The sequence below is a fragment of the Pituophis catenifer genome, unplaced genomic scaffold (assembly GCF_029215685.1).
Source record: "Pituophis catenifer annectens isolate HBS135680 unplaced genomic scaffold, rPitCat1.0.hap2 SCAF_1, whole genome shotgun sequence".
In the NCBI taxonomy this organism is placed as follows: domain Eukaryota; kingdom Metazoa; phylum Chordata; class Lepidosauria; order Squamata; family Colubridae; genus Pituophis; species Pituophis catenifer.
The window spans coordinates 112,907,191-112,979,279 of record NW_027256881.1 but is presented as its reverse complement, the minus strand read 5'-3'; the positions used below and the strand labels follow the sequence as shown (position 1 = coordinate 112,979,279).

At 37.7% G+C, this 72,089-nt stretch overlaps 1 protein-coding gene across 1 annotated transcript; it reads right to left on the bottom strand.

Annotated features, from left to right (window-relative positions):
- Positions 1–18,525: 18,525 nt before the first annotated feature.
- TBX18 (T-box transcription factor 18) lies at positions 18,526–48,179 on the bottom strand. Its single transcript, XM_070954209.1, has 8 exons — positions 47,543–48,179; positions 44,610–44,787; positions 41,925–42,026; positions 36,307–36,478; positions 27,491–27,658; positions 26,256–26,320; positions 23,120–23,214; positions 18,526–20,492 (listed from the first exon to the last, which is right to left on the bottom strand). The coding sequence occupies exons 1-8, from the start codon at positions 47,844–47,846 to the stop codon at positions 19,768–19,770; spliced, it is 1,809 nt and encodes a 602-aa protein (XP_070810310.1). The 5' UTR covers positions 47,847–48,179; the 3' UTR covers positions 18,526–19,767.
- Between the last annotated feature and the right edge of the window lie 23,910 nt (positions 48,180–72,089).

The window sequence follows — 72,089 nt, the reverse complement described above, 5'->3', positions numbered from 1 at the left end:
GGGAGCCAATGCAGCTCCCAAAATAATGATATTACATGGCCAAGCCTCATTGTACTCATAACTATAAGCAAAACAATATCTTTTCCCTCCCATCCCATGGATAAAAGCCAGCTGAACTGTTTGTCAAATCTTTCTCCAACACGGAGAGTACAGTACTGTAATATTTCCATCATCCTTGAAGGCAGCCGGCCTTCTTGGGTATAACCATTCTTTTGGTTTGGTTCTGCAACCCAACAACACAGACGCAGACTTCAGAGGATAATTAGAACTGCAGAAAAAACAATTACTACCAACCTTCCTTCCATTGAGGACCTATATACTGCATGAGTCAAAAAGAGGGCTGTGAAAATATTTACAGACTCCTCACATCCTGGACATAAACTGTTTCAACTCCTACCCTCAAAACGATGCTATAGAGCACTGCACACCAGAACAATTAGACACAAGAACAATTTTTTCCTGAACACCATCACTCTGCTAAACAAATAATTCCCTCAACACTGTCAAACTAGTTACTACATCTGCATTACTATTAATCTTCTCATCGTTCCTATTACACATCTCCTCCCACTTATGAGTGTATGACTGTAACCTTGTTGCTGGTATCCTTAAGAATTATATTGACTGTTTCCCTATGACTATTATTAAGTGTTGTACCTTATGATTCTTGATGAACATATCTTTTCTTTTATGTACTCCGAGAGCCTATGCACCAAGACAAATTCCTTGTGTGTCCAATCACATTTGGCCAATAAAGAATTCTATTCTATTCTATTCTATTCTATTCTATTCTATTCTATTCTATTCTATTCTATTCTATTCTATTCTATTCTATTCTATTCTATTCTATTCCATTCCATTCCATTCTCTGCTAGAACCTTGATAATCCTTCCTTTCAGTATTTGCTGTCTGAGGTAACTGCCTCATTTTGCCTAATGGTGCAATCATCTTTGACTTTGACAGTGGATTGGGCAGCATAAGGATACTCAATTAACAGACTATTATGGATCCAGATGTTTCCGGCTCAAAACTTTAGCTGGTGGCCTGGGACTAACCACTTTATCTAAATTTCTGCATTTCAAGGAATACCAGTGCCATCTAATATTTAGGTCATTTGAAAGATGCAACTGGTTACTTCATGCAAAGCCCTTGAAACACTTGAAAATGCTCCAAAGTATCTGATATTATTACTGGTAGTTGACCAATATTGCTACTGGAGATGATTTTCAAAAGTCTTTCAGTTATAAAATGCTACCATCAAAATGGATTTAGAGGAAATGAACAGGCTGAGCCTGAGTGAAGGGTCAAACACGTCATAAGTCATGAGACCCTACTTTCCTGCAAGAGATTTAAGTCCAGCCCACCTTAAATGCCTCTCTTATGTCCCGCACATTTCCCTTTGTGGTTAGTTGGCCAGATTCTTGTCGAGAGCTTAAACTTGCAATAAATCTTTATACTCATTTGAACTTCCTGAATTTCCCAGGGGCATGACAGGATTAAAATTAACCATTGTTTGGTGGTTAAGAGTTGACAATGATTTGATGGCACATAACATAATCAACTGGAAAATTAGGTCTGTTTAAGAACAAATGAGGAGAAGAAGGTGGTTTTACAAAAGCATAGAATCCCTGAAACAACGAAAGGCAAATATTGCTTTTCAGCACAGCTAGTTCTCCGAGCTGGAATGATAATGAAAACAGTGGATGGAGTAGCCTCTCACGTCAAATAATCTGTGACAACTTTTATTACAAACTTGGCCTGTTCTGTATTTATGCAGTTGTCACCCATAAGATTGCTTCAAATCTGACTGTGCTTTGGATCAATGCCTGACAATAATTCTTCACAGCATCCCAAGTTTAAAATTAGTTTTCTCTATATGAGTGTCTAAACTGTAGAGGATTTCTGCCCTTTTCAAGTTCACATTTTATGTTCTTGATTGGCAGACAAACATAACAGCTGCCTATGTTGATGGCAAAGAATTATTGTGACTTTGGATATATAAAAAGGATATTCTGCAGAGGGAGGAGAGAAAGGTGCATTTAATAAACTTTTCTATCTGCATGAAGATCATGCAGTTTTGATAATGGAAGCATAAAATCTACTCTGGAATAACTTCTGAAAAATTTGGTATCCAGTTCATAACAGTAGACTCAATAGAGTAGGGGTACCCAACCCCCGGTCCATGGACTGGTACCAGGCTGCAGCATGCCAGAAACCAGGCCGCAGAAACAAGTGAAGCCCTATCTGCGGGATGCAGGCAGCACATGAAACCATGCCTCCTCCAGTCCCAGAAAAACTTCTCTCTATGGAACCGGTCCCTGGTATCCCAAAGGTTGGAGGCCACTGCAATAGAGTAACCTAGAGATCTGGCTCTCCTCAAATAGGGCTACAAAATCTGAACTACAAGTAGTTGCATGGCCACTAGATGGCAGCAGAGAGGAATAGAAAACTCTTCTTTGCTGCCATCTAGTTGCAGCCCAGATAATACATTTGTAGGATCATGCTACTTTCACCATTCTGATAAAAGCTTTGCCATGAAACTGTGCTACAAAATTTTGGGTGTACCTGCAACCTCCAGACACATGGAGCAAAGGGACAGGACTTGGGCTGCAATGCCATAATGGTGCCTTCACCAGTCTGAGTCCTTTGCTAATATCTACCCATGGATAGTGGTTGTTCAATTGCTTCTGACTCCTTGTAACCTGATATTGCACCAAGAAGTATGTTGTTATAAATTGAATTGGTAGAATAAGAATCCAATAAATAGTCATTAAATACTTATTTGAGTTCTTGTAAGTTCATGCTAATTATCAATGATAGTATCACATCACCTGATCTTTTGTTGATTTACGTTTCTATTATTTTGATTTTTCCAAGCATCTGTGATGCCTTCACATTACACATCTAAAATAGCTAAGCTTTGGCTTCATGATTAGCATAATCTATGCATTGAATTATTTGTTCTTTAGCCTAGCTAAGAAGAAATCTTGATAATCTCCATTTCTTAATATTCCTCATTTCCAGGAAAGTACTCTAACTGATGTTTTCCCAATATTTTTTGAGCTAATAAATTTTGTCGTAACTTACACAAACATATAACATATATAAGCTATTTCCCTTATGTCCACAAGGTACAAAACTATTAATGCAAGAATATCTAACTATTATTTGATGCTTTTTTCTCAACATATACATTTCCCTGATGGTGATTCTTCAAATCTACATGCCTTGATATAAGATCTCTTTTTTTAAAAATAGTTAGAAATCTTTAACAAGAAAAAAAAATTGCATTGTTTGGTTGGTTTGCAGATTTATATTGGAGAAAGACAAATCATAGTAGTCAATAGTCCATCCATTGAAATGTTTTGTGAAAGCAGAACAATTAAATTTGTTTGAAGTGGAAATAAGTATTAAGATGTCTTTTGACAAAACTTTGGCTTCAATTTGGAAATTGAGTGTGTGGAGGGGAGAAGGGAGGGAGGGAGGAAGGAAGGAAGGAAAGAAGGAGGGAGGGAAGGAAGGAAGGAAGGAAGGAAGGAAGGAAGAAAGGAAGGAAGGAAGGAAGGAAGGAGAAAAAGAAAATTGACACAAAAGTTATCTTCTTGAAAATATACACAGATAATAATCACAACTACTGTTTCACTTGGAAACAAACTGCTAAAACCAAATATTAAAATGATATTATTCAGCCAGGAATTCCTTGGCATATCTACCTTCTCCATTGTCTCCCTGTGATTCACACTAAAAAAAAAAAAAGTGATGGCAGAAGAAGGGAAGAAGAGGGCTGCTTTCTTAAGTTTCTAATTCTAGTCACGAGGTTCTCCAGCTCAGTGAACTGTCTTGCTCAGCTGGCTAAAAAGCCCATCACAAATCAGACCAGCTATTTATTTTTATTTATTTATCAAATTTATATGACTGCCCACCATCTCACTAAGAAGTGACTCCGGGCAGTGTACAGCAAAAAAAAAAAAAAAAAAAAGTGCCAACAAAAGCAATAAATACGTCAAACACATTCATATTACAAAAAAGAAAAAGAAAAAAGAAAAGAAAAGCAGACGCAGGAAATTCGATCAGCAACGGAGCCGCCTCAAGCTATGCCTGGAGTTTTCAGCAAATGTCAACGTGCTTGAAGGATGACAGGGAGCAACATTACCAGGACCTCTCTGCAGGCAGGCACAGGGCATTCTCATCAGGAACACGAACCTGATCCCATCCCTAAGTTTGATGTGTTATTGGCAAATACAAACATTAGCTGAGGAGAGAGAGAGAGAGAGGGAGGGAGGGGGGGAGGGTACGTTCCAAAAGAGATGTCAAAATAACATCTGAGTTTTAAAAGGTCCAAAGGATGCCTTTGCATTTCAATTGTATCTATAAACCGGAGCTTTCTGGCTTGCACACATAATTTGGTTTTAAGTTCACTGCTTTAGATTATAAGAAAGTGTGTGCCTCTAATTATCTCGTGCAAATTATCCTGGAAGTTAAAAAGTCTGACCAGTATCTTTTTAAATGGACGGCTTAAGAAATTGTAGCTTGACCCCCAAGTGGGTCAGGAAACAAGCCCTGCTTCCAGATGGGGAGACTACTTAAGCAGTGGAGTGGTGACAATTATTATATATTATAAAAACACAGTATATAATCTTTTGAAAGCCTAGAGCATTCAGGAATACCGGTAGTCCTCAATGTACACCCATTCATTTAGTGATTTTTCGAAGTTACGGTGGCATTGAAAAATGTGATTTATGACTGTTTTTCACACATATGAAACCGTGGCAGCATCTCCACGGCCACGTGATAAAAATTCAGCCGTTTGGCAACTGACTCATATTTATGATGGGTCCCAGGACCTTCTGACAAGCAAAGTCAATGGGGAAGCCAGATTCCCTCAACAACTGTGTTACTACTAACTTAACAAGTGCGGTGATTCACTTAACAGTGGTGACAAGCAAGGTTGTAAAATGGGGCAAAACTCACTTTAACAACGGTCTCTGCTTAGTAGCAGAAAGTTTGGGTTCAGCTGTGGTCCCAAGTCAAGGACTACTTGTGATATATTAGCAGTGCGTATCGCTGATTTTGGCATAGCTGACTTGCTTCATTAGAAGATGCCAGGAGAGAGCTCATGCTTCAAACTGAAGGTAACACAAGGAGGACAATAAAATACCTCATAGCCCCAGAGAAGCCTTCCCTAAATTTAATTCCCGGACATCCAATGGTGCAGTGCCTGGATTCTGTCTAATTATCTGCCTGCTGAGAAATCCTTTATTGCTGCCAAACAGCCCTTTGTGGCTAACAGCTGTTCAGCTTTTTCCTTCTCCCCTGTTTCCCCCCCCCACTCCATCCTTCTCCTCCTCATGTGGAAGTGTTGTTATCTCTTTAGCAGACTTTAGTGATCCTGTCTGTCATTTCAACAACTCTGCTTTCTTGTGCTTGTCAGACGGGAAATGGGGTTTTCCTTTTGTTGAAAACTCTGGAACAAGGCCAATCTATTTCTTATTTAAGTCTCACCACCACCACCATTACCCCAAAAAAAGCCCAGGCCTAAAAAGTCCTAGACTAGGACAGCAGCTCATGGGAGAAATCAAGATTTCCCCAGTTCCAAAAGCCTAAATGATCTGATTTGTGCAAAAAAAAAAGGAAGACAATTTTGTCCAGCAGTAGAAGATACAAAGGGATGGGATTTACCACTCTCTAAGTTTTTGCTTCTATGACAATAGCAGTTAAGACCAGTGGTGGGATTCAGCCAGTTTGCACCACTTCGGGAGAACCGGTTGTTAACTTTCTGAACAGTTTGGCAAACTGGTTGTTGGAAGAAATCATTAGGGCAGAGAACTGGTTGAACTGGTTGAATCCCACCACTGGTTAAGACCCATGATGGTCATTGCACTAGGAAGGCCGAAGATTTTCTCAGTCTTGCATTGTCAAACATCTACAGCTCATTAGCTTTCAAAAGTCAATGTTCTCTTTCTATAATCATGAGAAGTAGAGGTGTCTGAGATGTTTGCTCATGCTTTCTACATGCCTTGGATTTAATCTATGTTTTTCTTCTTGGCTCTGTGGTAACAATTTCTCTTTCTTCCTCAAGGCCATCATCTTCTTTAATCTCCACAGCAGTGGTGAAATCCAATTTTTTTTACTACTGGTTCTGTGGCGTGGTGTTGCTTGGTGGGCGTGTCTTGGTGGGCGTGGCAGGGGAAGGATAGTGCAAAATCTCCATTCCCACCCCACTCCAGGGGAAGGATACTGCAAAATCCCCATTCCCTTCCCACTCTTGGGGGAAGGATATTGCAAAATCTCCATTCTCACCCCACTATGGGGCCAGCCAGAGGTGGTATTTGCCGGTTCTCCAAACTGCTCAAAATTTCTGCTACCGGTTCTCCAGAACCTGTCAGAACCTGCTGGATTTCACTTCTGCTCCACAGACATGATAGATTGCAAATATAGTTTAAGCATGTTTACTGCAACCGATGAGGAACATGGCTGACTTCAGTAGGAATGGAATGAGACTAGTTTGCTTGAATGTAAAATCTGCTACATATAATCTTTTCATGGTACACTGGACTATGGAATTCATTGTTGAATAAACTGCATCTGGTCAGATCCATGTCCTAATTCAGTGAACCAGGAAAGGATTTACCAGAATTTTGATTCAGATATTTCTGTTTCCTTGGACTGTAACATAATCAAGCAAAGATGTTACAAATGTCTTCTCAGGAAAATATTCAAGAACTATTCTGGATATAATTTTGTATGCATCTACACAAATTTTCAGGTTTTACTTTTTGGCATTTTAACTTGAGGTTCAGCTTCACTTTCAATTTCATTCTTTTCCTACTGCATTCATTCTGAATACCAAAATACCTTGACTGTTTTTTTTTAAATCAATGTGGCCTTGGGAAACCATGAAGTGCAATATTTGTGTTGTTATTGATTGTTATTGAACAAGATAGGTTTCAGTGGAAAATGAAAGCATAGCAGCAGTGGAAGCTAGGACATATGTTATGAAATTTCTATTTATTCAAAACAGAGTCGGGGCACATCTTTAAAAGCCTCCCACCACCAACAATACACAAAACTTCAAAGAAATGAATTCTGGCATGACTAGCAAAGAATGTCAGCAAAGCCAATAGGGAACAGACTACAGGGACAGTGTAAGTCATTCAAGTACAAGAGTTTCAATTGGACTCCATTGGTGGAGCAACATATGGCTGACAGCATACTCTGGAAAAGCTCCAGAGGAGTTTCAGATTTCAGTTGTCATTTTGATTGAAGAAGCACCCATGCAACATGCCATTTGCATATGCAAAACAGCTCATTTAATTGAACTTTCACTATTCACTAGAGAAAAATCCACTGATTGGGTTGCTTCTGCATCTGCTAAGTAGAATATTAGGCACTGATTGGCCCACGATTAAGTAAGAGAAAATCTCTTTTGCTGGATTTCCCAAATGAGATCCATTACATTATAAATGCAATAACTTATTTGTGGCTAAAAGAACGTAATGTTTATCTATATTTACCTTCCTTCCAAATTAAACACATCCAGGAAAGAATTTACATTGTATATTGTGATATACAATATCTTTTTCTTCTCTGTGGAAGAAAAAAAAAACATTATTTCAGTATTGAGAATGAACTGAAAACTTATTATGAATTGTATACACACATCTATAATTCATCTTGATATTATCTTCACAAAGCAGGTGGCCAGTTAAGAACAGTTTATTAAACAATTGAATGTTCAAGATAACAGCTTATAATATTTATTTATTTGATTTATATCACTACCTGTTTCAAATGCATGACTCTGGGTAGTTTACAACAAATAAAATCTGCAAACAGATGAAAGTACAGTTTTGAAAGATATAAATAGCACAAATATAAATTAAATAACAGAATCCACTGCTGGTCTGAAAAACTATTTACCATTAACAGAACCATTGTATAGTAGAATATAGGAGTTGCTCGGATACCAAACAAGAAGAATATTATATAGCAAAGAAGACAGAAAGGAGAGGAGAGTAGAGGGTAGGAAGAGGAGAGGGAGTGAGAGGAAGGAAGAAAGGGAAAAGGAGAGTAAGGAAGGGCAGGGGACAGGAGTAGGAGAGAAGGGGAGAAGGGGGAAAGAAGGGGAAGTAGGATAAGGTAGGAGAGGAGGAAGGAGAAAGTAGGAGAGGAGAGGAGGCTGGGAAGGGGAAGAAAGGAAGAGAAGAAGAAGGTTTGTTGCGAAAAGAGGGAAGAAAGGGTAGAAGAGCAACTCTGAATGTAATTATTTGAATGCTTTCTTTAAGGAAAATATATATATGGATGATTAACTATTATAAGAAAATGTACATTTTATATTATGTGTAGAAAAAATAAAACTGAAAAAACTTTTTTTAAAAAAAGAACCATTGTATGGGTAGTTTTTCACCAGAGGCATTGTGCTGTGTTCCAATGTTGCAATTGTATGAATAAATGCTATGTGTGCGTTTGTTTTAGTGGGGAACGGATGTGCCACACACAGCTATGCAGCCTGCTTCTCTGCTATTCAGCTCTATAAACAGCTTTGGGCATGCTTAAATGAGCAGTTGTGCACAGCTGTGCTGGCAGCCATTGTACACATCTGTATCCTACCTTGTGGGCATATCTACGTATATTTGTACACCTTTAAGTAGTTAAAATTGCACATGGGCCAGAACATTTATATGAGCTGCTGTCCATTGCTGTATAAACAGCTGTGAGCAGTCATTGCAAATTAACACTTTATAAGTGGATGTTTGTTGCCTGTTTTTGTATAATCTGTTACAAATGCTTGTTAAGGCAGACATTGTGCTTTGTGGACAGTTGTAGATATTTGTGTACCTTTTTATGCATTGTTGTGTGTGTTTTTGCAAGCTGCTCTGAAGGGCATGGCTACCAAAACAACAGTAGTTTTGAATTTTCTGTTATTAGGTGAGGTTTGTATATTTATATTGTCAGCTACAGTACATAGCGGTGCTTTCTATAGACAATTGTGAATTTGAATTTGTGAATTTGAAAAAAAAATCCACTGTGTAGTGGAAAGCTATTCCCTAGGCCAGTGGCCAGGATCATTAAACAATTTTAACTTGGGCTAAATGGTATGAGCCCTTAACTGAAATAAAGATGCAATATAAATCAATGAACCAAATTACTAGCCAATTCTGTCCTTGTTAAATTATTAGTCCTGCTGCTCATTATTATTTTTCTTAAAATGTTGTTTGTTATCTTGCTGGATATGATTATTTATTTTAATAAAGTGCCTGAAATATTGTAATAAACAAAAAACTTATAAAAATGCATAACAAGTACTTAAAATAGGTGAACAAGATATAACATAAAAAAATAAAAAGTTTGTGTCATTAAACACAATTCTATATATTCTAATGCAAACATGCAAATGTGTGTTTATATACACGTATGTATGTATGTATGGGTATAAGTCCTCAGTCTATTGAGTCTATGCTGCCATACACGTATCTTTTCAATGCTGCAATATTACTCTTTTATTTATTGTAAGGACATGGAGAATTCATTTATGTTGTCCAATTGTTAAATTCCATGTACTAGGTATATTGTTCAAGAGAATATAATCTTCAGAAAATTATTTTTTCCAGGACATATATACAGTAAATGGCATCAGGTTTCTCTGCATTGTGTTTATGTATGATTTAATTAAATGACAGGATAGGAGAAGACTTTTATGTTATAATGATCCTTTAGGATGAATCCACAGTTCAAACTATAAAAATGCCAAATAACAACTTTCAAAATAAGGCTCAAGTGTAGCTATTAAGCAGAGCTATAAGATTAGATTGCTGTAAAAGATCTAGTTGTTCAACATTTACTGTGCTGCATCCTCCATTTTCTGCACAACTTTTAGAGATTTTTTTTTTTTAGTTCAGAGAGGGGGAAAGCTGCAGAAAGATTTTCTCCCCTTGCTTGCTTGGTTCCTGTTTTCCTCAGCCTGGAGTCAAGCTAAGGTTTTTCAAAATGAATAGAGATTGACGAGCAGAAAGAGAGATTAGTTTTAGCACCTAATTGGAGCAGGGGGAGGAAAGATCAACAAGCCTGTCCCTCCCAGCTTTTTTTTTAAAAAATTGAAGAAATGTGGCTGGGGGAGGGGGAGAGAGGGAAGGTGTTTTAAGCAAGAGAAAGGTTTTGGAAAACGCATCCCTGAAACTGCCTTTTATTCAAGGACTGGTTTTCTAAAGCCTTGAGAAGCAGGAGAGCTTTGCAGCAACCTGCTTGCCAGCTGATCGGGGTACAGAAAGCAGAGAAAGCAGCCGCCATTTTAAGGGTGCTGAAAATGGCGGCTGCTTCCAGAAGGCACGGGGACCAGGCCTAAGCGCTGCAGAGGTCCCATCTGAGTGGGATGGGGGAAAATAGGAGGGGCATTGCAGCATCCCCATGGTCTGTCATAAGAGTAAATGACCGGAGGGGTACTATGTCTGTCACAGCTTTGAAACAGATTCATAAATAGTTTTGTGGTGCTGGTCATTAAGAGGCTAGTGGTTTCTCAAGGACTACCTGTGCTGATACCTTTAGTCTGGTTCCTCTTGGAAGGATAAAGAACTCTTTTTTCTCTCACCTTGAGGAGACAAAATTTCAAAACCTAGATTTTCCTTCTGAAGTATATTTATTTATTAAATTTATTTGCCACCCATTTGGCTATGCAGCGTTTTGGAGTGGGTGGGAAAGACCTTACTCATTTCTCTCTAAACTGGAACATTTCAAGCAGGGTCATCACTGGTAATCCCGCTAAAGGAGTTGCAATGTATATTTTCAGATTAAGGTTAAACTAGTTGCCGTGCTAGACAAACAGGAAAACAATGTCAGGTATGGTTGAACATACAAAATTGTAAATTTAGCTTCTTGAAAGCAATGGAAGAGCAGACACTGCAGCCTCCTTTCCCCAGAATAAGCGTGTATCTAAAGTAACCAACTGTTTTGCTTGAGTAAATATCAACATAAACAGGATGAGTTATGTGAGAGAAGCTCACACAGTTAAAAAAAAAAAAAAAGTCCAAATATTGATTTGTGCTTCATTTGACTGCTCCACATAAACCATTCATCAAACACATAGACAGACAATTCTTTATCAGGAAATTAGGCCTAAATATAGGGAAACTAGACATTATTTTTAAGCAATTTATTTTAAATAATTTTTGTATCTCAGTTCAATTGTGTCCAATTCTTGGAGACTGCCTGGACAAGTCCATGCAGTTTTCTTGAGAAAATTTTTTTGAAGTGGTCTGCCATTGTCTCCTCCCTAGGGTTGAGAGAGAGTGACTGGCCCAAGGTCACCCAGTTGCTTTGTTTCCAAAGCAGACTAGAACTTAACAATCCACTGTTTTCTAGCTTGATACCTTAACCACTACACCAAACTGGCACTCTTTATCAATACAATTTAAATAATAAGAGTTTGGGCTGATCTGCATGACCAGCTTGTCTCAGCACCACTACAGGCTACTGATAATTTCTTGAGGGCAGGATTGTCTTTACCAGCCCACCATGCATTTCGTTGCCATGTATTTATTGGCATTTCCACGACATCCACCCAACAACTTTAACATTGGCTTCCAATGGAAAGTCAAATATGTCATTGAATGCCCAGACATAGGAAACTTCCATGCCAGCTTTAGGCAATCCTGAATAGGATTCACACCTCATATGGAGTCTGTTGGGACTCACTGTATAAATTTGGCATAGTATCCTCTCCTCAGTGTGACTGCAGGGTCCCATGTCAAACTGTAGATCACATTTTGACCAGCTGTAAGCTGAGGGCACATATCAGTTCAGTATCTGATTTTCCCCCCCCATGTAAACGATGCTGCGCTTCAATGGGTAGGTGGTCTAGACATTGGTATTTGAACATAGATCTTAACATTGATATTTTATTGTGTTTTACCAATCTAGGTGAAATATTAATGTCGGAAGCTTCACAATTAATATATATTGCTAATCCATGTGTGGTATGCCATATGCTAAATAAATAAAAAAAATAGGCCATCAGGAAGGGAACCCTTTTTCTCCTATGTTATAATATAGTGTTTCCCTTTATTCATATTTACTATATTCCCTATATTCATATTTTTCAATACTGATGTTTTCCTTTGAAGATTTGGGGGGGTTAATAATTTTTAAAAAATTAATATACTTAAACTATTTCTCTGATTCAGTTTCTCTAGATTTATTAAATAAATCCATAGTATCTGGTTGCAAGAATTTTCCCCAAGCAGAGGAGGATTATAAAGAAGAATAATGTTAGGCAAGAAAATTGGAAACACTTAATAGAAAGAATCCTATTTCAAGTGAGTTTGAACTGGGAAGAAATCTATGGGAAAAGAGAAAAAAAATAAACTGAATAAAGTACATATTAGAAACATGAAGTTATACCTGATGATTAACCACATAAAAGCATATAATAGAAGAGGAAAGATAAAAAGTATTTTTTATAAAAGAATCCCACAGGATTCCATGAAACTGTCCGAGATAAAGGAAAAATTAGACTAAGATATACTTAAAATACATTCTAAGAGATATGTTAATAATGACATAATTGAAAACATGAAAGTAGAATAGGATCAATGTGTTTGTTTATAGTGGTGGAGACAAAGAAGGAAAATGACTGCAACAATCATTTACTGCAAAATCCAAACAGGATGAAATACAGGATGAATAATTGGAGAGACTTTCTCCCATTTGCTGAAGGCCTAATCTTTGAAGAAAGAACATTTGGAACAGGGAAATAGGGGTACACTAGATGTAAGAGGTCAAGATAAGTAATAATCTTTGAATGAAAAAGAACAAAAGAAAATAGAGGAGATATATATCAGAGATAAGAGGAATGAACCAAACCAAAAAGATGGGATTAAAGAAAAGAGATTGTGAGGGAGACAAAACAAAGTTAAAGCGTAGAAGTATGGAATAGGAAAGATTAATGGATTTTAGTAATATTATGAAAGAATTGTGCAACCATCTAAGAAGACACATAAAAAAGGCCACGATAATTAACTGAACATGCATCTTGCAAATAAATACTAGAAACAAAAAGATAAAATTAGAGATAAAGTTTTTAAAAAACCAGCATTCAGGTATGCAGATGTACTTCTACTACATGGATATCTTATTTGATTTTGCCTGATGTTTTGGGATTACTGATGCTTTTCGTCACAGAATTTAAAATGTTTAGAAACAGCCTGGTAAAATGGAGATTCTTGGTTGTTCACACAGAAATTGCCAGCTTTAATGTTCCTACATCATTTTTTAAAGCCAGTTCTGTTCCAAACTGTGGTAGGACCTCTTTTTAAATCTATTTATCTTGTAACACTTGCATTGTGGTTGTAGTATTGCGGTTGTAGTATGGTAGTAACTACACACACTAGAGGGGAAAGACTCATGCCCAAGTGAAACAAGCATGTATAAGCGTTAATTTTCTAGTTTGGACTGATAGACAGATTTCATCCTATCATCACATCTTTTGGAATGAGTTCAGACATGTGGCAAATAGCAGGGATCTGTCAGGAGCTAGTGCAGCCCTGCAAGCCATTCATTCCTGTGCTCCAAATAAAAACCTTGCTGATTGGCTATCAACATTTGGCTCTTCATATGCCCAACATTCATCATAGACTTCACCTTCAAATGACAACAGGGGAGAGATAGCAACAGGTTTAAACATATTAAGAAAACCACTTATTTCTCATTTATGTCTGATACTCTTCCAAACTGAAATGTCTCCAAGTATTATTCAAGTCAGGTGCTATTTTGTTATTTCAGCATCTTTTATTCCTAAAAAACCAGAAAAGGGCTGGGATGGACATTCAAACAAACAAACAAAAAATAGATACCAGTAACCTCAGCCTGAAAGGTTCTTTTCTGATGCTAGATTGCCTTGCCTCTTTGAAACTATCCCCTGATCCTATCTCCAATCCCTGTAATTTACAGCTGGCTGCATTTATATCCTAAAATAGCAGCATATTGACATCAAATAAGTCTTTACTTTCCCTCCATAGCATATTAATGGATTCTATGAAAATAATTCAAAGAGTTTTATTCCCAGCTGGGCTTTTATCTTTTAGTACTTGTAAATTCCTTCAAAGAGAGTTTTATTGATGTTAATATTAAATACATATAAATAATTTACATTCTAATATATAATATAAACTTCTCTAAGAAAAGGTGGCATACAGATATTGAGTGAATAATTTGTCTAATTGTCCATGTGTTTTCTCTGTTCCTCTTGAAATACACACTACTAGAAACCTGGCTGCAGGCTGTTGAAAATCAAATTACTTAGTACTGTAGAATCTCACAGGTCAGAAATGTGCATGAAGACACTGCACATTTGATGCCAAATATATTTCTAAATGAGACTTCTATTTCAAACGTTGCCAGATATATTGGAGAAGTTATGCTGGTATACAGTAAATGCAACAATAAACTTAAATGATATTTTTGATGACATTACCATGAATGTGTTTTTCTAAAAGTATTTTATTTTAAAAATTTAATAAAAAGTGTTTTAGATATATGCTTTAATATCCATTCTGTAGCTTTAAAAAAAGAAAAAAAATACAGCAATATGTAATTATAGATATGCTGCTTATTTGACATTGCATTCCATAAAATTGGATTTTATAATCATGTAATATTTTAAATACAACAGAAATTGCATTTTAAGAAAAAGCTGTTTTAATACAATACAAACTTGTCTATATTTGAAAAAATACTGCTAGGTAGGATAATGAAAATCCAAGAGTTACTGTTATCACCAATGCATAGAACCTCAGCAAGTTCAGTCGTATCACATTTTGTACTACTGGGCAGTTTGACTGCAAGACCTCATTTGCTGAAATAGTGGCTTTTCACCTGAAATGTCTCTTAATATGGGAACATAAAACCTGACTTTATTTTAATTGTATTAATTCAAAGCTTTTCCAAATTGATTCAATTTTTCACTTCATTAAGCTTTTTTTACAAATTATTCATCAATATCTCTTAAGGACAGTTGTTGAAAACTTTTTAACTTCCAAATCAGTTAAAAGGATGAGAAAACACAGCAACGTTTTCAGGGTTAGATCCAGAAGCCCCAAATCTTTACTGAAAGAAAAAAATATGTTTGACAATATTAGGTTTGCTATGTTGTGTTTATGATTCTAAGTACTGGCATTAACATTTGTGTTATAGCAGCATATTATAGTCCTGAAGCTTCAGAGGAATCCCACTGAAATAAAACCAGTACAGAAAGGGAACAAGCCAAATTGTTCATTTCATTGTTTTAGTGTTGCACTCTTTGATAATTCCTAGATTTACAATCAAGCGGGAAATAGAATAGACTTTCCAACATAAGAAGCAAACTTTTTCAAACAATTATTTATTTATTTATTTATTTAATTTGTATACCGCCCTTCTCCCAGAAGGGACTCAGGGCGGTGAACAGCCAAAATTATGTAATATTTGGGTCAAGAGTGTGCACAATACCGGCCAATAGCCATAGCAATTTTTTAAAGTATGTAAGTACCTTAAATTTTCAATATTTCAGCATAAAATATGACATAAAACATGATCTGTTCTCTGAACCAGTCCTACAGCTATGTAAAGGGAACATAATTAAACAAATGTGTCAAAAACATTATCCTTGTTCATTTGAGGAAAATGATCCCTAACTACGTATTTATGTGTGGTATTTATGTGCGGTAAAAATATGTGAACCTTTGCTTTCAGTAACTGGTGTATCACCATCCCACTCCCCCTTTGAGGCAGCAACAAAACATTTCCAGTAACTGTAAGTCCTGCACTTCAACTTAGAAGAATTTTAGCCATTCCTCCTTATAGAATAGCGTCAATTCAGGGACACTGGTGAACTTCCTTATGAAAGCTATCCATTTCATTGTCCTACATTTCTGTTGGCTTATGGTCAGGACTTTGGTTTAGCCATTCCAAAACATTAACTTTCTTCTGCTTTAAGCATTCTGTCATACAATTGCATATTTTGGGTTGTTGTATTCCTGCATGACTCACTTTCTCTTCAGCTTTAGTTCACGGATGGATATAATCATTTTCCTGTATAATTGCTGGTACAATTTTAATTCAGTCAATGGCAAAGCATCCTAGTCCAGAGACAGCAAAGCAGGCCCATGATATGCTGGAATTCCATCATACTTTTCATTCAAGGCATAAAGTTCTTATTCAATTTCATCTATCCACAGAACATTCTTCTAATAATCTTCTGGCTCATCCACATAGCCTTTTGCAAATTGTAGACAGGTAACAATGCTCTTTTGGAGAGCAGTGATTTCTCCTAGCGACCATGCCACGGACACCATTATTCAGTATTCTCTTGGTGCTGGTCTCATAAACATTGACATTTATCTATAAAAGAGGCCTTTAGTCCCTTGAATATTACTCTGAATTTCTGAGACCACCAAGAATATTGCAAGCCCTGCTCTTACTGTGATTCTGTTTGGTTGATCATTTCTGGAAACGGTAAAAATGGTGTTGAATTGCTTCCATTTGTACACAATCTGCCCAACATTGGACTTGTGAAATCCAAACACTCTAGAGATAAGTAACACTTTCCAGCCTAGTGAGCAACATTTTGTTTTTCAAAAGTCCACAGAACCTTTGAACCTTTCAAGCCATAATAGTTCCACAGAGCTGTGTTGAAAAAAATCAGATTTTAACAGTGAATACCCAGATTTCTGTTCTTTAAATAAGGCGCAACCTCCCACTCTCATACCTGTAACACCCCATTGATTGAAACACCTGACTGTAATTCTCTCATCAAATATACTGAGAATTCTAGAAGTCCACATACTTCTGGTACCCAATAATATGTAGCTTGGGATCATGTTTTTGACTCGTTTGAGGTTTTCTTTGGATTTGTGTGAAGATGTTGTGGCCCGCCAGCGGCCTGTGTGGATTGTGGCTGATCCCGACGAGGAGGCTGGTGTGGTGTTGCGCCAGCAGCCTGCGCTCGTGTCGGACAGCGAGGAGGCCGAAGAGGATGTGATGCCAGAGGCAGAGACTCAGCCAGGGCCTTCAGAACCTCCAGAGGTTCCTTCAGGTGGAGAGAGCGAAGTGGAGGAGCCTCTCCTCAATGCTCGAGCACGCAGGGCTGCCAAAAGGCAGGAGTGGCTACTCAGGAGGAGGAGGAGGTCTACTCGAGAGTAGGGCTTGAGGATAATTGGCCACTCCCTTAGCCTATTTAAGTCGCATGCAGCTAGTGCTTTCTTACTAGAAACAATGTCTCATTACTACAGAGCATCTTGGAGAGCAAGTGACTTCTCTGGTTTTCTGGGCTGGTTGCCAACCTTTGTCGGACTTTGTTCTTAATAACTTTGATAAGGACCCTTTGCACAGGAAGCCTGCATTCTTGAAAGGGGTTTGGAACTAAACAGTGTTTGCGAAGCTTGGTGTGTGTCATATTCTCTGGGAATCCGAAGCTGGGGCAGAACAGAAGAACAGATCGCATTTAGGTCACATTTTTGCAGAAATATTGGAAATTCAAGACTATTTACAAACTTTGAAGCATCACTGTGTATAGGACTTCATATAAGTTCCACCACAAACTCCATTGTAGTTTGTTTATATTTTATATTTCTAAATAGCCCATCTCCCTCAAAGAGGGGCTCTTGATGCCTCCCATTCATCAAAAAGCCATTCTTAAACACCAATATATAGTCCAAAGTGAGACAGAAGTATGTAAAGAAACATTGAAAAACAAAACTTTTGACAAACCTATGTTCATATAGAAATCAAGAATATGTTGGACCTGAACCTCAGGACTGTATCATGAGAATTCAAATTACTTTAGTCCGAGTTTGGAATTTAGATTCAAAGTAAAGAAGCAAAACCAGAATAACAGCTGCAGAAAGGACTTAGCAAGATTGATAACTAAGACAAAGAGCCTTTATTTTGCTTATAAATACAATCTGAAATATTGGAGAGCTGATACAAATGGCCAGTCATTGTACCTATTGGCCCAGATCAGGTCTCCTTGATCCGTGTATAGTATACTGGTAAACAAATAGCATAATACTTTTGAATTTTCCCTTGATTTTCTCCAAAATTGTAAGGATTGCTTTTTGGAATATCTGTACTCTGGTCTTTTATTTTATTAACAATTATAATCATTCAAATAAATATTTCAGAAAAAAATAAAACAAAGTGTGTTTATACAATGCAATCTAATTTAATCCAACAAATTTATATTTTGGGATAAAAGTCTTAAGAATTTGCACACTGAAGAAGAAAGATTAGTGCTGGGCAAAATTTTAAATTTAATTTCAAAAAGTGCTTCCGAACACATAGGGGCACGAACTAAGCCTGTCTGCAACAATTTAAAGGAACTACATCTCTTCCTGGGATCAGATAGCAACTGTATGGTCTTAGAAAAAGATACAGATACTTTAAATAGCTGCTGAAATATACATTTACTACATGCCACTTACACTTTCTGAAGAATGTTTTTGGAATTAAATCTCTAGGACATGCTCTTAATATAAAAATGTTGACAGATTGGTGAATGGAAGAACTGTTAGCCATAACAATGGTGAAAAAATGGACATATTGCAGTTACTTTGCTTCACAATATTGTAATTTCAAAGGTCATGTACATAATTTTTAGGAACTACCAAATCTACTGAGGTGTGCAGCTTTTTGTATTATAGTTGATTTTAATATCCCAGTCAAAATTTGGAAACAGCTTATTAAATCAGCGCAAGATGTTGTAACTGGAATAAAGTTCAGATGGTCAACAATTACTAAACACCATGTTTTGGTTTTGGTAAATTCAAAAGAAGTTAGCATTCAAGTCTAATCACTTATACTGGGAGAAAAGTATGTGAGCAATTTTTTTTGCAAAATATATCCACTGCTTTATCATCTTGAAACATTATCCTCAACAAGAGATAGAAAAGTTTAGAAGTCTTGCCTTGCTGTGTTTGTAGTACTGGGTTCAATAATTAACAAATAGAAAATCTATATAGAAAATCTTTATACTCTGTTCACATGGAATAAGTCTCCTTTAAATTTATTTTGTACAAAACATTACATATTGCCCTTTTCACTCTATAATTTATCTTGTCACCACTACATCTGCAATTTGATGCAAAGCCAGCAAATAGTCCTATGTTAGCAATGCATCATAAGGACAAGAGCACAGCACAGAATCAACTGGTACATCATAAAAGCTGAGAAAGAAAATGATCCTGTCTCTTTGTTTGAAAGCATGATGCAGCTAGATGTCTACATTAAGTCTAATGAAGGCACACATGTTGGTTATCTCTCTTACAACAGAGAAGTAATGTACACATTATGGCACTGGCTCACTGTATTCAGAATAGTTTGTACACAAACATATAATACACAAGTACAACATATACATGGTGAAGTTTTTTTTGTTTCATCTACATCAGAGTTGAGTGTTGTTTTGTTCCTTAAAGAAGGAAAAACGTGGGAAAGAGTGTTGGAGGAAGTCCTGCTTAATTTGTTGCATATGGCCAAACGTGTTATAAAATGAAGTGCATGCTACTCAGAAACTAAATGCACTATTCTGATAACTAAATCAGATTAACTCAGATGCCAGAATCTGTCCAAATGTTTGCCCACAAGCAAATAAAAAGATTCAATCTAATTTCCTTTGTTGTTATTCATACAATTACCTTACAAGTCATATTAATCACCTTATTCCATTGTCATTATTCCAAAAAAAGGGGGGAGGGTACATTGTAAAAAGAAATGCACTGTACTTTTATTTAGAAGTATTTATCAAACCATATGTGCAGATACTTGAGATGATGACAGTGTTAAGCTTCCTAGGGTCCTAGAGTCAAAGAAATTTTGCTGCCCCCCACTGCTAAGTAAGTGCACTCCTTCTACAGGGGGCAACATCTGTCGATCAGTCATGGTTCCACTTGGTGATGACCCCAAGAAAGTTCCTTGGGAAGAAACAATTTTCTCAGGACTTGCAGCCAGTTTGGGGGAGGTGGAGAAGTTGTATCCATACAGAGCACAAGGACTATGCAGCCTGAAAGTGTTGTAAGAGTTCGGATGGGTCTGATTTGCTGGAAAGGCATTGCCAGATGGAGGAGGTATAATGTACTGGAGTTGTGGCGACATCCCTGAAATTTGCATTGATAATCCTGCCTGCGGACAACTGAATGCATCACCGTCACTACCTGCCACAGGCATATTCACTGCTGAGCCATTTGATACGCCAACATAAGAGGGAGTTGCTGGGGTTGCAAAGGTCTCGCTGGTTTGATTTGCAAGCCTGTTGTAGGTTTCAGTCAAGGAAGTACTGTACCTGTTAAGGGTTAGACCTGAGCGAGCACAGGCTGTATAGTCAGCTGAAGCAAGGCTGCAGAACTGGCTAGTATTGGGAGTGAGGTGAAAAGCAGGAGAAGAACAAGGTGACCCAGGAAGGAGATGTGGATGAGTAGATGGTACCCCATTGGCAGATCCCTGGAGCAAACTGGAAGAACCAGTGTTTCCTGAAAGGAAATGTCGGAATATTACAGAAAGGCATTTAACTATTACTGTTGCATTTTGCCCTAAAGTGGCCAAACTAAGATTATACCAGGTTAGCACAAAAATGGCTTTTTTTGTTGCTATTGTGATAAAAAATGAACAGACTAGTGGTTCAATGACTTCAAGAGTGCAAGATAGCATCTACTGCCATATCTGAGGACAGCAAGCCAACATTAAATGCAAGAATGTAACTCTTCCTTCAACAGGAAGTAATGACAGGGCAGAACGGAGAGGGAAGACTTCTGCTGCCCCTTTTATACTCCTCAGCTTTTGCCATTTTACATCAGGTTATAGGTTATATTAAAAAGTAAATAATTGTTTGAGATTCTTAGTTAAAGACTGTTCTAAATAAAGAATTTTATTTATGTTATATATTACAGCTCAAAATTTTATTTATCATGGGTATTAATTTCCTGTTGTACCACTCCATGTATTTTACAGAATAATCTTTGAAAGGCATTATAAGCAGAAAGGAGAAGAAGTAATTTAATTTAATTTAATTTAATTTCCAATTTATATACCGCCCTTCTCCCTGAGGACTCAGGGCGGTGTACAGCCAAGATAAAAAACATAGAATACAAATATTAAAACATTTAAAAATATATATAAATTTTGGCCCGAAAGTTAAGAATCACAAACTAATTAAAAGAATTTAAAAATTTCTTCTAAGCCAACCCGGCTTGCTGAAAAAGATAGGTTTTCAGGGAACGACGGAAGGCATTGAGGTCATGGATTCTTCTTATCTCCGGGGGCAACTGATTCCAGAGGGTGGGAGCCCCCACAGAGAAGGCCCTCCCCCTGGGGGCCACCAGCCTACATTGTTTGGCTGATGGCACCTGAGGAGGCCCTCTCTGTGGGAGCGCACGGGTCGATGGGAGGTCATCGGTAGCAGCAGGCGGTCTCGGAGATAGCTAGGCCCTATGCCATGGAGCGCTTTAAAGGTGATAACCAACACCTTGAAGCGCACCCGGAAGACCACCGGGAGCCAGTGCAGCTCGCGCAGGAGCAGTGTTACATGGGAGCGCCATGTTGCTCCCATCACTACCCGCGCTGCGGGTAAACATGCATTGCAATGCGGGTAAACATGCATTGCAATGCCATGACCTGAACTCTATAAACAATATGGGCGGTGTAGAAATTTAAGAAATAAATAAAACAAAAATCTAGAAGATGAGAGTTGGGAATTAAATAAATACAACATTCATATTGGATCATTTAATTAGAAGGAAGGTTGAGCTGCCTACCTCGTGCTAAATACAGCGAGCAGTTGGACTTGTGTTTATATTAGCTGAAGTCTTCACACTACTATAATTACTATGTATTTATAGAACACCTATTATTTATCTTTAGTGGATCAAACATTTGCCTCCTGTGGAAAGGCATGCACTACTGTAGTTGAACAGCTAGGTGTGTAGCTTGCACAAAAAAATCTTCCTCAATCTTAGGTCAAAGATTGAGAGAACCCAGGTTAGAATCTGTTACTATACAATCACTGTGGGTGATTTATAATATGCATGGTATAGTTTGTAGTGATATGTTGAAGAGCATACTGTAAGGAGAAGGGACAGAAAAAAGAAGTAGAGAAGTCCTGGGCAAAAGCTAGAATGCAGTTGGTAATGTCAGAAAATGTATTCCTTTTTTTAATGTAGCAAATGTGGATGGGAGGGAAGGAATTTTAATGATTTAATGGTAATTGATGTGGCAACTGTTATTATTATTGTAATTATAAGTTGTTATAATTACAAGCAAGATCTGCCCACATCTACTTCTGGCTAGCTGTTATATATTAACTATACAAATCACATAAAACATTTAAAACCAATTATGCAGAACATGTTTTTCTTGTTAATTCTGAATCTGGACTGGTGACCTATGCCATAATATGATACCAAAAGTTTTTCTCTTTTCCTATGGAATCAGTACAGGACTTCATCAACTTTAAAATTGGGTTTTAGCTTCAGAACTGCTTCACAAATATTTCCTACACACAACAGTTTCATGTTATTCTGCATAAACTGAATCAACTCTTAAGTTTTATTGCTCGTACTCTTAATTTCAGGAACTTCTGGAAGAAATGAATCTAAATATTTGTAAGAAATTGTGTTAGAAGAAAAAAGTTACTGCTTTTCTAACCAGTAAATGTATCGGGATATTCAATCTGGTGGATGACAGTTAAGTACTTTTTTTTTTTTTGGCTAGAGAATCTTCAGGAGGTCTGATAGCAAGGAAAAGTCTGATTCTTAAATAATTGCAATGAAGGAAACTTCTGATTGCTCTCAGATCACTTTTGTATGTGGTATGGGCTGTATTTTTTCATCTTTTTCAGTATCTGACAAAATGGGGTACTATATATTTAATAATAATTATTTGTTCCTTAGTAGCCCTTGCTGAAATTCTCTAATATATTTTTATTAGATTTGTCTGATTTTCAGTTATTAATAGAAAAATGGGTTGAGTTTATCAGTCTAACTTTTAAAACAAACACAAGATTTTATAGCCAAATATTTAAATAGACAAAATTTATTACCTAAATGAAGAAAACAACACACATATTATATTTAGCATAATTCAATCCATAAACAATAGTTACCTTGTTTTGCAATCCCAGGTATATCTTCAAATGTAAGTGTTCTCAGTGAAGGTCTCCAGAATGCATAAGATTCTACTAAAGCTTCCAGTCCCATCCTAGACAACACAACAAGAATATTTTGTGAGTTGAATTACCTAAAAGCTGTTCATATTTTCAGCATGGTATAATTTCACTAAGCATGATTCACAGATAAAGCTGAAGTGCACTGCAGCTAATACGGAATAAAAGCGGGTTACAAATGTTGTTGGAGATGCAACTCAGGATATGGAATGTAACTCATGGTTACATTTTATTCTTTTACTGTTGCATATTGCACTATTATCTGTAGATTTATGAACATGATCCTGGACTGACTGCTGCATGTGATGATGCATTCTTCTTCTCTCCAAAATGCCCAAATTGTAGATTTTAGAGCTTGAGTATAGCTAAAAGTATTATTATATGACTCCCGGGGAGAAATGTATATGCTATTAGACAGCAAAGGATTGTATATTTTTGTAAACATCCGAATTAGGATTTCCCAGAATGTCCTATCTCATCCTGAAAAATGGGGACTAAGGCTTTCAAGCAATATTAGATTTTTTTTAAAGTTTTGTTTATAACTTTCCAGGGATTTAATATTTTTCCTTTCTTTTTATTGTCTTCATAATTAATTTTGCAGTTACACGATTTTGTTAATGATATATGTATCATTACACTTCTGTCAACCTTTTAAGCATATTTTTTTAAAAAAATGTTAAAATGTGTGAGCTTCTGCAAGCTCAAGCAAAGGTTTGAACTTTGAACTCGAGCAATTCTTTTGTACGGTAGGAAGAAACCATGAGCCAATTTTATTTTTTTAAATTCATGATTTGTCGTTCTGTACCAATGCTTTAAATCAATTGTTTTAGTTTGTTTGTTTTAAAAGTTAAAGCTTATATTAAAACAGGGATGTACAAATCACACCTTCCAAATGTTGTGGAACTATACTGTAATGCCAATTATTTGTCACCAGTGGCCATGTTGCGAGTTTGCTGGGAGACCATGTGTTGTATATCTCTATTTTAAACCATGATGATTTGGCAGAACATCTTACCCAGCAAGGACTTGGAGAAAGCTGTGTCATCTACTAAACAAATAACATTATCAACTTTGAAGTCTTATTCAGGCTTGAAGAATTTCATACACAGTCTAATGTTATATGAGAACTTATTTTCTTGATTATTCATATATTTGTAGTATAATGTTCCTATTATAATAATCATATCCACCAGAATATTAATACCAAGATAGCAACCAAGTTTTGGTTCTTTGGACCTCAAAGTCATTTCCGGTAATCTTGCTTGTGACCCATAAAGAATTCTAAAGATAAAGGATGTTGGTTTTTCTCTATGTGGCTGCTACTAAAGAAAACATTTTAAAAACTAAAAATACATTAAATGCCTCCCAACTATTGATTTTCAGTATGAACTGTTTCTGCAATTGTTGAAATATTAATTTGCTTTAAAAATTTACTGCTTAAATGTATGCAACTCAATAGAATAACACAGTCATACAAGTAAGTGAGGCAGGGATTCTATTTTGCGATGGACTTGCATGATAACAATTACGAGCATATTCCTGAGATACAGATATATTTTCTCTTAAACTATATATTCCTACCAAAGACATAACACTTAAGCCTACATATAATTATGATTTCATTACTCTGTTCATCTCATAGAACAAAAAAAAAAAAATCACATATTGGAAAGGTATAGAAAATTGCAATCAAAATTATCTCTGAGAAAATACTAAAATAGCTAGGTCCTTTTAAGTTATAAAAAATATGGGGTAGCAGTTTACAAAATGATAAGTGATATGCAGAAAAATACATTTTTTAGTTTGTTTCATACCACTAGAACTTGAAGCCAACCAATTAAATTGATTGGCAATAGAGTCTGGAGAGAAAAGAAAAGTACTTCTTTTGTAGAATACATAATTAACTTATGGAATTCGCTTTCTTTGGAGACACAAACCAGAATTGCAATTTAGCTTAGCAATTTGAAACAACCAGTATTCTCTCACGACATTGCTTCTCTAAGATAGTGGTGCCAGACTGATCCCCAAAACACTGTAGGAAAGAATTATGAAACAGTATGATATGTGAATTTTAAAAATAGCCTTAATTTTTTATACTTTCGGTAATAGGTTTTTCATTTTTCGCTAAAGTACAGATAAAAGCCCATCTCCTGAAGAAGTGAAGCCAACATGATAATTTACATAATTGTATACAAGATGCTTTTGAAGATTACTATGATTGTTATCACCATCATAATTTATATGTCCAAATGGCCAATTTTATTAACTAAAACCTATCATATTTTTTCTAAGTAAGGGAGAAAATATGTTTTACCTCCTGGGGTAAAGATTTTTGTAACATTCTTTTCCAAAGTCTGTCCCAAAAATTGTATTTTTAATAAAGCCTATTTTACTTCATAAGATTGTCTGTCATACACAGTATACTTCCCAGATACAAATCTCCTGATTTTTACATGTCTGTAAATAATATGAGTAAAGAAAAAGGGATTTTTTTTCACTAAATGGATTTTGCTAAGCATCCCAAAAGAAGAATTATAGGAGTTTCAAAGAAAGCAAAATATATTCAGAAAGGGGCAATAAATCTGACCTAGAAAGTAGAAATTTAAGCTCTATAGCTGAAGATTTACATATTAAATATTAAACAAATTGAGTGGGGATATAAGACTACTCTCCAAATATCTAAAAGACTATCATATAGGAGACAATAAAGGATTGTTTTGTATTGTTTCAGAATACAGGACAAAAGGGACACAACTGACAGAAAGGCAGATTCCAATGGAATATTGGAAAAAAAAACTTCTCAACAAGACAATTCCAAAATGAGACAACAAATGAAACAACTAGTGAAATAGACAGGCTTCATTTCATTGCATAGTTTCAAGCACATACGAAATGCTTTAAACTGATTTATAAACCAAGCAAGGAGTTGGCCTTAATGGCTTCTTCCAACTTTATCAATCTATACCAAATTTCAATTCCCAAATGACACACAACTTAGATATGTTACTTTTGCTCCAAATACTTATGCATTTTCATAAATAAGTTATAGTTTTACAATAAATGTCAAAACATTTACCTGTTGCGCCCTGAATCTCTAAATCCTTTTGCAAAAGGATTTCTATCAATCTTGAGTCTGGTGATCTGTAAAGATAATATGTAGAAAATGTACAGACATATAAAATGTAGGACTTTAAAACCAATAATCTTAATATTGATGAATTTTTAAAATCACACACTGAAAGTCTACATAAAAATTGAATTACTACCATGAAATAACAATACAAGCATATTTGGGAAACACACGCCAAAAAACCACTGTATATTAAATATATCAAGTTATTATTTGTTCGATGAAACTAATTGTACAGTCAGATGGAAATTTAATTCCTGTAAAAAATCATGGAAAAAAAAATCTAAACACCAGAAGCAAATCTCATTTGGATTGAATTGATTTTTCTACCCAATAGCTTTCCTTCCATTCTGCTTCTTTGGACTCTACAGAGATGCATTGGTAGGTAGATAATGCCCTTGGCATCTACTTTTGTCAACAAAGAGAATTAACTGCAGCCTTCTGACATTTCAGCCAGTTATTTTAAATAATTAACATCTAATATTATGTTGAAAAGCACATTGTTCTATTGTGTAAATCAAACCTAGCCATGTCCAGGTTAAAAGGGTTGTGCAAAGGACAACAAAGCATTTGCATCTCCCTAATTCTTATAGTACCTGCAGATATTATCCAACAGTTCTGTGCATGATGGCTCACACCTGGCTGTGAAAGAATGTACAAGATGATAAGAACTTCTGTGGCATAATTTCTATTACTAGCAGGTTGGATATGTTTCCCATCTACCTCCTTCAGGTAGTCAGGAGAGGGGTAAAGAATTGATTCAAGAAGTGATTAATGCTTTTTTTGGGAAATGGACAGGTGCCAGCAGCCTTTAAGGAGGCAGTATTATGTTTATTCTGTATAGTTTTCAATCTTCTCTTTTTATCAGCCCTTCAAAATAGATCAGAATATGAATTCATTATTATGTACCGTTTCCCCCAAAATAAGACATCCCCTGATAATAAGCCCAATCGGGCTTTTAAGCGCATGGCAGTAAGGCCAAGCATTTATTTCAGGTTTCAAAAAAATATAAGACAGGGTCTTATTTTCAGGGAAACACGGTAGGTCAGCACTGGTTTTATTGTAAACCTATAATATAGTTTTTTGCTGCTTGCCAGTATTTCTTTTGTTTGACTTTTGATAGACTTTAATGTCCATCCTAGTAAGCCATCAGCATTAAAACAAAATAAAACAAAAGTTACCTGTTGGTTCTGGTATGCTGTGACAGTAGTGAAAACAGTTTCGGGAAAAGTGAATGCCTTCACTCCATCACCAGAAGGAATGGGTTTGACTGGGGAGAGATCATCTCCACAGTCTTTTCGAATGACATGGACACGTGGCTGGTATTTGTGCATAGAATGAAGAATTATCTATATTGAAAAAGAGAAAGAAAAGCGTTCTAATTTTCTTCCTGTATCTTCTACATAAATATTTTAAATATAATAATATGAATTGCTTGTCTTGCTTTATTCTGACTAAAGCAAATATACACCGCTGAATCTCAAAACTACCCAGCTTTAGTTCAATAGAATGACTTTGGAAGATACTTTTTAAGATATCAGAAGCAATTATCAAAGATTTTAAAAATGAGTTGTTGGACTGAAGCTGATTCTGTTCAGGTTAGACTAAAGATTTCAGAAATACACTTGAATTTTCTGTTCGCTGAATCATGAAGAAATTATGTATTCATCAGCTACCGAATATACCCAGTTTGCAATTTAATCTTTTATTTAATATACAGTATAAACATAATATTTTTTTAAAAAAAATCTTATTACTTTATAAGGATATGATAGTAAACTTTGTCATTCTAAAACTCTTTGCATTAGGATAGCATAACTTACACCACAGCAAAGGAAATCTTAGACTTTAATCAGAATCAAAGATATGTCACTGCTATGCTATACACTACAGTCATCAGTCCAAAAATAGTACAAATGATGTTCACAAAACTCCAAAAGATAGAGTATTTACCTACACAAACCAAAATAGAAGGATGCCTACAGGCAATTCTGCAAAGAAAATCCTAATTTCAAATAATAATTCTGCATACAAATACTCCTGACTAATGTTTCAAACAATCTAGTCATGACTGGTCATGAAACTAATTCCTACCGACCCTTCAATTGTATTGAATCCAGTCTTCCTTGCCAGTATTCAAAGAGTATGTGCCGATTGTTCTTCTATTCCTACTTGTTCATTCTGTTTCCTAGGTCATTCATAGAATCTCAATGTATTCATCCAGGTAGCAAGTTTTTTAAACAAATACTAAAGCCCTGAGCTGGCCTTTCTATATTATGTTTCCTTCACAATGCAGCAATTTCTCCATCTAATGTTACAGAAGTGTTCAATCTCAGCATTCATAATTCCCAGTCCATGTTTAAGAATTATTGGAGTTCAGGTACAAAATACTATAGACTATTGAGTTGGGAAAAACTGTTGTAAAAAATTATAATAGCCACTATTCATATAACTACATATGTAGATTCATCATTAACACACTAGTTAACAATGTTTGTTTGTTTGTCTGTGTGTGTTTTTAACGACCCATCTCCCTCAGAAGAAAAATATCTCTGAAAAGGAGTTGTAAAACACACTGTCCATCAGACTGTGCAAAGTGTATTACATCTTTGAAATGTCATTTCTTTTTATGGCTTCCCAAATTCAAAATTGTTCATGTGAAACCTCTAGAATGAACATGGGAATGTTTTCATAATATAAACCATAATTTTGAAAGATTTCTGGAGAAAATATTACGTGAGTTTTAGGATGGATCTGAATTTGTTTCAAATCACAAATGTATTACTTTTGGAAGTTGTTTTGTTTTGAAGTTTCATGGCTATCAGCCAACAGTCTATCGATTTAAAATGAATACAATTTTTAATTTCGTGTTTCATTATTAGCCACAAAATATTAAATTCAGCACTGTATGTCATCATTCCTTGGTTCCCATTTTATGATACACTATTGAACGCCAAATTTCATAAAAACTTACTGTGCCCAAAAATGGAAGGATTTTATGTTTGAAAAAAATAAAAGTCTTGGCTATCATTAGGACACTTTTAAGTGAAATCATTCCACACTTGGGAAAGTGACAGTCTTTTGGATAAGCAAAATTCCACATACGTAAACTTCCATTACACTGAACTCTGATTTTTGACAGTTTTATCAGATGCACACCAAATATGCTTAGATAAGTTTCCACCAAGTACTTTCCCCAACATCTGCATTTTTATCAGAACAAGATATCAACAATCATTCTGCTGAAGCAAACATTTCAAAAGTATTCTAGATATTTTGAATACTTTGTACTGCTTTGGTAAAATCACACTGAAGAAGAAATCACTCCATAAGTCTGAAAATGTTAATACACTTCTTTGTGTGTGAGAGAGTAGAGTGAATGAGTGAGTGTGAATGCTTTTGGCACTATCCATATGGAAAATTATTTATTTATTTTTCCATCTAGAGACTCTTTCGCACAATAAGGAATTATTTTTTGTTACTCATTTGCCAATGGAATTCTGCAAAAAATATCACCACTAGTTGTCTTACAGAAATAACTGGCCAAAGATTTTGACTTGACAAAATGTCTTCAGATAATGCAACCTTGATGAATGATTTCTTCTCAGTACAAGAGAATTCTGGGACTGGTTGGAGAAATTAGAAGTAAAGATATAATCTTCCCTTTAAGAACGAGAGGCCAATGTATAGTGGACTATTATTTCCAAGGAAAAAAAACTAAAAAGTAAAAATTGCTGTAGAAATTCTCCCTTCATTTTCATGAAGGCAATTCCTTGGATACAAGCTTCAACAAAACTAATAGGGCTTAGACTTTGAATTTACTTTCATGTCAAAGCCTTCTGGATGAAATTAATAAACTGAGTTATTATGTTTCTTTCTTTTGCTAAAAAATACTGGGCATGCCAGTAAATGGTCTGTTACAATTACAGAAAGTCACTCAGGATTAGAATAATATTTAAGATTAGAAATAAGTATCTCTCATTTCAATTCAATATATTTTCCTGGATGCGTATATTCCTGAATGTGACTGAGATAAAAAAAATTGTGACTGTGAAATAATTTTTCTTAAAGTTCACCATGAAAAGCCTAAGAGTATTTTTTTTTATTTTTAATACTATACTCTAGCTTGAATACTAATTATATTTCAAACTTACTGCTTTCCCTTTCCCCTGTTTGTAGATTCTTGAAACTCTTTTATTGTTTGATCATGCTTAGAAGTGCTGCAGATGAAACACAAATGTATACAGATAGAGGAAGAAATTGGTATAAATAGGCATTATGATTTTGTTGTATCTTCAAAAGATAACACAAAGATTAAAAAGTCCAACTAAAGTGCAATTTTTAGTGATCTAAATACTGTAAAGCAAGATAAGAAAATAGACTGATAAAAGATCCCAAAGGACACTAAATTTTTTTTAAAGCAAGCAGTCCTTAAGTATCGGTATTTGTAAAACACCCAACATAACCAGAAACCAGATTTAATCAACATATCCATGACAACGAAAGCCATATCATTGTGCTATATCTGTCCTCCTCCACAGGTTTAGAATTTCAGGACAGTGGGTCTGTACAGATAATAATAAATGAATTGCTGGAATTACTAGCCTTTCTGCAAAAATAAAATAATCAATATGTTGGTATTTTTGGAGCAAAATTTTATAGCTTTCAAGAGATTTTTGAAAACTATACTTGCAATCTGTATTTGTATCCCTGCTTCTAATTTTTATTGTCATAATTTTTGTTTGTTAGCAGGCATTACCTTCATTGTAAAAAAAAAGCGTTTATTCAAAAAGTATTATTCAGCACTATGCAATACGAAGTTCAATTAGATTTACTCCAAGGAATTAAATCAGGATTACAGCTAAGTCTGGATCATAAATATTACTTATTAGGTTTCTATAAAACGTATTCAGTTATAAACGATTAACTACAGAACACTCATCTATCATCTCTACTGTAGCCGAAACAGTGTAGAGGTAAACATCTCAACTGGGGATTATGGGGAATAGAATATTACATTAGAGGACTTTTTGGTTTTGTCTAATAGCATTCTATTTTAATCTTTTTATCCTAGACATAATTTTACCCTTGCTCTGCAATTTCTAAATATGCAAATCTGCAAGATCAATACTAGTAATTATTTCATATTTAGATCCATTGAAACAGTACATGTATACAAACATTTTAAGACAATTCATGCCATTGAAAATTAATATTTGTTTTCAAATGTTTTCAACTGGAGGCCATCAAGTTGCCTAATTATGTGTTGGACTGAAGATTTACACTAGTGGTCTTTAGAACAAACCAGCTCTTAATTTGCCAGCACCCTAGTTTACTTGGACAACAAGATGTAGTCCTGGCCAGGGGTGAAATCTAAAATTTGTTACTACCAGTTCTGTGGGCATGGCTTGGGGGGTAATGTGACTGGGTGGGCATGGCCAATTTATTTATTTTTTTTACTTTTAAAACCATTTTTTCTACAACCTCTTCGGCTAACTTGTAAAAAAAATGTTTTCAAAAGGCTCTGAGGATCCAAGCTGAGTTCCCTCATCAGGGAACTCAACTGGGATCGTCATAGCATTTAAAAGAAAAAAATCCTTTTCTTTTAAATGCTCTGACGATCCCAGTTGAGTTCCCTGATCAGGGAACTCAGCTGGGATCGTCATAGCATTTAAAAGAAAACAAGAGTTTTTTTATTTTAAATGCCTTTGACGAGCCGCACGATCATCAGAGGCTTTTTTTTTTTTTTTTTACTTTTAAAAGCATTTTTTTGGCCGAAGTTGTAGAAAAAATGCTTTTAAAAGTTAAAAAAAAGCCTCTGATGATTGTGCGGCTCAGCTGGGCATGGGGGGCGGGGGACGGGGCGGGGATTTTTGCTACCGGTTCTCCAAACCACCCGCCTCCATCGCTACCGGATCGGGCAATCCAGTCCGAACCGGGAGCATTTCACCCCTGGTCCTGCCTCTAGTTAACATCTTGTCTTCTGAGATACTAATTGGTATGAAGAGGCAATGTTATGAATTGTCCAAACTTCTGCCTGGAATTTGTCAATGATGCATCAAGGCAGAATTGGTCACATGAAAATGTCTCCCCTAAAATGTCTGAGAGTGGGAAGCACAGTAATAGTTTCAGAGATACAGCAGGAACAACTGGTTAATTTTCTGAAAGGCAAAGGTAAGTCTGATTAAAATGTGGGTTATGGTGAAGGAGAAACACTGAGATTGCCAGAGCATTATTGTGCTGATCATAAATGCAAGTGAAGAAAGGGCATAATTTAAATATATACTAGTAGGTTGGTATTTTTATCTGTTTTTGTTTTTTAAATCAGTGCCTCTTTTATCCTTTCAATTATAATTTCATAACCATGACCGAAACAGGCTACCCCCCCCCTTAAGATTAGAGTTAAAATTTGGGAACTATTAAAGAAACAAACAGAATGCAGAAAAATATTTCAAGAACAGGCACCATTATTTTAGTAGTTAGCATGTTAATTGTTTACATTACAGTGAATAAACAAGCCAGATTTTTAATACCAGTAAAATTGTTTTTATGTTGGTGGAAGAATATAATAAATCTTAAGATAATTAACAAAGAAATTAAAGCAGGAGATAAAGGCAAACTTGAATTTATTTGTTTATTTGTATATTTGAGAGAAGAAAATAGTGTTATCAGTATTATGAAAACAAAAAAACAACAACAACAGTATCCTTTGGCTTAGTAATAAGAATAAAAATATTTACTCTAATATTTACCCCTTTAACTTCCATTAGTTCAACTATGAATATGCATTATATTAAGAATGTTTCAGGTTTTTATTTTATGGAAGTTATAAAATTATGAGGAAAAAAATCTTTAGAAATGCCATTGGGAGAACATTTTAGGAAAAATTGTTGATATTACAAATAATTTTCAGCTGATATGAATGTGAAATAAATTCAGTTCAAAATTCTGTTCTACTGGCATTTTACTCTAGATAAAAGAAATAAAATAGTGTATGGGTATACAAGGATTTTAAAATGCGGTATTATGCTACATTTTCTAAACCTATCCTATGATGCTATTATAGTTGATAGGATTAGATTGTTTTGTAAGTATTATTATTTTTTACTAAACTCAATCAACAGGAATTCCAAATATAAAGAAATAAATTATTTGACCTCTGCAAAAATATCTATGCAAGACAGTGCAAAATGTTCTAATTCCCAATACTAGGAAATATCTCTTGAAAATATCAAAATTTCATCAAGATGAAATTGATGCAAATGGAAAATGTAAGTAGTTGAATAAACAATCTAATCTGAACTATTTTTAATTTCACATATTTTGGAATAGTAAAAAATTTACTATTTTTTATATTTTCAAATTGAGAATTATGTAAGTATTAAAAACGGTCAGAATCTTTCAATATCGATACACTTAAATTTCCACAGCATGATTACAGACATTCAAAGTACAAATGGTAAGAATGTATTTATCAAACAATTTTGTTTCCCTGACAAATCTGAACATTTTGTATTGAAGTATTTTGGCACTAAATCCATAGAATAACAAGGTATAAAATATTTTATTATTTAACTCTAAACTACAACATGAATAATAAATAGCTAAGTTTATACAGTTTTAATTCAGAGAGGATTTAAGTAAATCCATATAGAAGATTTAGAAGGTATAGAAAATTTGCTTTCTGTACCATTCATGAGTTATCTATCTCATAGAGGTTTGAGCTGCTTCTGAATAATTTAAACTGACTATAATAAAGTAGTGTTTGATAAGACCACAGCTTTCTTCTAAAAAAGAAATTAAAATTCGAAGTCACTCTCTCTACTCTTGTTCAAATTAGACACGGAAATCCAACAGTCTTCCCAAAATGATTGGAATTTCTATTACTGCTCTTTACCCCTTTTTTATTTGATTCTCTTGATTCCTTTGAGGGTCTCACAGAATCATACTTCTTAATCTAGGAATAAACTACCTTAAAAATGATTTGATTTTCACTGTCTTACAAAGATGCATTGCTATCTAAAAGATCATTTACAAAAGAATTAAAAGTTAGTAGGGCCAATTTTCAGCCACAATTAAATTTACCTAACACCTTTAAAGCGCTCCATGGCATAGGGCTGGGATACCTGCGAGACCGCCTGCTGCTACCGATAACCTCCCACCGGCCAGTACGCTCGCACAGAGAGGGCCTCCTCAGGCTGCTGTCGGCCAAGCAATGTCGGCTGGCGGCCCCCAGGGGGAGAATGAGGTGGAATGAGCTACCTCCTGGAGTACGACTGATCCCAGACTTCCACGCTTTCCGAAAGGCCCTGAAGACTTATTTATTCCAACAAGCCGGCCTAGCTTAAATGGTTTTAATGGGGTTTTTTAAATTTTTGATTTTATTGATTCTGGGTTTTAAATTGGGAATTTTTCGATTTTGCAGATTTGGGATTTTAAATTGGAAATGCCGATGATTTAATTTATTTTAGTCTTTTCTTAACTTTTGTACTATATGTGTTTTAAGTTTGGCTGTCCACCGCCCTGAGTCCCCCTGGGGAGAAGGGCGGTATATAAGTTGAATTAATAATAATAATAATAAATAATGAAGATACAGATAATCTGTCAATAATAAAAGGAGGAAAAACAAGACACAATCATAATATGAACATAATGAATATCAACGTTTCATAAGAGATTTTCCAGAATTATGTAAAGATTTTCCCGATTAGATAATTATTAAGCAAACTAGAAAATTTAAATGCAATTTAAACTATTCAATGTAATATTGAATCTAAACCATATTTCACCTAGAATTGCAAGCTAAAGTAGATTTAGGATAGAGCCTTGGTAGTACAGTGGTCTAAGGCACCCTGTTATTAAGCTGGTTATTAAGATCAGCTGCCTGCAATTACTGCAGGTTCGAATCTCGCCAAGGCTCAAGGTTGACTCAGCCTTCCATCCTTTCTAAGGTAGGTAAATTGAGGACCCAGTTGTGGGGGCAATAAGCTGACTTTGTATAAATATACAAAAAGGATGAAGGCTATTGCTGAGCACATTGTAAGCTGCCCTGAGTTTCCGGAGAAGGGCGGCATATAAATCAAATAAATAAATAAATAAATAAATAAAAAGGATAATATACAAAAAAAAAAGATTGTATTCTGTATTTTTAAAAAGGCCCTTATGTACCTCCAAAATGCAGTCTATTTTTCTAAATCCAAGTAGCGACCTATTTCTGAATTTATGAAAATTATCAAAAAATACTCAACTTAAAACTATTTTTATGTTATTGTTATAATATAACATGAGATGTATTTTAATCATGTTTAAAGATACTAGTGTGTATTTCTTTTTTCCTGTTTGAAAATGGAAATATATCTATAGCATATAGCATATATTAGCAAATGAGCTAGTACCATAACTAAACAATTTAGAGCTTTCAAACACAATAGTTAAACTATACAATTCCCTTCAGTTTTGCAGATATAATGAGCTTCAGCTGTGAAAAGGTCTTGTTGTGTAAGGTAGGTAATAAATCATTATCAGAGTGAATACAGCTCTCATGTTGTTCCTTTTGAGTATAGTATAAAGCTCATGGGATTTTTGTAAAAATTATCAAATCATGAGATACATTTTCTTAGTGTATCTATGGTTCCTATATGTTGAGAACACTTATTTTAAGAATTTATAGTCTATGTTTTTCACTTATTTAAAAAAAAATCCAACAACTACAGAGAGAAAGGCAAAGTATACTGTTTGTTCTGTACTTTCAGTTTTGATATTTTTCATATGCTCATTTTTGTTTCTGTCCAAAGGTCCCAAAGGAACATCTGATGGAAACTATTACTAATTCACTGATGTGGCAAAATATGAAAACATTCATTAACAAAGCTGACATAAACTTTGCTAAATCAATAAATTTTTGTTAACATTAAGTCCAAAGATTTATTAATTTATTTTTAAGAGTGGTTACCTTATGTTAATGTTGTTGAAAAACAAATATAGAAAAAAAACTCACATGACCCTGGTCATCCAGTTCATTGTTTGTAAGCTTGAGTTTGTCAAAGCTAATCACTTGCCGCATCCAAGTCTCTCCTGAGGCAGGTGAATCTGGATGAATATACACACGGGCAGGCACAGGTGAGTCAGCATTTCCAGCTACCATCCATTTGGAACTATGATAAACATACCTATGGGGGAGATTTATGACATTCACAATGAAAACATTCTTTTGAAAGTTTGTTGTAATATAAGAATACTCTATAATTCCCCTCTCTCCTTTAGATTTTACTTGATGGTTGTTTTATATTGTTTTTAAGTAGGGTTTATTATGCATTTTACTTCTAATCATACTGAAAATTGCTTCAAGATGCTTTGGCATGGAAAGCAATATAGTAAATAAATTATTATTATTTACTTACTTCCTAAGGCTGCCTACTCTCCAAGAGATTCTGGGTGGCTTACAAGAGGGTTAAAAACATCAAAAAACAAAACACTAAAACATTATAGAAGTAAAACCACCACACCAAGGAAAACACATTCAAAGCCTGCTATGTGCTATTAAGTTCAGGCACTGTCTAAGCCCAGTGTTTTCGAGAAGAGTCCCGTCTTAAGGCTTTCCTAAACACAGCAGAACTGGGGCCATGCAGACCTTGGGGGGGGGGGGGAAATGTTGTTCCAGAAAGACAGGCACAGCAACATATTTACAGGGAAAAAAGGAGAGGGACTGTTTCCCTGATCAGCATTACTTCTTTACCATAAAGAAAAATAGTTATATGATTTAAGCTTAATGGTCATATTTTAATAGAACAGATTCATTACTGGATAAATTAAGTCAGTATTTTTCTATCAGGAAATTGAACTACAGATAGAAATATTTATTCCAAATCCCTCACTGATAATTAAAGCAATTCAAAAATTATAATTTGAATAAACAAAAACTTTGCTTGGAAAAGCAAAACAATCAGGCTTATTATCTTATGAGGTAAAAATATGTCCTTAGTACAAGAATAAACTATGGGTTATGTAAGAATTAATCCCAGGTAAAGGTGCTAAAAGTGCAACCCACAAAAAGAAAGGGTCTTTTGTTAATGGGAAAGACTTTTGACCCAGCAATGCTTTTCTCTGGTGAACGAGAAGGGAGGACAGAGACAGCTTTTATCAATGCTCCCTTCTCCTTGCAATCCAACAATACCTTTATTTCACAACAGATTGCACCCTGAGGAATTCTCCACCAATTCACCACAGTAAAATATGATGATAGCCATTAATCTGTGCGGCTTTAAAAGAGGATTTGTGGAGGTAAGGCTATCATATGCTTATTAGTTTTGAAAAAAGTTGGGGCAAAGAGCTTCCAGATAGCATATACAAAGGACTGTGGCATGTCTGTTTCATGCCTATAAGTGCAGAGAAGCATCCAGTATTGAGAAATGAAATGTTGGATTAAGGTGTATTCGACCTAATCCAGGAGGACAATTTGTATATGTTTTATATCACTGAGTTGAAAGGGTTAAACAAGAAAAATAAATCAGCAAAATCAACACCCCCTCCTTCTGCCAAGAAAACAGAATCATCAACTCAACAATCAAAGACAATTGATGCAAAGTATCTCTCTCTCTCTCTCTCTCTCTCTCTCTCTCTCTTATCTATCCATCCATCCATCCATCCATCCATCCATCCATCCATCCGACTATGTTGATTTATTTTCCTATTTCTAAACTGCCCATTCACTTAAAGAAGGGCGGGTGGTGTATCCAAACATTAAATCTATATTTAGAACATTTTTTCCATACGTTTAGATAATCATTTAGCAGGAAGTTTAACATTCTTATTTCTCTGCAAAATTGAATGCAGATGTGAAATTATCTGCATGAGTTGTAACTTTAAATTTTAAATTTTGATAAAGCTAGTAGTAAAAAATAAATATTTTAAAAATTAAATTAAAAATTAGGTTGTTATTTAGAAATATGGCTTTTTGTGTAACACCTGCAAACATATTTGCATTAATGATGAAGTAGAGCAATCTTAAGCAAAGAAATCCTACTGAATAAGATTTAGAAAATTTATTTAAGATCTGCAACTGAAGCTGATCAAGTGCAATTCAGATTCATAAATTTTTTTTTATTAATCTGTCTTTAATTATATTTATTTGACCCTTATATGATAACTGAGGTTTCTCAGCTGTTTTAATAAATTACTGGGTCAAAGTATTAAAGTATTATTACAATATTATGCACTAGAATCAATTAGGATGATGTTTCAGAACATATGAGGACCTGGTTTATGGGGGCAATAAGATGACTTTGTATAAAATATTCAAAAGTATGAAGGCTATTGCTTAACTCCTTGTAAACCGCCCTGAGTCTCCGGAGAAGGGCGGCATATAAATAATAATTTTTAAAAAAAATCAGAATTAGAGAAAGGAGAATAAATATAAGGATGTTGTATTTATTATATTCAATAACTTGGATTTTAAAAAAAAGAATGCATTAACACATTTTCAAACAACAATGGTTTTAAAAGTATTTCCAATAAATAAAACCACAATATTTTCCTCAGAGAACCACCTAATTTTATAGCAAAGATATTCTGAAAACGAATGTCCAGTTTCTTAAATTTGTAATTTTCTGAAAGCATTCAGTATATTTCCCTTCCTACAAATTTAGGAATTCTAGTGGGAATTGCAGATATATACCATCTTGGCAAAGATCTATAAGACTGAAATCTTACATTAACATATTTAATAAATGTTACTGACATCCATTCCATGATTGCAAACAATTGCACAGAAGTAACAGCACATATTAAATAGCTGAACCAAACTTTTCCAGTATTTTCTATACTATGCTTTGTTGTAACTTCGAACAGTTATGAAGCAACCAGTTGTAAGTTGAAGACTACCGGTAACAGACACAAAATCACCAAACGAACAGGTTGCATAGCTAAAGTGGAACTAGAATTCAGTCTCCTGCTATCTAGCCTCGCTTTTCCATACTAAAAACTAGAAATAAATATTAATTCTATGTAATTTAATTATGCATCCAATATGGTTAATAGTTACATTCCTTGATTAAAAACCAGTTAAAAATCAGTACAATGACATAAACATTATTAAATAAAATAAAGGTTTAAATACAGAGGAGCAAAAGAGACATAATTGTTTAAATGAAATCAAATATTGACTTGAATAAAATTATTTTTGCATGTTAGCAGAAAGCTATCAACCAGGTTTTCTTCATCAGTGACTTCCAAATGTGGTACAAACCATTGAAAAAGACTCTCCAATTTACACCAAACGCGTATAAAACTTGGAAGAGATAGAGAAGAAGCCTGCTTAGAAGAATTTGACAGCTGGGCAGCTCATCTCAGAGAAGACAATTCTTCAATAAACTAACCTTATATTATCTAAGAATTTATAACAAACATTCTGAATTGTACCCATAAACAAAACACCAGCCATATATTGTAGTCAAAAAGTTATACTCTTTCTATAATTGGTCTACATCTACAGCCTGGCTGCGGCATTTTAAGTTAGCTGAAGTTTCCAATCTTCAAAAACAACCCTACATAGTTTGGAAGTGATCTAATCCAGATGTAACTATACTATGTCTTACCAGTGCTAAGTCAGACACCTTAAGCAGGCATATTTGGAGCCGAGCAAATGACTCCTATGAAAGGGAAGTATCCAAACCATGATTAAATCTAGAGATATCCTCAAACTAAGTATCTGAATTCGCTTATCTTTTTATCAGCCAAGAGCAGCTACATGCTTTCATTTTGTTTGCTCACCCAATCCATACCAAACTGTATTTAAAAAAAACAACAACATTATTTTTGGATTATGATAGATAGGACTAGGAATCAGCCAATTTGTGATAACACTGAGGTGAAAAGCAAGGGACAATCTTCAAAAGGAAACTATGCTGTTTAAAAGTGATAAAAGCTCAAGGGGGATCACAAAAAATTCATTCTCCTATCAAATGTCCAATGGAAGGGCATCTACTAAGACAGTCAAAGTCAGTCAATGGTTTAGATCCCATAACTATCAACCCATGTTCAAGTGAATCTCAGTAAGCTGTACAATACTCTCAAGGAGGAAAATGTATATTGCCTGCGATTATACGCTCCTAAACATGTTTTATTAAAATCTGGAAATCATACAACAAAATGAAATTCAAGGCTAGCTTCCTTCTATTAGTTTTTATAAACCAAACAAATATGGTTGAACCATTGAAGAATACACATGGTGTATGTTAATTTTCTCAGAATTGTATTCACTCCTTTGGGCTATATAAACTGAAAAATATCCATCAAAACTGGAGAATAACAGAACTCCATTAAACTCCATTAATGATAGTATTTTAATCTAATGGGTATGAATGAATTTATCTGCAAAACCCTTTGCTTAACTGGATGTAATGATTTACTGAGCCAGCCTCATTATTTCTTCAAAGACCAAATATAGAACTATGTATTCCAGCAAAAGGTCCATTACCTAACTAATGCACATACTATAAAAGAGAAAATTATCTTTGTTCCATTTCGCTTTTGAAATATTTTAAAAATAGGCTTCTGTTCTACATTGTGTCAAAGTTTCTCAAGTATTTCACTAATGTCTCTTCAACTTTCATTTTAATTTAAGAAATAATCTAATTTAATCTATCTCAGGACATTTGTTTAGCTTCATGAAGCATATACAAGAATAATTGAACAACTATTTTTGCTATATCTTTGCTACTGGAGTTGGCATGAAAATCAACTACTACACATCTACCCTAACAAAGAAATAACCAAGGAGAGAAGGACTACCAATATCCCGTGGAATAATCATAATTCCATTATGGCCATGTAGCATCCATCTTGAAAATGTATTCAGTCCAGTAAAACATATGCAATAATATCCCATCTTGAAATAATTCAAAAAAGGGTATTAAAATTGCTGAATATTTCTTCCATTTCCCTTTCTTTTTAAGCAAAAGACCAGGTATAAGCTTTAAAGGGATGCTTTATCATAACTGCTTCATGAAGCAAACTCCATCCCACCACCTTTTTATGGCTTAAGCAAAGCAAGTACATTTCTTCTTTTAGCTTTATAGTCTCCTCCAGGATTTTTACTATCTGGAAAAGGCTTCTGTGTTGTCTCTAGTAGACCTGCTAATCAAATGTCAAGATCTCAATAAGGCATACCACTCACCTTTGCCTCTTGACTAGGTAAAGACATAGTTTCCATGGCGAAACAGACAAATTACAGCTGCCTTGTATATTTGTAACTTTAGCCACTGAGTAGTTCTATATTCATGCAGTGTTGTTCTTAATTGGGATAGCAAAGTGATTTGCACACAGTATAGACAATCCACTTCATTTCAGTCTTACTACTTATGGTGGATTTTTTTGCAACTAAAGAGCTGAACACTGTTGCTTACAAGATGAGAAAAAAATTGGTAACAAAGGATATTCAATGTGAACCAAATGTATAATGCAACTCAAACACAAAAACAAAAAACAATCACCAGCTTTGGGATTGTTCATGGGTGAAAAGAAGATAGGAATTTGGAAGGGAATTAAGCACAATTTTGTTATTTTCCAAATAAACTATATTTCCCTCGTCCCATGTATTAAATATTAATGCTACTTTACCTGTATCTTTTGTTGTCTACAGGGACAATATCCATAGCAATGTAATACTGCTGATGAGGATCTAGGCCTGAAATTTTCACTCGCATTGCAGGAAACATCCGTCTGAATATAGAAAGAGTATTTAATAAAAAGCAGATTTGGACACAAAATCAGGTACATGATTGAAGTAAAACCCTCAACTCTTTCTCATTTAAAGTTATCTGCAGGATTTTTTTTCCTTTTTAAATCATCTGAACCATTCACTCACAAAACAACCCTAACACATTATGTCTCAACAACTTTTACATGTATTTTATTTGTTAGTGAATTTCCTTCAAAGAACAAACTCAACCCCACATAACTATAAATGTGAATTAGCAAGTTATTTTTTGCTTTTAATTTGTTGCTCTGTTTTAAAACTCACATCCCAGGCTGAAGTAGCAGCTGCAGCCACTCGGAAATACAATTTTCAGTTTGCCATTCTGATCCTTAAAAATGTTTTCTCAAAAGTAAATAGGTATAGCTCATTTTCATGTCTTAGAGTCCTGAACATAAACATTTTCCCTCTACCATACATGCATACATGCGCGCACACCCAAATTGATATGTAAACAGATGATTAAAGCTAGCAGTTCTATCATGGGAAAAGATCACTTGTCTTTATCAGCTGCTTCTAATAATTAGCATAGTGAAAGATTATAGCATGTCATCTTTTCAACAATGAATATATGTTACAGAAACAATAAGCATAGTTTTAGAGATGAATTTTCCAGGATAGGGTTATACTACTTATAATGTTGGGGGGGTATGTATACATAACTGTGTATATGTATAAACTCCAAATCATGGTTACATCTGAATTATATACATATACTACTGGTATACAGACACACACATATATATATCCATAAAGGTAAAATTATAAATGTGTATTTAGAAACAAATTCCAATAATGCAAATGGGATTTACTTCTGTATAAAGACAATTATAAATTATTTCCCCCACTTTTCAAGTAAAAAGACTTAAGTATAGTATTTCTAAAGTATTTCTAAACTGCCCATCTCCCTCAGAGAGGAAAAATTATTTCAAAAATTACCTCAAAAATTACTTCATTAAAAGATGAATAAAAAATCCACGCAGCAATTTTGCTACTGTCTAACTGAAATTTATGAAGTACTGTAATGTATTTCTCAAATTAGCTCTTGAGCTTCAAAGGAATTTCATAAGAAAGAAATAGTATCTTTTTATTTTCATATAGAGGGCATATTTTTTCTAAAAATATGAAATCTAAATTACATTCTAGAAATAATAAAATTATTAACATGTTAAAAAAACCCAAGAAGCAAAACTAGCTGTGGCTAACTAGTTTTTAACATTTTTTAAATCTGTAAGATAAAGAAAAATTGACAGGAAAATTGTGTTGCCTTGTGTTTTTTAATACTGCATTTCAATCATGAATAAAGCCTCTCTGAAAATGAAGAAGTTAACATATGGCTTCAATCAAATGTGTTTCTGTCATTTTTAATGCATTCAGATATATTTCTACAATGCAGATTTTTATCATATTGTATACATTCTTTAGACAATAAGAAAAAGTTATTTTTAGGAGAATGTAGTTTTGTTAAAATAATGGATAGGAAACTACCATTCCTCACATTCTGCATCATTTATAATTCTAATGGCCTCTCCAGTTTCATAATTTGCTAAATTATTTTCACATATCAGCAATTTGAATTCATACCCACCATTCTTAAATATACATGTTAGAGATAATTTAAACTTCCAAATTTCAGAACAGTAAATGTTTTTGTTTAATTAGCAGTGGTAAAAGTTTGAACATGAAAAATGCTTGAGACAACACAAATTATCTGAAGGAGAAAGCCAAAGGCAACCAATGATCTCTCCTGAATATTTTGCTTCTGATTGAAAATCTTTTGATTTTCTATCAGAAAACATCTAGAGAAATTTTATTCATACTTCAGGATGCTAGAAATGGTAAGTGAAATATTTTCACTATTATGAACAAAAAATAGATACAACAGAGAATAACATTTCAAGCCACACCTAATATTAGACTTTTTTAAAAAACTAATCATTATTGATAATAAACAATTTCAAACCAATAGCCTTTCCAAGGAATATATTGAAGATCAGCTATTAGCTGGGGGGGGAGGGGGGAGAGAACTTCATCTTTAGGACTGTTACTAAAACTGTACCCCGTATTTTAAAATATATCTCAAAGTCTGGCAATATAAGAATATGGTAATTAACTCAAATGATTTACAGGCAATCCCTGTAATACTGAATATATGTACTTGGAGATAAGTTTGCCTTTCGATTTGGTATTTCGTTCCAAAACATATTCTGACTTTTAAGATTTACTTCCAAATCAACACGGAGGGGATGGAAGAGCGTTTCAATAGTTAACGTTAAAAACAGACCGTGATTGATTATCCATTTATTTGAAAACCCATCCACCAGCAAAACTCGCTGAGGGAAAAGGGTTCGGTTCTGTGACCGAATGCTGAAGAGCAACGTGTAACCACCATATTCTAAGGAAATATAATTCGGTCGTAAAACCTTCTACCCAAACAGAATTCCATAGCGAATGTCAGAGCTGCGCAGACTCTCAGATTTAGCTGCACTGACGGTTTGGTTGTTGTTTTTTCCCCAACCACTGAGTGGGACGATTGGCCCAGACTTTACCTTCCCGCCTTGGTAATAATCATCTCGGTGCCGATCTCGTGGAAACGTTTCCAGAGCTCCGCGCCTTGCAGGTCCACCCGAGGCACTTGCGGGGCAAGTAAAGGCGAGGCAGCCTTGGCCGGGCCTGCGGGAGTCAGAGGGGGCGACGTGCCGTTTAAGAAACTTTCTTCACACCCACCTGTAGGAATCAAAACAGAGGAGGGGGGGGGAAAGATACGAGAGGGCGGTTAGGGCAAATAAATGGCTTAAAAAGCGCTAAGCCTAGCCCGAAAGGAGAGGCGACTACGGTAGCTACCATTACGCTCCCGTGTGGGAAGGGATAATAATAATAATAATTAATAATAATAATCATCATCATCATCATCATCATCATCATCATCATCATCATCATCCCATAGAAACCTTAACCACGAAACTAACGCTTTTTTGTTTTGTTTTTTTTCAATGGGAAAAGGCGCCTGAAGTGATTCGCTTGTTATACCCTTGCCAAGTCTCCCGCGCGCTTCATGCGCACGTGCCTCCCTTAGAAAAGGGCGCGTGCTTTTCGTCCTGTTTCCTCCCCCCCAGTGCTTTTTTTTTTTGCTACGGTCACAGCTCCTCGAGCCTAAATTCAACGAGGGGTGTTTGTAAACGGGCAACAATTGGGGCGTGGGGGGGGGGGGCGAAGAAGCGAGGTGAAAGGCTCGGAAGAAATGAAAAGAAAAAAAAAATCTCGCTGGGAAAAGGCGGGAATTCATTCCCTTCCCCCACCGCGAGCGTCCCTATGTAAAAAAAAAAAAAAAAAAAATAGCGCGAGGCCCACCCGGCGCGGCGAGATAACGTTTTAAAGACCCGGCGCGTTCGTTGCGATCTGCCGTCTCGCGCTTCCCTTGCAGCAAAAAAAGGCATCGGAGGCTTAAACGTCAATTAGGGGCCGCCGCTTCCTGGAAATAATAAATCGCCTTCAACCAGAAGCAGTCTAGTCGGTTTCACATTCGCTCTTTTTTAACGGCTATTATCGACAGCCGTCCCTTTTCCAGGGCCATTTGAACTGAAATCAGCCTCAATTTAAGGAAAGACAGTTTTCGCCATGCTGAATGCTTTGCATGTCTTTTAATTGCGGTCTCTCTCTTTTTTTTTAGAATGGATTGGAAGCTGATTGTGGAGACTTCACAGCGTAGGCCCCAAATCCTACTTAAAAGGCGGCAGAAAGGAAGTATTAACTGAAATCCAGACCCTCTTCCTTTCTGCGCTGATTTTATCTAGTACCAGGCGTGCAGGGCCACCCTGGGTGTATTGACTTGGAAGTAAATTGAGACAACAAAGAGCCTTAGTATTATTTCATTTTCGGATGTATTGTAAAAAAAAAAGGTTCATGGGTTTTAGGCCTCTTTATCAGATGCACCCACAAAAACACCATTACCAAACAAATAAGCAAAAACACCACAATGGACTTTGGTTGCAGGGACTGCCCAAACAAACAAATAAATGAATTTAGCAATCCAATCCAAAATATATTTGAAGATAAATCTGTAAATTTCAATTAGTTTAAATACCAAATTCATGTTTGTAAGAAAACCTGTGGTCACCCATATTTTCTTTCACTTGAAGGAAAGTATGGAATATCTTATTTTATCAATTTAAAGGGTAGAAACACTACTTTAAATATATTCAGTGTATTTTGATTTGCATACACTGAATTGGACCATAATTAAATCCAATGCAGCTGTTGGGGGGAGTTAAAATATTAACATCTATATTTTTGAAGTACTGTAACTATCGAGAAAAAAATAATAGGTTTCATTGTCATAAATAACATTTCAGTCCAATTAAAAGAGAGAAGCTGAAAAGTGCATCCCATCCATGTTTAAGTTAATATAAATGATTAAATCATTTTTCTTACTAGTGATTAGATTACTAGTGATGTAGAGTAAACTGGATTATTTTTCTTAGAAATTAAAATGTAATGTCTGTCCACAAAATATAAAGATCTTGTTTTAAGTCGAACTAACTCAGGTTTCAGATCATGTGCCGTTCATCTGAGAAAACCTTTCTAGACATATCTATGGGGTATTGAATGGAGCTTATTCCCATTTAGTTCAATTCACCACCAGATATATTTTGAAGACTGCAACCTAAAAATTCTACCCTGTCAGTAATGATAATAAATATAACTCTTTCGCTCCGTTATGCAAACCATATAAGAACTGATAGATACTAAGCTTAGACAGTACAAAACCTTCTGCAACTTAGAATTATGGGCCAAAACTTAAAGTCTGGTTATGTCTGTACAAATTCAAGCAAATGGGTTCATTTTTAGGGTGAAGGCAACCCTCCTGTGATTTTTAGTCTCCTTTATTTCCAATTGGACTTATGCTTTTTTCCTTCTAAATTGCAAAGCTCCTGGGGGCTGAGTCTCCTTCAATTGGGGAAAGAAATTTGCAAAGCAGTAGTTCTGGAGCTGAAACATGCTAATATATATATACTCAGTTGGGGCAAATCCCACAGAAAACAATTCCTTCCAGAAACAAAACAAAACAGAATAAAGATTACACTTCACTTCTTTTCATTTTAGTGTTATTAGTGCTTTACTATTGCTATTAGTAAAGCATTAGAACTTTGCCCGGTTTTTCTTTTGTTTTTTTTTAATAATCCTGCATTTTCTGCTACTACAACCGGACCCTGTCAATGCTTCTGAAAACCGCGGGACAGCTCGGTCTGATTTATTCAGGGTAAATTGAAGGGAAAAGGACAGGCCGCTGAGGCTGAGCCAAGCTACAACAGCCTTCTCTCGGTCCGAGAAGAGACGTCAGCCTGGGGATTGGGACCATTGGAAGTCTTGGGAGGGAAAAACCTCCCCGTTTTTCAGTTATGATCTGCAAATGTGGCGGGGCGGGAAGGTCTTTCTTAAGCGGAGAGTGGGGCTGTGAAGGCAAGAGGACGCAAGGACTTACCGGGAGGTACCTCCCGGGCGCCACAGTTCTTCGCTACTTCAGGCGCGGCCGAGCAGATCTCAGCGCCGGAGGGCGAAGAAGCGCTCTGTCCGGCGCCTTCGCCGGAGTCCGTGTCGCAGCTATTCCCGTGGCCGACGACGCCGCTACCTTCGGACGGCGTCTCTTCCCCGTTGGCTCCAGCCAGCTTTCGTCGCTTCTGCGGCGGCGGCTGTTGCTTTTCGGCTCCGATCAACGCCTCCACCGAGAACGCGTGAGCCTTGAGGCTCAGCACGGTGCAAGGCGAGGCTCTCCGCTTCTCTGCCATGTCGGAGCGGCCAACTGGAACCCTCCCGTCTTCTCTCTCTCTCTCTCTCTCTCTCGCCCCCGCCGGCTGCTTTGCTCTTCCAGGCCGCGCCGCTCGCCTTCGCTTGGCTTCGCCGCTCCTTTTGCATCCACCTTCTAGCAGCCTGAAGTGGGTCGCCGAGCGTTTCCCCCTCCTCCTCTTCCCTTTGCAAGCCCAGACGATCCCGGTATGCCAAAGCGGGGCTTCTCGTCCTCCCCTCCTCCTCCTTCTCCTCCCGCAAGCTCTGCCTCGTCTGAGGGGCCGAACAGCTCTGACATGGGTAACAAACGCTCTGCGGACACAAATTAGGGCTTGGAATTGAAATTTGTTGCCTTGATCTGTCAGCACTTCCAGGCAGGAGACCGGTGGGAAGAATTTGCTCATTAGTGTCAGTAAAGTGGCTGGGACGGGGCGGAGCCCAGCGAGGAGGAGGGCTGTCAATCAAGACGGGACTTTGGCCAATCAGAAATTAGGAATAGCCTCCCCCCCCACCCCTGTTGCTTCTTCCTTAGAGGGTACTAAAAGTGCCTGATTAGAGAGGCCAAAATGTGGGCTTTTTTGACTGGACCCTCCGAGCAAGACTTTCGCTTTCAGGCTGTTACAACCTCTTCATTTTTCTCCCGACCGAAACGACAGGCAGACGGGAGAACTGAAAATCAAGTCCTTGCTCTTTGAGTGAATTATTATTATTATTATTATTATTATTATTATTATTATTATTATTATTTATTAAATTTTTATACCGCCCTTCTCCCGAAGGACTCAGGGCGGTGAACAGCCAGAATTAAAATACATACAATATGAAAATTAAAATAATTTTAAAAAATAATTATGGGCGAGGTGCTGTTTTTCCCCCCATCACATTCTCAGTTATCTGTCTTTGAAATGGGAACAATGCAAATAGAAATATCGATAGTTTTAAACAAAGAAAGTTAACATTTCAATGTGTCAGTGATCAATAGATGAGACCAGTTTCAGTTTGCCTGCCTACTCGAGAAATATAGGTTGCTGTTAATAACTTTATTCCATATGAGCAAATGAGTAGACGTATTTACTCTACTCTTTTAGTAGATGTATTTCCTAAAAACAATGATTTACTCGTTTCCAAAGCCAATTTATCAATGTATCATTTGCCAGATGATAAGAATATATCATTATCTTTATTTATACATATATGTATATATTAGACAACATTCATCCCAACTGGCTTGAGCATTAAAGATTCTCCCTGGAACCCAAAGCCACTAACAATGGTGATGATGAGGATATGCCACTGTAAAGTTTTAGAGTAAGATGTCACCCAGTTCTCTGTTGTTTCTCTTCCCATTGTTTCTATAGGGATTTCTTTCATTCCAGGTCTCTAATGAGAACCAAGGTGTCCCAAAGCAATAGGGACGGGATGCCATCCATGGCCTTCCAAGCATGTATTCCTTTTAAGATAATAACTGGTGGCTGTATTCCCTCTAACCCGCCTGCATACTTGTGCATGAAACTGGCTGGCTTGCTATCTGAGCTGACATGCTTCTTCCCGCACGCTTGCAGTTGAGGATCAGCTTCAGGTACTGTATTGTGAGTAGCTCCTGCTCAGGAACCACTTTTCTGCCAAGGAGAAAACATAAGAAGTCTCTCTTTCTGTGTATGAGAAAGAGATATATCAGGGTCCCTTTTTATTGACCCCCAAATATGGCAATCCGAGCTAGAGAACTTTGATGTTGGGACTAGCCAAACCCCCTCACAATTTTACAGGCCTGCAATACCCCAAAAGCTCTTTCCATGCTACCTTCCAGAATCTATAAACTGGGAAACATCCTTGCTTTCCCCCACTACCTCCACCCATCACAGAAAAAAGCCACTGCCTCTTCTAAGAGCCACACTCGGAAAGGTAAGGGGCTGCTCGCTGAGCCTTCCAAGGAACCTCTGCAGCACTCCACCCTGCCCCATGCTGGTAAGGTAGCCAGAACCCTTCCAAGGCATGGAAGCATGAGCTCTGCCTATAAAAAATGACTTCCTCCAATATTCTAACCCAAGGCTGGGACTTGACTAGGGCCAGAATTGGGCTAGATCACCTGCATGCAGAAGCTGTTAGCTGGTAAGGCTCGCAGGAATATCATCTGCAACTCAAGAGGCCAGGAACTTTGCTCTGCAGCTGCTATCCAGAGCTGCTCCTGTACACGGAAGAGGAAGATGGATTCAGCTAGCAAAGATTAGCATTAGGGAGAGGCCTCTCTACACAAAATTTATCTTTCATTGGGTACATCCAGTGCTTGCATATATCTTTTGCTCACATCACTTCCAAAATGTTCCTGTTTCTGGTCCTCACGTATCTTTTCTTGCCCCGTTTGACTCCAGATGATCCAGATACATGCTGTAGAAGCAACCAGGGGCCCAACTGAGCAGTTGTAGCTCAGAAGACATACTTTGTGCGACTATTTCCGCAGCTGGGAGAGAGCATTGAATTGAATGTTCAGTATCTCCCTTTACTTCTTGTGTCTTTTGATAGCAAACTATTCAGTGATGATTTCTCAGGTGATGGAGATATACAATAAGCCAAAAAAACAAAACAAACCCCAAATGTGCCAGATTGTAAATACTTTTGCTGAAATGGAATGATGGAGTTTCGGGTATTTGCTTGAAATCGAATTCATTATGTCAGCAAATGTTCTCAGAATAAACATGCACGTCTTATGGAACTGTTGCCAAGTTAATTTGCTTAATGAGCTGATGCATTCCTTGAAAAAAATTCATCAGATCCAAAGCAACAAGCAAAGAAACAAAACCCATCCCTTTCTAATATTAGACAGGCTTGGCAATTTTGCTTTGCTCTGAGGGTCTCTTTATTTCGGTCAGAAAATGAAGTTTATTTATCATTAACAAAAGATTTTCACTGGCATAAAGCATGAACATCAAAGATTCATCTCAATATCCATTTTATCATTTTATAATTTCACCCCACTCTAATATTTTCCTTTTGGCATTTCAAATAAAATATATTTTCGAGGGAATTGAAATACTGTCGTTCCAAAAGAGCCCTTTGAAATAGATTACTCAGAATAAGCAATCTTGTTGCTGATTCCAAACAACCAACCTGAATATACTCATTTTGGTTGAACTTTGAAATGTGCCATAATGTGAATTCTATAAATGTGAACATTTTCAGAAGAGCCGCTTGTCTTAATCTATTGCAGCAAAAAAAAAAAAAAGTCTTAAAAGATTTAACAGCAGTTAAAATTAGCAGTTTATGGTGCCATAAGAAATTTTAAATGTGAATATAATAATGGTCTCTTAAAATTCATTTTATTCTGTAGTGTGACTCTTCATTTGTATATTGCAATATAGTTTCAGTGCTGGTCCCCTTTGTAAATCACTGATTGATTTTACTCTCTTTTAATGAGGAATCCCTTTGCAAGGTGAATTTAAAAATCAGTAACCAATAAAATTTCATAAGTTTTACATGCCTGTTTTGCTTTTTGCTTTTGATTTGGGATTCTTGCAAAAAAAAAAAAGTGCTTTTTCTAATATCCTACAAAGGAGAACTTTAAAAATCCAGGAACAGCATTGAACACCAACACAACTCATTTGCAGCTTCAGTGGCAACAGTGATGGAACTAAGAAATAGACTAAGGAAAGGAATGTACTAGGGAAAAATGTTCAACTGTTTTGAAGCCCATTGCTTTTGTGTTCCTTTTCATTTTACTCATGGACAAGGTCTCTTAACACCTATTTTGGCAACAAGGACAAAGCAGCGTATGGGTCCAAAATCAGACCAGCCAGCCCCAATGCTGCTCCCCCACACTCCGCCAAAAAAATTTCAAAGCTATTCAGAATCCCACCACACAAAGCTAGGAAACTTTACAGAAAAGGAAGGAGGCATTCAGTTTTTCTGCCCTTCCTGTCTCACACATTCCCTTAGCCTTACAGACAATCTTCTGTAGAGTCCAGCCACCTTCCTCTGACCCTTCCACAGATGCCAGGTATTGAATTTAAGGAATTAGGTGACCTGTCCCCAGGTAAACTGTTGGTTCTCTATAACCCCCTAAAAAAGAAAGAGGTGTTTTCTCTTCCAGTGAGGATAACTTCAGTGAGGGTTCCTTGGTGCCTTCTGAGTATGGTTATTTTTTCTTGCAGATGTTTCATTGCCCATACTAGGTAATGAAACATCTGCAAGAAAACAACAAAGCTCAGAGAGTACCAAGGACCCGGTACTACAACCCGGAGCTACAAATATTCTCTTCTCTCGGTAACTTCAATGAGTTATCCATACTCGTCCCTCTCTCTGTAGAGATGACTGACAAGAAAGTTTGTTCTTCTAATGAATTCTCAGCTGAATTTAGTTATTCTCATACAAGCCTTCTGCTTACTAAAGATTTCATTCTGAGAAAGCTAGCACAGTTTTTTTTTTAAATTAAATGGTCAGAAGAAGTACCATACTTGAAATTACTGCATATGTGCAATCTATTTACCTTCCCTTATTTAAATTTTGCCCCCCCCCCAAATTCTGTATTATTTGGGGACCAAAGCCTAGGACAATGAGAAAGAGGGAAGATTTACTTCCATTTACATTTAAGCTTTCCCAATCTGGCATGCAATATATTGCAAATGTATTACAACTATGACTTTTATCCCCCCCACCAACCACTATGTCACTGAGGACAATGGGCTCTGTAGTATAAGAAAATAGCTTCAATGTAATGAAGACTGTTAGGAAGGCTGGGAATAATAAGAGGTTAGTAGTGTAGCATATCTGAAGCACCAAATTGGGAAAGATTATTTTGGAATACCCAGTTCCACTCATCTTCATCATCTTTGCAACTTCACCATTAAATATCTTTCAGTGTTCCTTCAGTCTTGTACATTGGGGATCTCTATGAAAAAGCAACAGAATATCTTATGCTCAATAAATAAATACATTTCTTAAGTAAATGTGTTTCTTCAGTTTGTGTCTTACTATAGAAATGCCCTAGAGAAAAGGTAGGGCTATTAAAGAACCCCCCCCTAAAATTGGAAACTCTTTGCACAAATTGAAAATAAACCCAATCCAATACATGAAATCTTCCGGATCCATTAGATCAGTTCTGAATGCAAAATTGTGTGAGGATTACAAATATTTTCTTGGTGTCATCAGCAAAATTTTGTTTCTCCCGTGTATCTGGATTTCATTGGGTCTTTGCAACTACATGTCAATATTGCTCACTGATTTTGTTTCACTGAAGAAAGAAAAAGAAGAGTGTTTTGTCAAGCGTTGTTATTGCCACAACATTCTACACACACAATGGAAATGAATTCCAACCACTGCTAAGTAAGCACATGTTTTAAGATGTTAAAATAACAGTTGAAAATAAACAAGAAAGGATATTTGTTGAATGAATTTAGGATCAAAGCATTGTAAATTTATTGATGGAATTTCATGATGGAATTAAAAAGTTTCACACTGGTTTAAAACAATTTCCCACGGGCAAGGCAATAGGAGAGATATTTTAAGAATTCATTCTTGATCTCTGTTCTGCTAATAAAGACCAATGTTCTTATGTCCCTAGAGAGATAAATTGTTGTTGGTGTGGAACCTATTGCAAAAATGCATACGGCTCCAAATCAAGGACCTTTGAGCTCTAAATGGTTGCCTTAAGGGATAGTGGCCATATAAAAAACATATATTCATTTATTTCATCTGAAAGTTGGTTCAGCTGTCATCTTCTCTGCCTGGGAAAAACCACCCAATGCAATTTCTCCCCTTAGTGACCCCTTTATTCAGTTGTCTACCATCTAATTGTGTGAAGGACAGGAGACTGAAACAAATCTTTGTAAAAGAGTGAATCTATCCTATGTGAAGGCTGAATTATCTCTTCTGCTTCCCATTTCTTGGGAATAATTATTGGTTTTCTGTCTTTGATCCTAAATAAATTCATCTGGAAGCAGATTTACCTTGGGAAGTTTATTTTCAAACCACTATTTGTGTTCATCTGATGCATTTCTGGAGTAGCAGAATAAGCTGCCCTTGACTCAAAGGGAGGGAGGAAAGAAGGAAAGTTAGGAAGGAAGGAAATCACTTCAAAAGATAGTTGTGTATTTCACTGAGGTGGCTTGCAGGTAAATCTCTCGCTATAGCCTTTCGGGGTTTTATGAGAATATTCCACTTTACCACCATCTATTTTGAGTTTAGCCAAAAATGGAGATAACGCTTTTATAGATCGTTCTCTAGTTCCCTCGGTTTGTTACCATAGGGAAATAAATTTAGTCGCTTCATGCCTGGGAATAAGCCCCATTGTGACACGCACCAAGCATTGCTAGCAAAATCCAGGATAAAACCAGAGCGATTTCCCCCCCACCCCCCTCTCGTCATCCAAATCTCAATCTGTTTTCAAGTAAATATGAAGACGGTTCCTTCCTTCTCAACCACTGAAACCCGCCCCTCCATCCCTTCTGTTTTCCTGTCCATGCCGCCGCTTCAAAAAAAAAAAAAAAGAAGAAGAAGAAGAAGAAGAAGAAAAGGAAAAAAAAGGCAATTTTAAATCCTTCAGTTAAAAAATACTGGGGGGGGGGGGAATACAGGAGATCAACGTTTTAAAAAGGAAGAAGAGGCAGAAAAGCGATTTTTGTTCTCTCTGGTGGACTGTTCTCCTCCTAAAGACGGGCAAGTGGAGGGGAGCGGCGGTTTTAGTGGAGTATATTCATTCCTTGCTAGATCGCGGTTTAACGCCCCCACCCCAAGTTTATCTCCAGTTTGTAAATCTGGCTCGCGGAGCACTTAAAATCCGAACTGCACTGCGCTCTGCAAATTTCTCTGGGTAGCGAAAGCGTCCTCGGCATTTGCCAGCGCCGGACAACTTCGCTTTCAGGTTCGTTTCTATTTGGGCGTCTTATCGTTTCCCTGGAACTCGACCATTGCAACGCGTAGATTCTTCGTTGCAATAATATTTCCAGATAGAAAAGAGTAAGGTAAGGGTAGGAAAAGGAAAAGAGAAGGCTTTTTCGTAGCGGTGGCTTCTTGCTTTGAGCAAGTTTTAATCCAAATTGGACCGTTTCTGACTAACGTGGGTGAAGTAAAAGCGAACTTCCCGAATAGAACCATTGCCTCGGCTCCATTGGTCTCCTCCGCAAGATGATTTAAGATAGATATTGCCCCAGCTGATCCAAAGTCTGGTTCAGAGGGTGGGTTTCAGCAGGTTCTGACCAGTTCTGGAGAACCGGTAGCGGAAATTTTGAGCAGTTCGGAGAACCGATAGTAAAAATTCTGACTGGCCCTGCCCCCATCTATTCTCTGCCTCCCAAGTCCCAGCTGATCCAGAGGAAAAGGGGATTTTGCAGTAACCTTCCCCTGGAGTGGGATGGGAATGGAGATTTTACAGTATCCTTCCCCTGCCACGCCCATCAAGCCACACCCACAGAACCGGTACTAAAAAAATTTGAAACCCACCAATGGCCTGGTTGCTTTGCACACATTTACTTGGGCATAACTTTATTGAGAATTGGCTATTAGTTTCATTAGGAACATAAATATCCCCACCCTTCTGCAGACTTTAAGAAGTAGGTAATCTGGTGTCCTTCACATATTTTGGATAGCAGCTTCCATCAGTCTCAGGCTGCATGACAAGGAAATAGCAAGCATCTTAGAAATGGCTTCCCCCCCCCCCCCCAATAGATAGTTCACAGTGCCGTTTAGCTGTGATAGAGTGGGATGGCTGTGTTTCATACACGTATCAGTGAAATACCAAGCTTAGAAAAGTTGCACCATACCATCTGTTGGCCAAGGCAATTCTAAAACAGTTTTTGCTTTTTAATGTGTGAATGTATATTGCTATATAGGTAGTCATCGACTTACAACAGTTCACTTAGTAACCGTTCAAAGTTACAACGGCATTGCAAAAAGTGACTTGTGACCATTTTTCACACTTATGACCGTTGCAGCAGCTGCATGGTCATGTGATTTACATCCGAATGCTTGACAATTGTCTCGCATGTATGAGGTTTGCAGTGTCCCGGGATTACGTGATCCTCATTTTTGCGACCTTCTGTCCAGCAAAGTCAATGGGGAAGCCAAATTCCCTTAACAACCATGTTACTAATTTAAAGAACTGCAGTGATTCACTTAACAAAGGTGGCAAGAAAAGTCATAACATGGGGCAGAGCTCACTTAACCGATTTCTCACTTAGCAACATAAATGTTGGGCTCAATTGTGGTCATAAGTTGAGGACTACCTGTATATGCATTTGAAAGCGTTTCTAAAATCTCAGGCTGAATGCCCAGCGCCATCTAGATAACAGTTGCCCTAACTTGATTGGAAAGGAAACCAATAGGCGTGCTCTAAATGGCTTAGAAATAAGGGATTACACTCCCAGCCTTTTCGACTCATTTTCATTTCACGCAAACTGTGAGAAGTATTGTAGATAAGCTGAAAGTCACCCAGTGAAGTTCATGGTTAATTGGTGGGTGATGCAGGTGATGCGGACTAAAATTTTAGTCTTATTCTGACATTCAAACTCCCCCCACAAACCAAATCATTTTTAGAACTCCAGGTGGCGGAGGGAACACACTTCGTTTCCGGCAAAGTTCCACCTGCAGCTCAGGATCTGAAGTGTCATCTAGGCATTTCTTTGAGTGTTTTGTCAGTATGCCTATTATACACACACAAGTACATATGGTAACTTAATGTTAACATTGGGCCTTTGATTTAATGACAGCTGTGTCTCTTTAAAGGGCAGATGCGAGTGTGCTGGTTTTTCCGCCCATTGAAGTCCTTGCACAATTCTCCCACAGTAAATAGATGGCGAGAAACATGGGCCAAGACTTCTTGTGTCCCATACTTCGATCTGCGTCAGACTCGGTGCGTGAATATTTTGTTTGCTTCCATTTAAAAGGAGCCCCCTGTGGATCTCGGTCTTTGTGGACAGAGCACTGTGGAGGTCACAGGTGGCCGTGGGAAAGGGAGAAGGCGCTAAGTCAGGCGCTGGTCCCAAGGAACACCGAGTAACTGGGCCAGGCGGCCGACGGTTAGAAGCAGAAGCAGCCCAGTTTTTAAGCAAAAGGGAATGTGAGTTCATGCTGTTCTCAATCCTGAATAATTATTTCCTGAATAAAATTTGTCCAAATTTGGGAATAACGTTGAGCTGAGATATTCGGTGGGATTCAGTGGGACTTTGCTTCTAACTTGGTCCTACTTCCTGGTTCTCATCAAAATGAATGGAGCAAAATTGCGTTGGCCCACCAGATTTCGGATAGGCAAAAGGAAAGGTAGAAAGATCAGAATCTACTTCTCAGGATCTGGCCAAGATGATTCTTACTAAAGAATTTGAGGGAAAGGCGGCTTGCATTTCCTCAGGCGCACTCTTGATTTTTACATATATCCCAAGATCCCTGGTTCAAATAAAGTTGGAGCCTATGAGAGTGATGTTTTCCCACAAGGTCATGTCCAGCACTTTGTAGCAATCCCAAACTCTGGGAGGAAGGGAGGAGAAGAAAAGGACTTTGAGAGTTGAGAAAGATGTTCTTCAAAGCAAGGGAAGTTGCTGTTTTAAAACACTGGAACTAGGCCTGGCCTTTCGGTGATGATTCAAGAGAGGTAGTGTGGAATAGTGATCAGAGTGTCCAGCTTTAAGAGTGTCCATTCTCAGCTATGAATGCAGGCTGAGCAACTTTGGGTGAGTCATTCACAGGCCAGCCTTCTTCAGAAGGTTATTGTGAAGAAAAATAGGACAATCAGTTATGTTCTCCACCTTGAGCTCTGTACAAAAGGCAGAATATCAATTTAATAAATGAATAAAAGGAAGTCCACTGTGCATCACTGGCCTTTTCCCAAGGGAGATAAAGCACAGGCCCCTTCAAGCCATATTATGTTTATGATTTCCTTGTCGGTGGAAGTGTGTGTGTGTGTGTGTGTGTGTGTGGGTGGGTGGGTGGAATTGGCCACAATTGGCAGCATTTCTGTATTAGGAGGCATTGGGATGGGAATGGGAAGTGGGAGGCATTGGGTCTCAAGGGAAGGAGCTGCAAAAAGCAAAGAACATTTGCCAGTCTCCTCTTGAACAAATTGATCTCTCTCCTAAACTCAATGGAAATGGACAATTTCAATTTTGGGCCCTCTTAAAAAGGAAGGCCTTGCAAGCCAAGTGAGCTTGTTTGAATTTCAGAGTGGGCTGATTGTCTATCTTCTATTCCTTCTTCTATCTATGCCTTGAACTAATAAGATAGTCCAAATTCTGCTCAGCTCCTGGTGACTTCATGGATCGTCAATTTTCCTGGCAAATTCATGGAGGTGACTTTTACCGTTTTAAGCTTTGGCATTTGAAAAAGCATTGGCTTTTTCAATGATTGCCCATATCTGTATTTAGCAGATCCGACTCTGTTTAGGAGTGATGACTGTACGGCATGATAAAAAAAAAATAATCAAAATGATGTTCGGAATAGGGCACCCAAAGTTCTACCTGTTTTTTTTTATGCACATCTTGACATTTTGACCACCCCCTCTGACCACCTGCTGTTGCTTTTCAAAAAAAGGAAGTACTTTCCCCCCTCCCAAAAAACCCTGCTGCTATTTCTTTCTATATAGGTAGCCAACCGGGCTCTTGGGACATGGTCAAGCATGATAGATGGGCAATGATGAAGGGTGTGGTCTCTACAGGGTGCTACTCTAAATTTCCTGGCTTGCAAGAACTGGAGTGATCCCCTCTGGCCAGATAGGGTGGCCATTAATACTGGGCAACAGGTTTTGCCCAAAGCTGGTAGAATGGCATCCAAGGCAAGCACTTCCTGGCTCAATACATTTCTGAGTTCCCTGGGAGCAGACACAATCTCCTTCACTTGCCTTGAGTCAGAGGCCCGGAGAGGCTGGTCACTCCATGTATCTTGCCCTAGGGAGGCTTTTTTTATTATTATTTATATGCCGCCCTTCTCCAGAGACTCAGGGCGGCTTACAGTGCGTTAAGCAATAGCCTTCATACTTTTGTATATTTATACAAAGTCAGCTTATTGCCCCCACAAACTGGGTCCTCAATTTACCTACCTCAGAAAGGATGGAAGGCTGAGTCAACCTTGAGCCTGGCGAGATTCGATCTTACTTTAATTGCAGACAGCTGGTGTTAAATTACAGTGCTTCTGTCTGTTGAGCTAAACCAGGCTCCCTATGTGCCAATATATGCCAAATATGCCAGTAGGCTTGGCATATTTCCTTCTGGTTAGTCTGGCTTTCAGCAGTCTTATAGCATGCACTGCCAACCAGCTGTGCCAACCGATCTATCAATCCACCAAGAGTAACAGGGCTTACAATAGTGCAATGGTGGAGGTGGTGGCACCCTTGGATTGTTCCATTTCACACATCAAGCCTTCCAGAAGCAGCAGAAGCAGTGTGAGAGCTAGTGACAGCTCCAAGAGGAAGGGTGCAGATTCAAAGGGCACCTCAGAGACAACTGAACGAAGAAGGGCTGTTTGTGTTTCTTTCAGTTATCAGGGCATCAAAGATACACTGGTCCACCTACCCTACTCCACCCCCCAATTGGGATTCTTGAATGGCAGTTCAGAGAGAGAGGGTTTCATATCTCATATTTACAACAGAGTTGCCCAATACATTCTCCCTTGAAAGTTTGGCAATGAGTGAGCACAGAAAAATATCATTGTCCTGAGCCTAAAATGATGGAAACCACTTTTCTGTTTCTCCTTCTCTCTTAGGTTCCTGCACCAAACACAACACACTTGATCTGGTTACTGAATCCATTCTCCCTTTAGCTTTCACAATCCATCGATCTGGAAACTAACTTAACAAATTGCCTTTACACAACAGGTTAAGCCACCTTTCCCAACACTTCCTAAGTTTTATACTAACCAAATGTACTATGCTGTGTAGAGGTTGTGTCTAGGTTTTTATTTTATCTGGTTAGGCATATTGTGTAAATACTGTAGAACATTTAAGGAACAAAACTCCTTAAAAACTGGGTTTTAAAACTGAGATATGAAAATCAACATCATTTACATAAAGGTAGTAGGTATCAGTTTGTAATTATTTTTCTAGTCTTTCTCTCTCACCTTCTCCTTCCAAAAAAGCCAGGGTTTGAACCGCACACTACTCCAGAGGAAAAGTAAATGAGACATTCGGTAGCCAGGGGGATGAGTATATCTCCATTCACTGGAGGTGTGCCTGAGTTTAATGGAAACTTCAGTCTTCTGACGGAAGATATTTACATGAAATATTCCATTAGGAAGCGCTATCTGCTACAGTTGTCCCGAAAGGGGGGAAAAAAGAACAGAAAAAAAAAGTGAAAAAAATAATTGAACTACACACGGAGGTTGCATGTTGCACTAAAAAACCTGTACTAATGTTATAAATTTTGTTTTTAAAGTAAACAGATCTTCGCAATAAGGACACCTGCAACTTTAATTTTTACATTTTTAAAAAAAGATACCCGGGCTTGATGAAGTCCCAGGGGAGCATGCATAGACGGGAGAATGGAAAGAGCACATAGTTTGAACAGGCGAATATATATATATAAACCCTTCTTTTTTAAATTGTCGGGGGGGAGGGGGGGGAAACGGGAGGGAAATTTTAATCCCAGGTTTTGCCACTGGGAGACGGTCATCGTGTGCCCCCTATTGGCTAAATAATTCTTTGCAAAAGCAATGGGGACAGACTGAGCAGGTCTCTCCCTTGGCTCTATGAAAGACAAAAATGGGAACCATCCTGAATCTGAAGCAACCCCAGTTAAAATTAAGGTTGAGTCCCAGGGACTGGCGCATTCACTTGCTTATGAGTCACTTTGAATTTACTTGAGGTATTTCGGTATAGAGATTCCATGCAAAAAAACTGATTTAATAAAGACAGTTGGTTTACTCGGAAGCAAATCTCACTAAATTCAATGCTAGGATTGCAGCGGGAAATATTCGCCTAGTTAGTATTTCAGATGGAATTCCATTCCATTCCATTTTGGCTTTTGTTTTCAAAATGGCTAAAGAAACTTGCAGACAATTTTTTTTTAAAGAGCCAGAAATGCGGAGACAAGGAATATTATATGCAAGTTTCTTCTAGTTTTACCAAACTTCTCGCATTACAAGCTACGGAACTCCTGAGAGCAGCTTAAATCACAGTGTTTCCAATTTTAAAAAGATTGGGGGGTGGGGTGTTATTCTGTCAATGTGAATAACAAACTGCTTATATTAGGCCTTTTCCGTGCCATGGCGAGTTAAATTAAGACAGTTTACTTTTTGCATTGCCAGATTCCCAACCAGTTCGAATCCATATTTGACCAGTTTTATGACACGTTCCATCTAAAAAGTTTAAAGGAAACTTTCAACTGTAAAGTTGAAAGAGAAAAGCTAGAAGTGTGTTTATTGTTACGAATTTGTCCCGCAGTGCGACTTAGTTTTGTATAGAAATGGTCCTTCCCATCGAAATAAATTGCTGATATCTGTTCAAGTTATTCGCCATGTTTCTGCGGGAGCAATTAATTTCAGGCTGGGAGGTCATAATATGTTTTCCCGCATTTTCTGTTCACCCAAAAAGGAATAGAAAGGATGCACTTTCTCTTGGTAAATATCTCTGTCTTTGCACCATCCAGTAAATTGTTCCCCACAAGCAAAAATCACCTTGAATTCACCTGAGTATTTCTGCATAGAGGTTCCGTATGCAAAAAGCTGATTTAATAAAGGGAGGGGAGAATCCACAATTCTGATTTACTCGGAAGCAAGTCACACTCAGTCCAATGTTTAGGATTGCAGCCGCGAAACAATCGGCACCATCCAAAGGTCGCGGAATTCATCCGAAGCGGGAGGCTGGCGACTGGCTTTGCAGGAAACCATAACTTAGCTGCGATCCTTAAATTTAACTCGGGGGTCATCCGTCGCGTGCAGAAAGGGCGGAAAGAGCGAACCAGGCGCTGTCGGCAGAAATGTGCGCGGTTCCATTTCGGGCTGAGAAGCGAAGCAAAAGACCGGACTTTGTGAAAGGCGCCCGGGGAGAAAGCCAGACGCGCAGAGCAGATGGGAAGGCGAGGCTGGAAAATCCGGATTCCGCGCATCGCCCGAAGACGGGGCCAAGCGGAGTCACCCGGACTCCTTGGCTGAAACAGGCGGGACGACGGGTCTTTTTTGCGGGAGGTGGGCTGGTGGGGGAGGGTTCGTCCAAGCAGATCGACGGGAGAGGATCCTTGGTGCTCTCTCAGCTTGCAGCGCTTCGTTATCCAAACTAGGTAACATTATCAGTACTAGTGGTGTCACCCAGTTTGGTCCGCAAGAAAACCAGCAAGCTTCAGAGAGCACCAAGGACCCGCTTCTTTCAACCCCGAGCTACAAATATTCTCCTTTATTGGAGATCGGCGAGCGCTCGGGACAAGCGCTGGGACTGGAAAACGGCTTGGCTGGGCCAGACGTTAGGCAGAAGATCAGAAGAACTGGAGCCGTCTGCGAAGGACCTTGGCAGTTGCGGATAATGGCCGCTGCCCTGTATGTATTTATGTATTATTTATTTTGTCAATCATATATAAGATAACAGGTAAAAGTATAAACATCATTTGGATACATGAAAAGAGTAAGTAAAAAGGAATATTAGGACAGGGACGGTAGGCACGCTGGTGCTCTTTTGCACGCCCCTTACAGACCTCTTAGGAATAGGATGAGGTCAACAGTAGTAGGATGGCTAGATGGGTGGAAAAGTGTATCAGAGGCCTCTGAATGTGTGTGTGTGTGTGTGTGTGTGTGTGGGAGAGGGAGGGAGAGAGGGAGAGGGAAAGAGGGAAAGGGAGGGAGGGAGAGAGAGGGAGGGAGAGAGAGAGGGAGGAGGAGAGAGAGAGGGAGAGAGAGGGAGAGGGAGAGGGAGGGAGAGAGAGAGGGAGAGGGAAAGAGGGAGAGGGAGGGAGAGGGAGAGGGAGAGAGGGAGGGAGGGGGAGAGGGAGAGGGAGGGAGGGAGAGAGGGAGAGAGAGAGGGAGGGAGAGAGAGAGAGGGAGAGAGGGAGAGGGGGGGAGAGAGGGGGGTGGCTGAGTGTGGCTGGAACGGGTTTCCCTGGGAGCAAACCCCGAGATTGTTCTGAAAACAACTGGTGGTCACCAAAGGTGATTCGGGCAGGGATGGATTTCCTCCCCCATTCCTTCACCCTGCCTAGAGCTGCGTTTCCTACCAGTTCCTCTGAAAGTGGCCGCGGATGGAAAACAGCCGTCTCCTCCGGGTGGCCAAGTCAGGCAGGGTAAGGGAGACTGGGAAGTGCCTTTCGACGGGAAAAGATTGCAAGCATCGCTGACTTGAGAAATATTGGGGGGGGGGCATGATCGCCCTGTTATTACGCCTTGATTTCAGGCAAGGGAATAATCTAGTTCTTACTGCGCCCCGGGAGGGAAAGGGAGGCGGGAAGGAAGAGGAAGGACCCTCCCCCACCCCACCCAAATCTTCCGTGTTTTCGGTTTCTGTATCCTGCCGACAGAAAATCTATCCCCCCCCCCCCATTTACCCTTCAGCACCATAGATACAACGATAATCATACGTAAGGCAGGACATCGAAAGACTGTTCACGCTACAGTGCCTACCTCTTAATCTGACTAAGTGTTGTGGGTTGGTCCTTCTCGATTCTTAGGATAACTTTTTTTTTTTTTTTTGCTTTTGATTTATATGCCGCCATTCTCCGGAGACTCAGGGCGGCTTACAATGCGTTAAGCAATAGCCTTCATACTTTTGTATATTTATACAAAGTCAGCTTATCGCCCCCACAATCCGGGTCCTCATTTTACCTACCTTTGAAAGGATGGAAGGCTGAGTCAACCTTGAGCCTGGCGAGATTTGAACTTGCAGTAATTGCAAGCAGCAGATGTTAATAACAGTGCTTTAGTCCACTGTACTACAGGCTCTTGTAAAAGAGCCGCAGGAACACTCCTTAGTCACCTATGGGGGGGGGGGTGGAATTCCTGTTGGATTATCATCACCATCCCGTGTTCAGCAGCCTTCTGGACTCCCCCCCTCCCCCAAATCTCATTCCATCGGTGTTTTCTGCTCTTTTTTCAGGACAGCCTACTTTATTGAGCATACTTTTCCAACTCGTTAGATGTAAATATCCCTCCTGCGTCCTTAGGAGACCTGGAATTCCCTCCTCAACTTACATGCTTACCCTGTGTAGCAATAAGTGCCTCTTACCTTCAGTGAAACCTACTTAAGGACATCCCAAAAGTGCTTTTTCAAGAGGCACTGATTTCTGGTTTTTCTTTGGAGATGTTTCGCTTCTCATCCAATAAGCTTCTTCAGCTCTTGGATTAGAAGTTTCTTGGATAAGAAGCAAAAGTCTTCAAAGAAAAACCAGAAATTTAATTTAATGTAATTTAATTTATCACATTTCTATGCCACCCAACTCCCGAGGGACTCCCGAGGGAAAATCCAATTACCTCTTGAAAAAGCGCCTTTGGGACAACCATGACCTGGATGGCTGAGACTCTCCATAGACATTTAACTACTTAAGGACAAACATGAGTGTCAGCGACAATAAAACACAATAAAACGAGATAAGATGTTGTGAAGTGAAATAAAATAGCTATGGGTGAGGTAAAATGAAATGAAGTAGATAAGTAAGTGTAGTAGGTATAGTAGGTATAACAGTATAAAATAAACTGAAAGAAGAAGAAAACTTTTTTTTTTAAGTCAGTGGGACTTATCTCTGAAGAATCAGGATTGAAGGATTGAAACCAGAGTATTTTATAGGAAGTTTCTTCATGCAACATGCATAACTTGATTATGGAATGAATCTATGTTCTGGTTTGGGCATTAAACTGAACCATAAACTAACAAAACAGCTTGGGAACTCCAATCTACTAAAATGAACCAAGTTTAATTCTAACCATGGTTCCATCGAGGTTCTGTTAGATCTTTAAATGACAGGGTTAGGAGTATTGTGTCAACATAGCCACTTTAAACATAGTATTATGTCAAACATTGGAATTCAGCTCTATATATATCTTAGTGGAATAGAAAACAAGACAAAAATGAAATTAATCAATACTGTATTAAAGTTAAGTTAGGGCATTTCAGACAAATTCAAAGGAAAAGAAATTCCCACTGGATTGCATTCAATTCCCAGGTTTACACAACCCATCAAACCATAATGTGGTTTGGTTTTGACTATTGGGATATATGAAGCCAGCCATTGTGGCTTGTATATTAGCCTAGATGTGAGTAAGTCATCAAATCTTGGTTAATGAAGGCTTAGGCAATTCCAGATAGTGTATTATATTTCTTACATAAAATAAATGAATTTAGGATTGAAGTTCAAAATAGAATGTATGGATTCTATGTCTATAAGTAAATCAAAATCTGGTGCCTGCATATGCTGGCTAGAAATTCTAGGAATTACACTGACATCCATCCCATCTGGCAGGCTCCAGGTTGGCAAAAGCTGCATGGAAATAGACAAGGAGGGACACATACTGAACACACTGAGACTGACATAGACCAAAGAGGTGGTGGTGGAAGTCATCTAAACCAACATGCCTGTAGAAGAGTGAGCTCACCACCCAGAGTGAGCTGGCATTTGGGATCCATTTGGTGCTGCCTGGGAAGGAAGGTTCAAACAGTCCCATTGTCTCCTTAATTGGAGAGTTTGTCCCATAAAATGGAACAGGAATCATGCATGTGTGGGGGCATGTGGAGAAAGGGGTGAAGCCAGGAAGGCAGCAGAAAAGCAGGAAAGGAAAACTTCCAACAACAAAGGCAAGCATCTCAGCTGCAGGCCCCAAGGAAAACTGCAAGCAGTGAAGTAAAAGTCTGCAAAGCTCACACAGCCAGGCACAGAGTTCCACAAGTCGTCTTAAGAAAGGGAGAACTATGGGTGCTAGGGAGAGGGAGAGAAAAGGCCATTAGTAAATCTAGAGAAGAGCTGAAAAGGTTTTTCACATGCAGATGGGCTGAAATTGGCTACAAGAGCTGAAGAGGGGAAAAAGGAAAGACTTACAGAGCCAAGACATGTTGTAGCTATGTTATAGTGTACAAATGGAGGCTAAAACACATGATGAACAGTTGCAGGAACTGGGCATGGCTATTCTAGTGAAGAGGAGGACCAGGGAAGACACCATAGCAGTGTTCCAATATTTGAGGGGCTGCCACAGAGAGGAAGGGTTCAAGCTATTTTCCAAAGCACCTGAAGGCCAGACAAGGAATAATGGATGGAAACTGAACAAGGAGAAATTCAACCTGGAAATAAGGAGAAATTTTCTGACAGTGAGAACAATCAACCAATGGAACAGAAGTTGCCTTCAGAAGTTGTGGGAGCTTCATCACTGGAAGCTTTCAAGAAGAGACTGGACTGCCATCTGTCAGAAATGGTGTAGGGTCTGCTTAGGCCCTGGTGGGGGTTGGACTAGATGACCTACAAGGTCCCGTCCAATTCTGTTAATCTGTATCTAAATAAATAAAAACATAAAACTTAATTTATTGATTAAATAATATAGAAATAGTTGTATATTTGGAGTAAGAGGAAGATGATAGATTAAGACAGGTGGGAAAAAGGATGAAGTTTAGAAGCAGCATTAAGATTAGAAATAAGGAATAGTTTAATTTTGTATAGTAAAACCATTGGGGGGGCGAAGGGGGAAACAATTGCAATCTTGGTACCAGATTAAGAAAAACTCGAACAATGTCACATCTGTGTTTCCTTCTTTTATAGAACCCAGTTCTTTAATCTGAATTTAGGAACACTTAAAATTGTCATATCATAGAATAAAGATTACACACACATACACCATCCTTAAAGTTAATCAAAGTTACTATCCTGCACCAGTCAGCTTTTCTCTAGACATTTACTAAAGTACTTTTCCTGCCATCTGTGTGCGCTAGAGGGAAACTCCAGAAACCAGCCTGGCCAATAGTGGCAGATATGGAGGGCACCTGAATGGTGAAGGCTGCTCTGAGCCTGTGGCTTAATACTGCTAGTTCATTAATTTGAACGGCAACCAATGGCACTATTTTATTTTATTTTATTTTATTTTATTATTTATTTCATCAAGCATGATACAAGTGTAAACATAATTATAAATACATGAAAAGGATATGAAAGAAAACATTAGGACAGGGAGGGTAGGCACGCTGGTGCACTTACGCCCGCATCCTTACAGATCTCTTAGGAATGGGGTGAGGTCTATAGTAGACAGTCTAAGGTTAAAGTTTTGGGGATTTGGGGAAGAAACCACAGAGTCAGGTAGTGCATTCCAGGCGTTGACAACTTTGTTACTGAAGTCGTATTTTCTGCAGTCTAGTTTGGATCGTTTTTTTTTTTTTTTAATTTGATTTATATGCCGCCCTTCTCCGAAGACTCAGGGCGGCTTACAATGTGCTCAGCAATAGCCTTCATCCTTTTGTATATTTATACAAAGTCAGCTTATTGCCCCCACAAACTGGGTCCTCATTTCACCTACCTTAGAAAGGATGGAAGGCTGAGTCAACCTTGAGCCTTGGCGAGATTCGAACCCTGCAGTAATTGCAGGCAGCTGGTCTTAATAAGCTTAATAACAGGGTGCCTTTACCGTGTTTTACCGTGAGTTTGTATCTATTGTGTGCTCTTGTATTGTTTTGGTTGAAGGCTGAAGTATTCATTGGCTGGTAGGACATTGTAGCAGATGATTTTATGTACTATGCTTAGGTCATTTGACAGTTGTCCCTGCAGGTCAGATTTATAGAACTAAATTGGAGCCCTCCAAAATTGGAGGCCGTTAAGTGGATCACTCCCATCCAAGTGGGATCAGTGGAGTTTGCCTGATAAGGGAAACCTGCAGTGGTCACCTTCTCACTCAGTCCAACCTGTTCACAGGGTGATTGTGAGAGAACCTAGGAAGAGGGTTGTATGCGCCTTGAGCTAATATTGAACAAAAGAAGGAGAGTCTTACTCCTGAATGATGTGTGGAAAGGAATACACTGAAATTCATCCAGACTCCCTTCTCTGCTAAGGCTGGAGATTAATCCAAGGGAAATGGTGGGGAAAGTGAAGAAAGAAATTTAGAGGAATTGGAGAGTGTTTTAGCCTGCAATTGCTCCAATCAATTTTTTTTCCAGTCCAAATTAGGGGACTAGTCGGGGTTCAGCTTCTGCCCTGATTTCCTGCAAAGTCCAAAGAACTCAGAGCCTTTGTGCTCCTTTTTATTGATTTATTTATTTTATTTGTCAAACACGTGTAAGATAACAGATATAAGTATAAACATGATTATGAATGAGTTGGGAACGACTAGCACATATATGTGAGGGGAACCTTTATCTTTTTAAATGGGGACAGTAGGACAGGGGCGGTAGGCACGTGGGTGCGCTTATGCACTCCCCTTACTGACCTCTTAGGAATGGGGTGAGGTCAACAGTCTAAGGTTAAAGTTATGGGGGTTTGGTGAAGTAACCAGAGTCAGGTAGTGCATTCCAGGCATTGACCACTCTGTTGTTGAAGTCATATTTTCTGCAATCGACTTTGGAGCGGTTTACTTTAAGTTTGTTTTTTTTTAAACAAACTTTTATTTTCATTTTTATTTTTTTTGTTTTAAGTTTGTTTTAAGGTTTACTTTAAGTTTGTTTCCTTATACAAGGTGCCTTGAAAAAAAACACACCCTTTTGCCTCCAGGAAAGAAAAATTTGGAGAAAGAAGGATCGCAGCGTTCACTAGAAAAGCTGGAGGGGAGAGAAATTGCAAACAAAAAAGGAATAAACCTCCAGCAGGGGGTAATCGGAGGTTTCTTTCTCCATTGAGCCCCGAACCAGAAGCCTCCGCCAACCTCAGGCCATCTGTCTGACACTTCCGGTTCGCTATCTAAGGCAGACGCCCAAATCCGACTTTGTTCTTTAATGCCCCGAGGGCCGAGGGAAAGCGAAGCTTCCCGGTGCAAGGAGATTGCAATCTTCCTTGTTCAAGATGCCGAGCGTGGCTTTCCTAGAGAACGGCGGCTGCGGAGGCTCATTGCAAGGTGAGCTGAATCCGATTATAGTCTAAGCAGGAAGTCCCAGACTGGAGCCATGCACAATATAGTGCATTGAAGCGATCTTTCTCATCAGAAATCTAGACTGGGAAAGGCTCCCTTTGAATTATCTGATCTCACCCTCACATTGAAGCAGTTTAAGGGGGCTGGAGCCAAGACAAGATACATCTGGAGCTTTAGTCTTCTTTAAAGAGGGGCGCAGTGGCTTTCCCAAATGAGGCTTGATCTCCTTCATTGCAAGAAAGGAAGCTTACATAGGAATCATGGGAAGGGTGCCCATTTTACACATTTGTGTTCTCCATGCTTTATTATGCTAGTGACCATGATCAGTGGGCAGCCACTCTTGATTTAAATAAACAGGCTAGCTGGCTAAATCCTAGGGTCCCTAGGGAGTTGGACGGCATAGAAATATGATTAATTAATTAAATTAAATTAAATTAAATTAATTAAATAGTTTGCGCTTGCATTTTATTTTTATACATACAAATATAAAAATAATCCAGGCGTGATATAAACAAACAAACAAATAAATATATAAATAAATATCCCTCACACTCACCTGTCCGCATATTTATTGTGGAACTCACTAATAAATGCTAGAGCACTGATATTTTAGTCATATCACCCTGCTGCATCTTGGTATCTAATGACTATAGGCCGTCACAATTTAAGGATTAATATTATATTATAGTTTGGGCCATGTTTTGTTTATGTGCAACAGATACATAGGATGCCAAATTATGAGTTTAACATAGATTTTATTATTTGATATTATTTTATCATAGAACATTTATCTATCTATCTATCTATCTATCTATCTATCTATCTATCTATCTATCTATCTATCATATTTCTATGTCGCCCACTCTCCGAGGACTCTGGGCAGTTTACACCAAAGACAGTATACTAAATAGCATATTGCCCCCAACAATCTGGGTCCTCATTTTACCCACCTCGGAAGGATGGAAGGCTGAGTCAACCTTGAGCCGGTGAGATTTGATCCGCTGATCTGCTGAACTAGCAGTCAGCTGAAGTAGCTGCAGTACTGCACTCTAACCACTGCGCCACCTCGGCTCCTTAACTAGATACTCTTTGAGCATTTTTAATTGTACTGGTCTTTGATTGTAATAAATATTTAATTTAATTTTATTTCATACCTCAGTCTCTGCCTGTCCAAATAGCACCGCCTGGTTTTTCTGCTGCTAATTTAGGAAGCTCCATAGTGATGTTGGAAGGTAAAAGCTTCGCTGAGAGCTCTGTTAGCCAGTCCACACATCAGCCACAACCACCCCTGACGCACAGGTGAACTCAAAGAAACCACTTAAACTTTTCTGCCCAATTTCTGACAATTGACATAAGGAAATAAACCGATATCAGCAACACTAAAAAGTCGAATATGTTCTACCTTGATTTTAAGCAGGTGTCCTGTGCTCATTTACTTGGCTGTAGAACAGGCCAGAATTGTCTTCTAACAATGATGTTTTTATTTTATTTGTTTTGTCTTATTTAGGTGATAGACCAGCATAAAACTAATAAGATTGTGCATGTTAGGGTGTGTGTAAAAAGTATTTGTTGCTTGTGCAACGAGCAGAGCAGAAACACACAGGGAAGGAGATAAACGTCCAGCTCGTGTGAGAATAATTTATCTGCTACGCCCTCATAGAACCCAATGTTATGTAATTCCTGCACTATACATTGGTTCCACTCGTAACCTGATTGCCTTAAACCATATAGGCTTTTTTGTAGCCTCCAACACTCAGTTCTATCCTGTGTATCATAACCAGGAGGTTTCTTCATATATATTGTATGCCTCAACGGAGCGTTCAAGTAAGCTGTTTCGACATCTATATGAGTAATAGAGCATTTATTTCTAGCTGCCCAAACAAGCATCGTTCTCAAAGTGCTCGCTCGTAAACTGGGAGCAAAAACCTCGTCATAGTCTCTATCTGTCTGTGAGAACCCTTGTGCAACAAGCCGAGCTTTATGGGTTACTACCCCATCTACACTTTTCTTTACCTTATAGACCCACCTACAGCCTATAAGTTTCTCATTTGGTGGTATTCTTACAACTTCATAGACACCAAGCCTCTTCAAAGAATCAATTTCTCTATCCATTGCCTCTTGCCAGGCTTTTTGCTCCTTTTCTGGATATAAGTTTATATCATGATAACTGGATGGTTCGATATCTACTTGGCAAACCACTGTGGCTTTATAGCGATCTGGTGGATGCCGGTCCCTGGAAGATCGTCTAGGCATAACAGGACTAACATCAGGTATATTGGGTTCATCCTCCCCTAACCCTGATTCCTGTTCCTGTTCTTCCACCTTAATAGATGGTTTATCATCCATCTCAGATGAACTATCATCAGGAATATGGTCTACCTTAACATCCACATCTGTAAAACCATAGTCTGCTTTTTCTAACCTGTCCCAGCCTTCATGTTCTAGGAATTTAGCATTAGCGCTACACAAAACTTTTGTTGTTCCTTTTTCCCAGAACCTATAGGACCTATGGTTAGCTTCATAGCCAACAAAAATCATTTTCTTTGCTCTCTGTTGGTCCTTCCTTCTCTGACTAACCGGTATATGCACCCAGGCTGGTGCACCAAAAGTATGAATATAACTTAAATCAGGCTTCCTCCCGTGCCATAAAGTAAAAGGTATTTTTCCTGTAGAGGAATGCACCACATTATTTAAAATATGATTGGCACATAGTATTGCTTCTCCCCACAATTTATCAGGTAAACAAGCATCAGCCAGCATAGTCCTAGTCATAGCTTGTAGGGTCTGGCCTCTTCTTTCAATATATGCATTATGTTCCGGCCGAAAAGGGGCAGAACGTTTATGCTGTATCCCAGCATCCTTCAAAAACTTAGCCAACTGATGGTTAGTAAACTCAGTTCCATTGTCAGTAACAATGCATTTCACCTTAAACCTCTGCTTCCTTTCAACAAAACGAAGCCAATTTGTGATACATTGGAACGTATCACTTTTGGACTTCATAAGGTAGCAAAAACCATATCTAGTAAAGTGATCAACTATACTCAAAATATAGCATGCTCCCCCTAAACTGGGTTTCTTTGGCCCTATTAAGTCTAAAAAGACTACCTCCAAAGGTTTAGATGTTTTAAACCCATTGCAGCGGTTTGCAGGTGTAACTTTACTTTTATGCTGGTTACAAGTATTACAATTCAGGTATTTGCTGCAAGCCCTTAACTTGATGCCTTTAGACTGCTTAACAGTCAAATTCAACAACCTGAAATTCAGATGACCAAGCCTTCTATGTAATAAATGTACGCATTCATCATGAGGCTTTACATTTCCAAATTTAG

What these genes read in the sequence shown, in the direction of transcription:
- TBX18 (XM_070954209.1), bottom strand. Translation starts at nt 47,846, where the DNA reads ATGGCAGAGAAGCGGAGAGCCTCGCCTTGCACCGTGCTGAGCCTCAAG. An exon ending in CGCCCGGGAGGTACCTCCCG is followed by an intron (nt 44,788 to 47,542) that starts GTAAGTCCTTGC and finishes TGATTCCTACAG; the next exon opens with GTGGGTGTGAAGAAAGTTTC. An exon ending in CAGCATACCAGAACCAACAG is followed by an intron (nt 26,321 to 27,490) that starts GTAACTTTTGTT and finishes TTATCTTTACAG; the next exon opens with ATCACCAGACTCAAGATTGA.